General features: G+C 31.3%; 2 protein-coding genes across 2 annotated transcripts; both read right to left on the reverse strand.

Annotated features, from left to right (window-relative positions):
- Positions 1–7,710: 7,710 nt before the first annotated feature.
- LOC113399334 (probable peptidoglycan muropeptide transporter SLC46) lies at positions 7,711–32,902 on the reverse strand. The gene is made up of 5 exons (XM_026638439.2): positions 31,661–32,902; positions 22,306–22,407; positions 13,293–13,514; positions 10,436–10,592; positions 7,711–7,821 (listed from the first exon to the last, which is right to left on the reverse strand). The coding sequence occupies exons 1-5, from the start codon at positions 32,643–32,645 to the stop codon at positions 7,722–7,724; spliced, it is 1,566 nt and encodes a 521-aa protein (XP_026494224.1). The 5' UTR covers positions 32,646–32,902; the 3' UTR covers positions 7,711–7,721.
- A 5,244-nt stretch (positions 32,903–38,146) lies between these two features.
- On the reverse strand, positions 38,147–47,944 carry LOC113399354 (probable peptidoglycan muropeptide transporter SLC46). Its single transcript, XM_026638462.2, has 5 exons — positions 46,827–47,944; positions 46,632–46,733; positions 45,726–45,947; positions 43,832–43,988; positions 38,147–38,372 (listed from the first exon to the last, which is right to left on the reverse strand). The coding sequence occupies exons 1-5, from the start codon at positions 47,788–47,790 to the stop codon at positions 38,273–38,275; spliced, it is 1,545 nt and encodes a 514-aa protein (XP_026494247.2). The 5' UTR covers positions 47,791–47,944; the 3' UTR covers positions 38,147–38,272.
- Positions 47,945–60,237: the final 12,293 nt, after the last annotated feature.

The raw sequence follows: 60,237 nt of genomic DNA on the forward strand, positions 1-60,237 counted from the left end.
TCTGATCTGTCTTTAGTGAGACAAAGTCTGAGTGAACCAGTTTTATTGCAGACACGAAATAATATATCTACAATTACATTAGCCTAGAGCCGAGATGGCCCAGTGGAGAGCCGAGATGGCCCAGTGGTTAGAACGCGTGCATCTTAACCGATGATTTCGGGTTCAAACCCAGGCAGGCACCACTGAATTTTCATGTGCTTAATTTGTGTTTATAATTCATCTCGTGCTCGGCGTTGAAGGAAAACATCGTGAGGAAACCTGCATGTGTGTAATTTCAACGAAATTCTGCCACATGTGTATTCCACCAACCCGCATTGGAGCAGCGTGGTGGAATATGCTCCATACCCTTCTCCTTAACGGGAGAGGAGGCCTTAGCCCAGCAGTGGGAAAACAGAAACAGGCTGATTATGTTATATGTATGTTTTTATGTACATTAGCTTTAGATCCAAGGAAGTTAAACTTACGCCTGTTTTAACACTGACTCATCGACCCTTCAAAGCATCGTATTGATTAAGCAGTTGGATAAACAACGAGATGGTTGTAAAAATCAAGACGTACTAGAGTAAGCAAAGTTGCTAAAAATAATGATGATTGAGAAATCATAAAAATAGTTATCATAATAACATTTATAATTATGCTGCAGCAATTCGGAACTTTCTTAACGTCATAGTATCAGTGGGCTGATCATGTATGTATGTCGAAGGACCGATGGTTGTTGGATCAAACGAAACCAAAAGTTGAGACCGTGGTTCGGCAAATTCAGCGTAGGACATCCTCTAGCCAAGACCAAAACCAAACCAAACCAAAGTTTTCATTTTCCGCATGTAGTCGTGCGGAAGGCGACAAACTAGGAACTTTGGTGCACCTCGGATAAAACCTATTTCTTACTATCACACTGGATAAGGTTTGGTTCAAGATCAATATTAAACTATACCCTAATAATAACTTATCATAGGAAACGAATACACTTAACAAATTTCCTATTGTGAATAAATTTATATCGACTACAGAAATTTAGTCGTAAAGAATTGCGCAATAATATTCTGTGCACTTGACAAATTTATTTTTGTAATTTTTCTTCAGTAGTGTTTGTGATTATAATATTCTGATTAAAAATTTTCACCACATACATTACTTTTTCTTAAATTAGATTTAGACGTTTTAGGGAATCCTTTATTATATTAAAATTGATATTTTAAACATTTGTGTATTAGAAACTACTCAAAACTTTCTTGCTATTTCAAATGCTCAACTTTTATCAAGCAAAGAGGTTTTGAATACAAATTTGTTGTTTCTTATTTCTAGTATTATAAAATTGCAATGTTTTTATTTACTCTTGTTTATACTAAACTTATACAGAGTGTGTTTTGTTTATATTCTAAAGGAGCACAAACAAATGATTAACATAGAGTTTACAAATCGCTTTAGCTTTACATACATTATTTCAAAATCAATTTTGCATAAAGTGAATTAAAAGTCACGGGCAATTTTCACTACTAGTAAATGGGCTCCAATCCTCTCGAGAAGGTTTTGAGCTTATTTTACCAAGCTTAACAAATTTAGAGAGGTAATTTTCGGTTCACATTTACATATTTTAGCCAATTTGTCATCGTGGCTTATTTTTAAACGACTTCAAAAAAGGAGGAGGTTCTCAATTCGACTGTATTTTTTTATGTTTGTTACCTCAGAACTTTCGACTGGGTAAACCGATTTTGATGATTCTTTTTGTATTGTAATTTTTAGAATTTCTATCTGTCTGTAATCAAATTTTAATGTGCTTACGTTCGTTGCTGCATTGCAATATGATGTGTGGACCTTATGATGTATGAAATTATGTGTGACCTTCCCTATCGGAAGACAGATTTCGTAGTCAAGTTATTTCCGTCAACGATCTATGGTCGTTTGGTCTACTTCATAATTTGTTGGCGCACAAATCTGATTGCTCCCTGATTTCTTTGCTTATTTATTTTAGGGCCATTTGGAGGTTTGTCGCTTTTGTCATTATAGCAAAAGTTGCGCGAAGAAAAAACCTGACGATTAAATACATCTTAATCATTTACACCATCAATCGATCACACGCCAAGGAGTCTTAGGTGTTGTCTATCTCCTGTGTCTATGATGTTATGTCTGTTGTTCACTGGTACAAAGACGTAACAACTTTGCCTTAAAATTGATGAAATATAATGCAACCTCAAATCGTGCCAATATTATTTGGTAGAAGTCAATTTAGGAGTGTGTTTCCCAGCATAAATAATTATGTTTTCATAGTTAGAAGTGTTTTGGCATTGTATCAGTTGCCATTATAGAATTTATTTGCTCGTTAGTTTTTATATTATTATTATTTATAAAATCGTTTGTCCTGGCTGGCTGTCAACGCACTGCCATAACTTCAGAGTCTAGATAGTTGAAATTTTTTCATTAAAAATATAATTTTTAACACGATTTTAGGTGAGAGGGATATCTTTAAATCTTTCTTCTTTGAAGTTGAAAATTTCAATCCTTGTTTTACCTATACGAAGTCTGGGCTAGTTAATTTTATACCCAGAGGATCTGAATTCCGATTCATCGGGGAAATGCTGCTAGAATTCTTGCCACCATTCCATGCGGTCATGATTTGCAATTTCACTATTTTTAATTTTAATTGTATATAATTATATCCTCAATGTTAATTATTCTTGTTATTATGTTAATCACTTTGTTTTTTTTTTTTGTCAGAAACGTTTTGCTTAGTAAAAATCTATTCACTCACGATGGTGCGCGTAAATCTTGAATTTACATAAAATAAATTAAACAGCTTAAATATTTCATTATTTCGTCAAGAGTGGGTAAAATGTCTGAAACAATAACTTAAGAAACTAATCAAATCTGTAGGTATAGTTTTTATACAATGGAATTTAGTTAATAAGACCTTTCAGAGAAAACTTATTACTCCTTTAACTAGATTGTTACCGCGTCAAATCTGCGGAGTAAAGCAATTCATCAAACTCCTGCCGAAGTTACCATCATCTATCAAAGCAATACCTGGCATGACTCGAATAATTCTAAGTATAAATCTTAGGAATCCGAACCCTTAGTATCCGTATCAATAAGAAAACCGAGTTAACCTACTCTTTGCTTAAATCTGTCCTAATATTATAACGCGAAATATTTTTTTTATGAACGACCATCTCTCAGGAAGATCCCATAACATATATTTTACTAAATACGTCTATTGAGAAATATCTTATTAATAAACTAAATGTGAAAGACACACACATACATAAACGCGCGGTGTAGCCACTTGCTGAATTTAGTAGACTATATAATACTACGGTGCGACCCACGAAAGAACGAAAGTAACAATCACATTTAACGTTTATTGGCTCAATATTAATTATATATTATATATGAGCTGAGATGACCCAGTGGCTAGAACGCGTGCATCTTAACCGATGATTTTGGATTCAAACCCAGGCAAGCACCACTGAATTTTCATGTGCTTAATTTGTGTTTATAATTCATCTCGTGCTCGGCGGTGAAGGAAAACATCGTGAGGAAACCTGCATATATCTAATTTCAATGAAATTTTGCCACATGTGTATACCACCATCCCGCATTGGAGCAGCCTTAGCCCAGCAGTGGGAAATTTACAGGTTGTTAATGTAATTATATATTTGCTAGCCTGTCATCCCTACTTTGCAAAAGCTATATAAAGGTTTCAGTCTGTTTTTTTAAATAATATGATATAATAAACGACTGCCTTATAAAAGCCAGTAAGAACCCAAACAGTGACGATGCTATTTATTTTGATAAGGAGTTATACCGCTTGGGAAATTTAATAATTAAATAGTTATTTTTCTTTAAACATACTTATCTCCAAAATATATATTCTGAGAAGCACTTTTATCTAGTTATTTAGAAAGATTTCATAAATCTGTTACAGCTTACATATACATCTAAATGAGTTATGCAAAAATAACATACAAACTATTTCCGTCCTAAAACTAAAGCAAATAATTAAAACTGTTATCTATTATAACGTGAAAGTTATATATTAAACGGATCAATCACGTAAATAGTGAATCAAACAAACGTACTTATTTTTCCTATTAGTTAAAATGATTTTCAGGCACGTTTACGGTAATACTTTACGTATTAGATGTAAATTTTCGTAGGTGGCTTCACTCGCGTACTAGGAAGCGTGGTCGTAGTTATTATAAAGGTAAAGCCAAATTTGCTTCAAAATATTGGTTTGCTCAGCAAGACAAGACGGTTCTTCACGTCGGCCTATCGCCTAAAACTGAATAACGGCCTCTAATGGCCTTTACATCTGGACGGGAGTTCCTCAGGACCAGCTTCTATCATTTGAACGTATTCAATGCAGAGCGGCTCGAATTATCGATGATCAAACCCATTCCGAACTGGTTGATCCTTTGGCTTTGCGTAGATATGTTGGATCACTCTGCATCTTGTACCGTTTTTTCACGCGTAATGTTCCGAGTATACTAACGAATGACTCACTCACCTGATGGAAAGTCCATGCAACATAGAAGGGCTTGCAGGTGCGTTGCGGCTCTTTGAACTCGTCTTTGAACTCAATAATTATATTGAAATATACTATAAACTGCAACATATTCCATGTTGCAGTTTATAGTATAAATGTTTGTCACTACATGTGTAACCAATTGCAATACAACTTTATATTTACAGTTCAAAATACGTAGTTAAAGAATAAAGTGTACAGTCGAAAACAAAAAAAATTCAAACATTTTTTCTCCCTTTCTAAACCTGGTTATCAACTTTTAATTAATCGGGAAATCGAAAACAATTTAAAAAAAAAAAACAAAGGAACCAATTTTTAAAAAATATTTTGTAGGAACCTGACAGCGTCGTCGTTGCAACAAAACAACCTATACTTATGTTCATTCAATTATAAAGTTCAAGGCCCAAATTAAATATAATTCCTCGAAATTAGCGAACGTATAAACCAAATATTATTTATTGATCTAAAATAAACTAAGCTGACGGTATAAACAATAAAATTCAAGTGTTCTAAAGATCAACACTTACTCTATATTATTTGCTCGCGATAGTGGGACATTGAACTTCAAATGATTACATAAGAAACCGTAAATAGGATAAGCTACAGTTAAAACAATCTTTATTTGGTGGCATTTGATTTGTCACCTAAGGAACCAAATTTTAGCGCTATCGGTTGGATGGAATATGTTGAAATTCAGTTGAAAGATTGAATCAAAACATAGTAACAGTTTTACTGTGATTCATTGTTTAAAGTAATCACAAAGCGAACGTTCGCCATAATATATTATTATACTTTTTTTTGTGCATGTATGAAATATTAACCATACCTTACACAGCCATGTGCCGCCAACCTGAACGGTTAAAGGGTTAACGAGATCCATCCCAGGCCTGGAATTTGCATAGGTTAGTGGCCCATTTAACTGCACCACGAAATTTTCATGTGCTTAATCTGTTCTTTTAATTTATCTCATACCAGGCGGTAAAAGAAAATATCGATACGCAATTTTTTCCCCACCGCTGGGCGTAAGGCCTAGGAGGTCAGTTATTACAGGCCGTCAGGTCAGGTACAGGTCAGTCAATACGATTTATCAGGTATAATTTTATCTTTTAAACTAGATAATTTGAGGTCTTTAATAATATATACTAATATTATAAATGTGAAAGTAACTCTCTCTGTCGGTCGTTCTTTCACTGCCAAACCAATGAAGCAAACTTCAACTCCAAGGAAGGACATCGGCTACTGTTTTACCTAACACAATCAAGCCCTAAAACGCGAGCGAAGTCGCGGCCGACGACTAGTAAAAAATAAAAAATCATTTCTAATTTAAATTGTATTTTTATTATTCAATTAAACCTTATTTCATAAAACATAGTGCTTTAAATCATATGTGCTTGTAAGAAAATGAATATATACTAATTAAAACTATAAGGTAACGTGCAAATATAAATATAAATTTAAGGCAGTCTAATATTCATAAAAATATTTCTTTAAATATGATTCTTTAAACATAAACAATAACTTCTTATTTTATAACAAACAGTCTTCACGTGTTGCTTTGAAAAGGAATTCAGTAATATTTTTCCAAAATTGAGATTTACACAATTTAGCAAGTAAAACTTACAATATATTGCAGATTGAAACTATCGACCGATGAAAAATTTAAATATGTGTTCAACGATATTGACACACACAACTCTATTACAATATTTACGATGGATCATAAAGTGACAAAAATATTGTAAATATTTCCCAGTGACCACATTTTTATGCTGACCATACTTAGCTTATACCATAGCTTAGTGTGACCACGCCTTTAATAGTAAATTTTAGTCATTAGGACAATATCAATGCAATTTGTTAGGTACAGACATTAAAAATTAAAGTAAATGTCAGTAAGATCAGTTGTAGTAATTAGTGCGTAAAAAATTAACAATCATTTGCTTTAGAGAAAAATGTTAGATGATAGCAGGATTACAATTATTACTAGGATTCTGTGAATTATGGCATATCAATACTCTTATTAAATTAACGTAATCAACGGAAGTGTGTATCATTCTTATTAATAATTAAATTGAAGAAATTAAATAAAAAGAATACTAAACTGTGTTAATACAATGCGAGCTTTTTCACAAACAGTCACAAAATTGTTGAAATTTTCAAATAAATAATATGTCTATTTTTTTTTATATATGTAATGGAATAGGCGTTTGTCTTCCATCTCACCTGATGGAAGTAAATGAAGACGAAGGTGGTATACGCCCATCCAAAAGAAACCTGTTCACTCTACTCTTAAAGGCTCCAGAGTTCAACTTATCAGGAATAATAGACCCAGGTCAGGCCAGGTCCAAATCTTGGCGACTCTCACCAAAAACGAGCTGTCAAACCGTTTAGTTCGACTTTTGGGTATATCAACAACGTATGGATGAAACTTTTGCCTGCGCCTAGTAGTCCGATAAAGGAATGGAGATGGCTCAATCAGCTCGAAAAGAGCCTTCGAACACTCTCCAAAGTGTATCCTATAAAAAACCGATAACCTGGCAACTCGACGACGATACTCAAAGGTGTGCAGTCTGCTATTTGAGAGCTTGTCGATGTTAATTAACCTACGGGCTCTTCGGTTAAATGAGTTCAAACCTTCCAGATGATATTTGGCTGCACCGTCCAAGAGATGACTGCAGTACTCCATGCGGGACTTGATAATTTCTTGGACGCCGCTTGTGCCATAGACTCAATTTGTTGGCCAAAGTTGAGGTTAGAGGTGATGGTAATACCTAGAAGCCCTAGATGGTTTGTAATCGGTAAGGATATACTTTCGAAAGTGGGTGTTAAATCGAAGCTACTCTTTTTCGCGGAGAAAAGACACGCCTGTGTTTTGGAAGGGTTGAACTGGACAAGATTGGCGTCACCCCAATCGGACACCCACTGCAATGTCACATTCACCCGTTCAATCATGGACTCTCTCAAGGACCGTATTTTCTCTGTTTTATTGTAAGTTAAATCTTATATATAAATTGTTTAAAAAAATCACTAATGAGAACTAAACTTGCGTACATATAACGTTGTGATAAAATTTAAATTTATTTGAACAAAACAATATTATATAGCAATATATTAAAGTTAATATGACAACAAAAAAACTCTGTAATGAAGTTTCTGTGATGTGACTTTAAAATAATTTTAGTCGATAGTTTTTAAATATTCAGAATCTAGAAACTTCGTTTGTTCTCGCATATTCTTCTTTCTTTCTGGGGTCAGTGACCATGTCTCTGTTTCTCTGCTTTACTAGCACGTAAATATTTCTGTGAAAAGAAAGATAATACAATGTTTAACAAATAAAAAAAATCAAGATTTTGTAAAATTCCTTTCGTTAAAAATGGAAAGAGAACTATTTTGCCCCGGAGTTAGGTTATGTTAGAACAAAAAATAATTTGGGCTATCACGACATTGTAAATTGATTACGATAATATTATTTTGGTAGATGTTAATTTAATGTTGTCTGTGAAGTAAATTAATTTCATACAATTTGTAGTATATATATTATACATCTAAAAGTATATATTTATCACCAACAATCAGTTGAGAGTATCATTTTTTCAGTGTCGTATTTTATTTAATTGAATAAAACAAAAACAAAACTGATGATCAAGTGTTGATAGCATCAGTTTTGTTTTTTTAATTTAATTTATTTTCATGACGAATTTTACTGTCCTCACTATAAGTAGGTGATAAAACTTGTTTATGTTGCTCAAACCGACTATCACATATTTTGTGCACAAAATATGTAAATGTTACCTATATTATCTATATATGGGTGTTTAAAAAAAGGAAATAAATAAAAGTGAAACTCGATAACGGGTTTCGGACAATAATCGTATTTAATCTTTAATCTGAAATAAAGAAGTTTGATTATGTTTCTTAATTTTTATTAGCGATGAACGGGCACAGTGCAAAAATAAAACGTTAATACTTTTTGGAAATTGGTATAAGTTTCTTTTTTTATAAATTATAGCTTCTTATATTTTTTTTAAAGTATGTTAATATGATTTCATAATAACAAATTAACATTTAAATGACCCTGTTTATTTTTTTATTTTTTTATTAGAAACGATTTAAGAGAAAAAATATTTTAAATTAATAACATTAATTTTAAGTGAATGAATATATGAATATTTTTGAAAATAATTTGTATAGATTAAGTATATTAAAACCAAACATAAGCCAGTACTTCTTAAAAAAAATGCTTACGTCATCTTCATAATAAAAGATTATGAAGGTTGGATTATTACATTCGGTCTGATTCGAAAGATATATTTAATTTGGCATTAAACGTGTTTATTGAAATTCTTAGATTATATTTATATCCAGATAGAGTGTCGCACTACAAAAGAAACTAAAACAAGCGATCCAACTGCATTACTTTGCGTGCATGACAGCTACGCTTGAAACTTGCCAAATGTCATACTACTTTACGAGTGTGCGATTATTTAATGGAAAACTGTTCGTCACTATTTTTTGTCGACTCGACCTCAGCTTTGACATACTGTCTAAATATATTATAATAAATAATTAATCAACGGAAACGATAATAATCATTTCGTCTGTGAGTGCATCAAACGGTAACCACTGTGACGTTAATGCGAAAAACTATGTATAGTATCGTGGTTATTTTTACATTAACAGCCTTTAAATTTACCACTGCTGGGCTAAGACCTTTTTGAGAAGAAGGTTTGGAGCATTAACTGCCGAACACGAGATGAATTATTAACACAAATAAAGCAAATGAAAATTCAGTGGCGCTTGCCCGAGTTTCAACCCGTAATCGGTTAATATGCGTTCTAACCACTGGGGCATCTCGGCTCTCATCTCATCGCAGTTATAGTATACATATATGTTTGACCTTCTCAATTTTTATTAGATTTAATATGCAGCCTTCAATTTTATTCTGTGACTCTTGATATTCATTCAGATATGTGAAGATGATTGGTTGCCAGTGTGTGGGGGTAAGACCAATTCTAGATATGATATATAATTTTTATATTTTACCACAATTTTATTTTAATGTCATATTGGAAGACTTGCAAATGAGCCACCTTTTGTTAGCTGGTCACCACTGCTCATAGTATGGTCATGGTACTATAAGATATATTAATCATTTCTCATATTATCAATACGCCACCAACTTTAGAAACTAAGTTATGTCCCTTGTGTCTGTAGTAACGCCGACTCAAGCCGGAACACGATAATACTAAGCATTATAATAAGTATTATTATTAGATTATATAAAACGCAACTAGGTAGGAATTCCATCATATCGAGATTATCATTGTTATAAATCACCATCAGTATTAAAGTAAAAGATTTATACGTATGTTTAATTTAACGATAGTCGCAATTCAGTCGAAAAATAAAGAATTTTATTGGTGCTCAATTCTAATCATATGGTTTATCTTATTGGTCTTATTAATTATTATTTATTATATAATGGTTTAAAAAATGTATTATATTTTTTATTTTTTATTTTGGATGTGATATTGTATCTACTGTTGGTTGTCCTAATGAAAATAAAATAAAGTATTGCTGTTTTGCGGTAGAATATATGATACCTTTTCAGAAAGGCTTGCATAAAGGCTTACTACCAATATAATATAATGAGTCAACGACTCATTACATTTTATTATATATAACTTTGTTCATAAAAGAAAATTTAAGGAAATTGTAATACGTAGCGTAAACACAATCACAAAAAAAGATTATTTCGTGTTGAGCCAAAAATGTGTTTCCATATTGACACGGATTAAGTCGCAGGCGTAATCAAAATATACATCTTAAGCCCTCACCGGGCTGTTTTTACTGTTAATATGTATTTTCCTTGTATCGTTCGTTTTGTTCTCATTGAATGTGTGTTATACTTACGTGAATAAAGCCAAGGCTACGAGTGTGAGTGCCGCGTCGAATATGTAAAATGCGCCCGGGAAGGACTCAATCGTTTGTATATATATGAAGCTGGAGGCCGGCATGTAAATTGAAGGCGCTATGGCTTCCATTACTCCCATAACTGAGCTGAGTTTAGCTGGAAGAATAAATAAAGATATACATTTATTAAACAAGTTTACATATCGTATTCATTTGGCGTAAATCTGTAAATGGATTACTACAGGACTTTGGCTTCTTTCTACTAAATTTTAAGGTAAGTAGAGTGTACTTCACTACGCTGCTCCAATTTGGGTTGATGGATAAATATGTGGAAGATTTCCATCATCAAAATTCAGTTATGCTCGACTGGTTTTGAACCCGCAATCGGTTAAGACACGTTCATCATTTTCTAACTAAAGGGCCATATCGGCTCATTTAACGTTATCAACACAATTTTTTATTGACGTTTTTGTAAGATTCGCAGACAATTTCTTACACTTACAATACACTGCCATTTACGAGAGCTAATCTGGTATTAGGTATATGCGTGATTATACTGGTTAACTTAATCTTAAACGGAACCCAGTGATTAAAAGTATCCTTGATTCACGTTCAAGAGATATCGATTACTAATAAGAAAATAAATATTTTATTCACGAACGGTTCATTATGACGTCATAGAGAGAAAATTATATTGCAATGCATGGTTTTATTCAGGAGTTGTGTGATTTTAAGCACTAACCTGCTTATCGATAACTGTTCTGTAGTATATATTCACGTACATGAAACTAATGTAAATAAGGGCAGGTACACAACGAGTGCATTCGCGTGTTATGTAATAAAAAGGAATACAATTACATAGATTACATAGAGAACCAAAGCTTGGTAATCAAGTGTCGTTCTATTTGTCTGTGGTCTTCTGCTAAAAGGGCCAATACAAATAATCATTACTTCTGGTGATACAGAATAGAAACAGTTGACGTATGTTGGTTGCTTTATAAAACATATGCCTTTTTGAGTACTATTGTCATGAGTAATGTTAAACTTATGCCCTTTTAGCTTCGGGCCACATAAATTATTACATTTTATTTAAAAGAAGCTTACATATATATATATATATATATATATAAATATATTAAATGTTTACAAAAAAATCAACAACAGTAAGCTGTATAGGAACCACTAACTCATCGATTATTCTAGCATGGAACAAGAGTATTTTGTGGATTATATTCTAGTTTGAATGACATAACGTAAAAGTTCCTAAGGTAAGCAGTACCATCAGGCGGTCTATAAACCCATCTTAGTTTCTTATATTAAATAAATCAAAATTAAAAATTACTTTATTCAAGTAGGCTTGACAAACTATATTAAGTAAAGCTACCCTTTCGGAATGTAGATTCTACCGAGAAGAACCGGCAAAAAACTCAGTAGTTACTCTTTTTCGACATCTAAAAATACAGTCATGCTAATTAAATTACATATGTATGTTATATATCCTGCCTGGAGGTCAACAAGCATTAACTCAACCGTTTTTTTATCATCTATACAATCTTGTATCGAATAATATGCCTTCTTTACTAATGTCTTTTTTAGAAATGATTTGATTTTATGAAACAGAAAAGTAAGGTAAAAAATACTAATATATAAAAGCTATTTCACAAGCCTCTTTGCTATTATATGATATCTTGATTATTACGAGGAAATAATTTTCGCTAAGATTTATATGTAAATATAACTCTTAGTAAGCCACATTTGTAATGATGCGTCGGTTGCGTAAAGTTACGTGAATGCGGTTGGGATTTAACGAGAAATAAACTAAGTTAGTGTAGGATATAAATTATGTAGGACTAGTTATTGCCCGCGGGTTTGCTCACGTTTTAGAGATCGGTCGTCAAGTATTAAGTACAGAATAGGTTCTTTCCTGCAGTTTAAGCTTGATTCGTACCAAATTGCATCAAATTCGATTCAGTGATTGGGTCGTCAAGAGCAACAGATATACAGAGAGAGTTACTTTCGCATATATAATATTAGTATAGACTAGCAGTCCGTGCCGATTTCATATTGGTAAAATGAAAATTTTATCCAGAGATTCTTAATCAGCAAGAGATTAAAAGTCATGACTGGTATCACGGAACCTCGCCGGTTGAGTGGCTTATGAATCCAAAGGTGAGATCTGAGTTAAAATCCAAAAAATATTCTTTTATTAAATTCTAGAGAGACTTTTTATTAACTTTATATTTTTAATATAAATATGAAGGTGATTTTTAAATCAAAGTAAGGAAATAGTTTTGTTCCAGCTCTGACGTAATCGAATTTTATAAAAAAATGTCGCAGCAATTTAAGTAACGTCTGTACCAAAGGTTGTCGATTCGATTTCCGTTCTTGACTTGTATTTTTATATGTCGTAAGTGGATTTATCGCCGTTTGGATGGGGTTTGTTTCCTATGACGTGAACGATGTACGGATTTTCTTGGTCAATGATTGTACAGTTATTTTTATCGTACTCGCAACTTTATTGGCGCCATATCAGACATAATATTCTACTTTATTAAATAATTATTTTAAAACTATATAAAATAAAATATATTAAATACTAACTATTTGTATCGTTTCGTACGGGTTAATAACGTAACAAAGAACAAAGATCATATAAATCATATAAATAACCCTCAAAGTCATTGGGCTAAAAATCCCCTGTGTCCATATTTACATTGGCTTACTCAAATTTCAAAGCAATATAGAGTATTGTTGTCTAGTTAAAATATCTCATGAGTCAGTGGTACTTCTGAGAAAATAAATATAGCCCATATTACAAGCTAACGCGTTCCTTATATCAAAAATGTGAAATGCTTACCAACTTCTTCTGTAGCTACACTTTTCGTTGCAATCGACCTGACAGCAGTAAGTCCAGTGTGACTGAAGATGTTAAAGAGAGGGGCAGAATAGAACCAAGCTCGTGTCGGTGCGAGGGCGAAAACCAGACATCCAGCTATCCTGCTCACACCCGCAAGACCACCAATAACGCTATCTTGCGTGTGTAACTTCTTGCATAGTACTGTTATGCAGAAGAATGTACCTATTGAAAAAAAAAAAACGAGATTAAGTTGGGTAATATTTTTAAATTAAAAAAGATCTATCACTAGTTAATAATTATTATACAACCTGTGTAAGGTTTTGTACCTCTTTTAAGACCTCGACATATACATACGACCTTGTGCAAGCTCGTCTGGGTAGGTATCAGCTATTGAACACATATTGTAAGGCCAAACATCAATACTCTATATTTTTGTAATGGATTTGAAGGGAGAGTGACTCAATGTATGAAATTCTCGATGATACGAGCAATACGCATAATAATAATATTCCAATCTATACTGCTATATAAATCTGTAGTCTCTGTCTGTACACTCAATTTTTTTGTCCATTTCGTCGTAAATATTTGTATTATAACCGACTGACATCAGTTTGACCATTTTTTTAATTTTGTCTGTCTGTCTGTATGTCCGGCTATAACTTAAGAACGGTTGAACCGATCTTTATAAAAATTGGTATATAGTACGAATATGTGATTGCGCAAATGATAGGCTATTGTATATAACGCGGATAAACCCCATGGAAGCTATAACACAAGGGTCTTCATTACTCGAATTCCTCTTATTCCTAATAAACATACTTTTGAATTTAAACGCATTCCAGTAGGAATATGTTTAGCAATGACGATAAATAGATCACAAAGACTTAAAGAAAACTGCTGGATTTGTTCTGAGAATAAATTGTTTTTAACATGGGCAGTTATATGTACCACTGTCTCGAGTAAGCTCACCTGTAAAATATGTATTATCCCCCAACGGAACAACATGAAATGTCATTTATACCGAGGCATTTAATTGAAATTGAAAAAAAAAATTAAAATATCTGATATATAATTAATTTTGTGAATTCTAAAAACAAAAACAAAAACAAAAACAAATGAATAATGAGTTCATTTTCTAACCAATAAAAATGAAAGACTATAATTGAAACAAAAGAAGTCAAATGAATGTCATATTCAAATTAAATTAAAACGACTAACCAATAAAAGTAAGAATCATTGAAACAATCTGAATTGAGCGCCTGTTTAAAATTTTATTAAGAAGAAAAATGTGTGTGTGTTCGCTGATCGTGTATTTGAATGCGAGAATTGGTCACATACGGTCAATAGTCAAACCATAGGTAAGCTTAAATAAACATGAGTTATGAAAATTGAAAATATTTTCATCGCTTAAAACATTATCGTTGATATATTAATGAAATTATTATATGATGAACATTTTGAGAAAAGAGCCAAAAAAATCGGTTGGATATTGTACAAGTGTAAAAATTTCTATAACAGTAGGACGGTATCACGAAGGCATCGGTTATTATGAAGGTGTCTTTAATTCAAAGGGAAAAAAAGCGTTAGAAGAAGTGAGAAAGGTATTTAATTAAAATTTTGTTAATAACTTGATTGGATAATGTTTTGTAATTATTATTTTTGTTTTGTTTTGCACGAATGTTTAGTATTTATTTTCTCGATAGAGATCTTTAATTGATGCCATCTACAACATTTTTAATTAATTTGGAGAAAAGCGTGAATATATTGAAGAAGCAGAAGATCGCATTATGAGAAAAGAAAAACAAAGGCAGTGGATTTTGAAACATAACTATGACCCTTTATCTTATATGGAAGTTACGGAAGATATTAATTTAACGTAATTGACTTTCAATCCAAGGACAGCAAGATATATTAATCAGAAGAAGATCAGAGCTAGAAGAATTTTCTCAACTTAATTTTTTCTCATCTTATGAGAGAATACAAAAATGAGTAAAAAAATTATAAATTCCAAAATAGATTTTAATTCTAAGCATACTTTTAAAATTTGAATTCTTAACAAATATTGATATTTTATTGTTCTTTAATTTGATTTTTGACTAAATGTAATTAATATTAAATGTAATTAATATAAAAAGTAATTAATATTACTAACTTAATTTCAATTTATTTATTTATTTTATCGAATTAATTTATAAATATTTAATAATTTCAAATTGTTTGCATAATTGTTTTTTTTGAAAATCTCAATTTTCGTAGCGGGAAGTTAAAAAGTATTCTCAAAAATAAATTCCACTCTTCTGAAGTCGATTGCAGAACGTACTTTGTTTTTATTTGTAAACTGAATAAAGTTCTTTTATAAAAACAGTTCACTATCTGTTTATCTGCCATTCGTGAAAAATTATACTTGATTCGGCATTACTTTTGTCATTTAAATTATAATTTTAAAACATGCTGAACGTGCGACGTTCTCCCTTTTATCAACAAGGAGCATCTTAATCGTATGTGTAAATGTTTTCTTGAATTATTCTTTCAATCTTCATGTAATTGATAAATTATTTTTTGAATAACTGATTTTTCGGTCAAGTTGTTAATGTCACTGGTCATGTGGATTATTTATTTACACCGTATTTTTGTTTCTCCATCCGAAATATAGATGGCCACACCCACTTCATCAAGGTTCGTGATGAACTTAAAGTTCTTGGCATGCTCATCCAGCTCCACGAAGTATGTTTTTATGTTGTTCTGCGAGGGCGCAAGAATTAAATTCTTCCACTGGTCAACATTTCCTTTTAAATTTTATTTTCTGTTGTTTTTGTATTTAGATTTTTGAAATTTCACATGCCATGTATTTTTATGGAAACTGTGTCGAGCTGGACCATTACATTTTGCGTTTCTACTTCCGTGTTTTCAACGTAGAAAATATTGAACGAGTGACAATTGAGGTGGAGTCAGAGGCCGATTAAGTTTGTAGCGAAAATTAAATTTCTTTTTTAATTTGATGTTCCTGTTATTAATTTTATTATTATCACTATTAATTATTATTTTATTATCTTATATGTTTAATAAATATATGCAAAAAGTATAGCTTAATGACTAATTTTCAATACATTTTTACAGCTAACAGCTGTTAGGAATAAGAGGAATTCGAGTAATGAAGACCCTTTTGTTATAGCTTCCATGAGGTTTATCCGCATTATATATAGTCTAATATTTATTTACGCAATCACACATTCTTACTATATACCAATTTTACAGCAGTCAAACAGACAAAAATTTCAAAAATGGTAAAACTGATGTCAGTCGGTTATAATGCAAATATTTATGACGAAATTTGACAAAAAAATTGAGCATTGATACAAGCAATCAAAGCCGCCTAAAGAATTATAACAAAGATGATGGGATAAAATTAATGTGTTTTTCAATACTTGGAGTGCACGTATCGGAAGAGATTCTGATCCATACGTGTTCACTAAACTTGCAGTGTAAAAATATCAATCCGCGTTCTTGCCATAATGTTTCCTTACTAGCCTATTTATTATTATCAAATATCTGCTGTGAGATAAAAAAAATCGATTGAAGAGAAATCTGGCCTAGACAATATACTGAGAATTTTATGACAGGAAATTCAGTAACTGGTAATGGGCCGCTTATTTAAATTAACCAATAAATAAACGTCGCTGAGTGCGAGATAAATCACCTCAGCTTTAAGTCCTTTTGTTAAGTTACACGTGTCTGTCTTCTTTTAAATCTTCCTAGGCTCAATACCTAACAAAAACCGGGCAAGTGTAAGTCGGAATCACGCACTGAGAATTCCGTACAACCAGACGGATTACAACGAATTTACGGTTTTCTGATTTTTCCTATGTTACAAGATTAATTGCCAAATTTCATAATTCTAGATACTCTATAGGTTTTGATTCCCTTTGTGAATTTATAGGATCTCTATATCATATAGGATCTCTATATAATATCTATATATATATAACATAACAAGTCCCGACTGACTGATTCATCGAGCGTAAACTATTTAAGTTAGGGCCTTGAAATTTAATGAGTAGGATCGTTTTATTGAGTAGACACCTACTAAGAAAGGAATTTTGGAAACTCAACCCCTAATGGGTTCAATAGTAGGAGGTGAACATTTTTATGGAAGTACGTGATTTTTTAAGTTAGGAATATAAAACTTCATTATTGAGATACTGATTAAAAATGTATACGTATTTAAGTGTTTCTGGAATTTTTTATCCCTAAAGGAGTGAAATAAGGATTGAAAGTTTGTAGGGAATACCGTCATTTTTTTAAGTTAGAAATATGAAACTTTATTTTTGGGATACTGATTAAAAATAAGTAGATACGTATTTAAGCATTTCTGGATATTCTAGCCCTAAGAGGGTAATTAGGGGTTGACATTTCGTTTACAGGTTAGTCTGTAAGTCCGTCATTTTTTAAATTAGAAGCTGAAACTTTATTTTTGAGCTACTGATTAAAAATTAGAAGATAAGTATTTAAGCTTTTCTAAATATTCTACCCTAAGGGGTGAAATACACACATAGTACCAATATTCAACTTCCACGCGAGCAAAGCTGCGGGCAACAGCTAGATATATTATATAACACTACTTGACGTGTAACTTTTGTATGGAATAGGTGCTCTGTAAAAATCGATCTAGTTACACGGAGATGTTACTTAGTTACCGCGTTCACAAGACCTCGTACAATTTCTTTTATTTAATTTTATTTTATTCACTTTAAAGCTAAAGTTTAGTGTGTTTTCCTTAATGAACAAACCTTACCACTTTCTGTCATTTTACGATTGTGTCCAGCGGTTTTTCGAAATTGTTCTTACAGAACAAGATTGTTCAATCGTTTCGAAATCTGATTGGATCGAATCGTCACTTTAAACGCGGTTTTAAAATTTTATGACCAATAACTTCCAAATTTTATGAATATTGCATTTATTTATTAAATCCCCTTTTAATAATACGTATAACGTTTTAGTAATTATATAAAACGTATAATAATTTAGACTTTGTTTATTACATTTAATGGTTTAAAAACAAGATCGAAACAATTTTTGCTTGATCATTATTTTGTAATATTAAAAATACTTTTCGAAGTTTAACGAATATTTTAGTTTCACACATTGTGCACAGATATTTAAAGGTTAATATACTCATCAATATAGTATAATATTACAACTTTAAATTAAAATAAATATAATGAAATGCAAAACCAATTAGAAGCAAGTTATTAATTTGTTATTTTTAATATAGCAAAATCGACACACCAAAATGACTTATATTCATTTACCTAAATATGTAACTTAATTGGTGGAGTTGTGACTAATGAGTTGCCTGTTTTTCTCAATTGAATTTACATTCCAAACCGGATAGGCTTAAATTTAATTTAATACGGTAACGTATACCTGAGTGTAAAAAGTTAAACAAGAGCCTCTTTCGATCAAATTTGTTTTGCTTTTGAATATTTTGATAGCAGCTATAAATTGTCAACTAATAAAAAAAATTGGAAAAACTAAAACACGACGAAAAAACAAACAAAATCTTTCTCAAAACAAAATCCTTTTTTTTTATTAATTAAAATTAAACGACACTGAGAAACATAGTCATTCGCAACATTCTACGTTAACAACAACAAAAAAAATAAACAATGATTTCAATTAGTTTTTGGACTATTTTGATGTTTTCTTACGATTCTTAAACCATTTTTGAAAAATACAGAATTCTAACAAAACTATCTTGATTCTGTGAACTGAGAAGACTATATAATATAATAAAACAATTAATTCCGATATAAGGCGACAAAATGTTTTCGATCGTAAAGCACAGAGATGATCCACGAGTCGTCCAATAAATAGTGTTATTATGCTTATTTTGATAATAACAAGCTTTAAACTATTTGATAATATTTGAACTAATTGCGTCATTATCATTTAAATTTCGACGTATTTAGTCTTTGATAGCTATTATATAACATAACTGCAATTAAGAAACAAGAGGTCGGGTCAGTATTTTAATATCACCGTTTTAAAATAATTTTATATTGCGCATGCGTTTCTTTATCAATACAGAGGAGATAACAGTTATGATTATAGAAAAAGAAGTGCGCAAAAAAAAAATATTAAAAAAAGTATATCAAAAAGCAATGTAATTATTTTTATAAACGCATTTACGGTTATTATTTGGTTTTACACAAAACGCTAAGGTTTTTGACAAGAAGGCGGCAAATGTTGGCAACCTAACAGTACGACGCTATTTCCGTCAATTGGTACCAACTGTATGAAATATAAACCATACCTTACACCTTAAATGCGCCGTCAATTACGTGATTTAAGATGGTATATTCATTGGTCTGTAATTACACTGGCTCACTCTTCTTTAAATCAGATCACAGTTATGTAATCTATTTACGTTTAGTGGTTGAATGTGTGTTTACCCACACAAAAAAAGCCCTTAATTTGTTTAAATAGAAATATGCTTATTTGACTGATTATTATATGGATTCGAATCTTTCGATTGTGTTCATAATATATGGTACTAAATATAAATTTATATGGAACATATAGATACAAATAACTATTATTATATAGCTGAATAAATTATATTATGTCAAATTATTTGTATCTACGATACATTTATTGAATACGGGTATGTTTCGAGAATATAAAAAAGGAAAATAAATATGTCACATGTTAACCATACTATGTGCATCATGTGCATTGAAATAACATGGTGGAATATGCTCTAAACTTTCTCCGCTAAAAGAAAAGCCTTTGCTCTAAAACGGAGTACCTGCATCTGTTTCATTATCATTCGTTCATTCTTATCTTATTTTTGATATATTAAAATAAATAAATTAATAAATACTTTATCAATAATTGCAAATTTTCATCTGGAATCCGTATAACGGATCATTTGCAATTAATTAAAAACAATTTGTTTTTATGTTGTCTGTACGATAAAACTTGAATTCTACGTGTTGGGTTTTATTGAGGTTTTTAAAAAAAACAAAATATGCTGAAGTTTTTTGTACCGCCACGTATCTATACTTTACTTTACTATATTGCAGTTTATATGATTTTATTTTATTGTTAAGAGACTTACGTTTAATGGTTGGTATTGATGCATTATAAGATGGCTCGCATTTGCCTAATAAATATTATATGATAAAAGGCCAGAAAAGACAGACACCGGAATGATATTCTACATATTGTCTGTGACTTATAAGAAACGAGGAACAAAACGCTTCTTTAGAATGGGTGAAATATCGATGACATAGAGATTCTAACCGAGATAATCACCAGTATAAGAGACGCAATATCTTACATTTTAATATGATTTTTGATACTTCACGGAGGGCAATATTTGTCTGTTGACTGGTAAAAATAAAATCATTGGTATGTTGTGGTAAATTGAATGAAAAAAAGAATACTTTAACGAATTCAATGTATTTTCCTTATTTATATAGGTTGAATAACTTGAGAACTTTAGATATTTTTAATCTTATTTTTTTATGATTTAAAGCGCTCACTTTTCCTTGTTTAAAAGCGGTCTCGGATGATCAGAATATAAAATAGACATTTAAGAATGCGTAAATTGCTAATATAAAAAATCGAAAAAATACGCCTATATGAATGTTGATATAAGGCTAATCACAAAAACACAAAATATTATTCTGGTTTTACATCACAATCGTATTCACGAATACAACTAAATCTAATACGCTTTTAAAAATGAAACTATTGTTACGTCTATTCATTTCCATAATTATCTAACTAATACAACTTATATAATTTGAAAAGAAACACGAGAACTATATTTATCGAAAATAAATATGATTTGAAGCCAAGATGTTTTAGATGGTAGAAGCCGTAATACTGTTATTAAGGCTTCTACCATCTTCAAGCGAAATCATTTAGATGACCACAATGCCAAACGCCCTATTAAAAAGATCCATCTCAAACCCACGTCTTGCTACAAGTACAATAGTAAAGGTCAGCTGATCTGTCATCCCTGTAACAGAACGCTTAAAAACAAATGTGGCTTTTCAAACAACCTTCGCTCGCAACACACTAGCCAAATTCGCCATTTTCGGACACGTCAAGGAGGACATCATAGGCACCAGCTACATAACATTACCAAACGATGTCGGGGTTGCTAAATATTTCTTATAAAGCCAATGTCTATGGGTGGTGATGACTAAAAAAAAAGTGGCCCAATTGTCAGTCTTCTTCATAATACAATAACAACAGCTGAAATCGAATTGAGGATCTAATTTGAGTTATAAATTATAGGATAAAAAATTTAAATTTGTTTGTGAAATACCTTCTGGATAAACTCTCGCTTGATTGAGTTGGAAATTTGCTACAAACAGACTGGAGGTTATGATATATTGAAATAATGCATTAATGTGCATTAGTATTAGTGACGATCGTGCTTACAAGATATCTTAGTGTGCGTGAGACGACTTATGTAAGAAAAAAGACAACATAAAAGTGCAAATCAGATTATAATTCTTAATGTACGCCTATAATTTAACATGGAGGAGCGCGGCTTCATGAATAACCAGATATATTTTATCCGTTATAGCTAGACGGTAAACCAGACTGAAAATAAATGGTCCAACTATTTTGGAATAGATATTTGTGTTGATTGATTTTTTGATTAACTTGAAACATAGATTGATTTGGATGCTTTCAAAAATAGAAGGTTCTTTAAAGATCTTGTTCGAGATTGCAGTTAATAAACACGCCTAAGGTATTCTAATGCAATTCAGCTTTCACTAAAGTGATTCGACGCTTATAGGTATTAATAAAGGCACGATTTTCGATGCTCTCGAGATTTATTACGTATTAAATTCTTGTTAACAATTAATTGATATTTGTCATTTGATATAATCACTGTGGTTTGTGCATTGATTGGCTCTTCGGAGACAACGCAGTCATAATTGTACCACCTAAGATGTAATCATAGTTTGTCTATACAAATAATGCTTACCTAATAATCCGAGGACAATGTTGATAGTTCCATAAACGCTGTACTCCACTTCGTTAAAGTTGAACTTCCTTATCGCATATAAATAGCTGACTTGTGAATCGCCTGTAAAAAATACGTTTTTATTAAAAATTGTAAGAGGGAAGCAGCTGTTCGTATGGCCCGTAATTTGAATTTGTGTCCAATAATTTAAAACAAAAACGTCTATTTCCTACACGATGTTCTCTTGTCTCAAATTATTATCAAATAACAATTTGCATTTCGTTTTATAATCGAATCAATAATATATGTCAGTATTTACTTTTACTTTTAATATATAAAATTTGATGCGAATACGGATACGAAGCTATATTTGTCGATCCATTTTGATTCACAACACAATCTGATTTTCAGTAGTATTAATAGGTCAGTTGGTCATGACGTCTTGTCTGATCCTTGGACAAAAAAAAATAAGATTCAATATAATGCTAAATTATAATAATAATTATTGTAAGTTCAGAGAAGGGTGAAGTTTCTACGTTGTAATATCTTCGCCACAACAAAGCTACAATATCTCGATATTGACGTTTCTATTAGGAACACATATATAAATAACCGATATTAATAAAAGAGTTCATAAATATTCATGCATTTATACGACGCAATGCACAAAAAAAGATAATTGGCAGACATTATTACTTCAAAAGCTCGTTAGATATAAAAACCGATTTTAAATGTTATTTTCGACAAATTAATATTAACCCAATAATTACGATTTATGTTCGCAATTAGCGCTTCGTTAAAATATCTCTAGAAGAAATACGTGATTATTTATTTAAAATATTTTCTGTATTTGAATTATTTATATTTCAATAAAAATTTGTTTTTCATAGCCTACAAATTATAATTGATGATTATTAAGTCGGTATTAAAATGACGCTTTGAATATGAAAATGATTTCTTTGTGGACATTTAATAAGCTAATTGAAAACGATTAAATTGTAATTCTAATGGACTAATTATATTTTTATAAAATAAATTATAGTATTGTTCTTTAATAAAGTCCTTGTGTTCTAAATATAATTATATAATTAGCTTAAAACATTGGTAAACGATTACAATACCTTATTTTAAATATTAAACAATGAAAGTATTTTTTTACTTTGATCTAAAAGTAAATTTAAGAAACGGGAATCAGCTTTGCCACGGTAAGTTCTTAATGAATTTTCACCACCATAGCTAACTTTAAGGGTCAACTAATTTTTAGCCAACTGCGCCAGAGATAATCACTGTAGTTCAGATGTATGTACGCAAGCACAATTAAATAAACCCTTACTGTCATAATCCGAGAGAGAGCTTAGGCGCAGTACCAAAGAATTTATTCTTCCCTACGGTGTATACACTTTCAAACTCATGGTTACTACTGAGATTTTATCATTGAATAACCTAATAATTGGTCCGATCCCATATTAACTTAAGACCTCGGGATTCGCAGGTTCAAATCTTGAAATAATAGGATATTATAAGCAAACCTTTTCGTTAGTTTTTATTTTCCTACTAGCATTTACAAATATTGTTCCATTTAATTCTCAATTCTATGGAGTTGAAATAGTCATTTTATTGTAAAATAACTTACAACTTAAGGAACATTTCAGTTTTGAAGTACACTCTGCAGTTCTTCTGGCAGCTGGTTTCGCCGATTTTACCAGGGAAGCCAGTCAATATTGTACAATCTTTAAAGATTTGGTAATTTTAACGCGTATAATTGACAATAATTTAAATTATTGACATCGTTAATTATATTTATAACTATACTTTATGTAAGTATTAACATTTATAACATAAGTTCCTTGATTGAAAGAAAAAGGAAGGAACTGTTCCTTGATGGAGCCGAGATGGCGTGTGGATTTAATTATTATGTGCTTAATTTGTGTTTGTAATTCATCTCGTGCTTGGCGATGAAGGAAAACATCGTGAGGAAACCTGCATGTGGCTAACGAAATTCTGCCACATGTGTATTCCACCAACCCGCATTGAAGCAGGGTGGTGGAATATGCTCCAAACCTTCTCCTCAAAAGGAGAGGAGGCCTTAGCCCAGCAGTGAGAAATTTACTGGCTGTTAATGTGTTCCTTGATGGAAAATTCAACCGAACAGGAATTTAAAGTGTTGTGATATGTAGTATGTTTACAGATCTCTGCAAATAAGTGCTTTTTGTAAATTGTCAAAATCTTTATGATATTCTCATTATATGACTACAGTGAAAATTGGTATAATTTACGAATATATATTTTCACCACTAATCATAGTCTACGCATACATAAGCTACTATCAAATACTTTTATTTGCTTGCTTTAATAAAAAAGATAATTGTTATCTATTTAAGACCTATAAAAATACTAACTGATAAAGTATGTTGCTATAAATGTGTGTATGATGATGTATGAGAACTACATGGGAACCTTCACTAAGACACGCATATTTTAAGTAAAATATATCGCCCTTAATTGGAAACTTTGTTTAACAGGCGATTAGTTAAATACTGAGATGTCGATATTGATTTGACATTATAAAGAACACAATTTTATTTTGTTTAGCCACTCGCTAAACGACGTTTTTAAGTAAGAAATCTGTACTTAATATTATAAAGAGGTAAAATTAAAAAAAAATGTTAAGAGCTATGATCCGATTCTAAAAAAAAAAATATTTTTGTTGAATGCTACATCATTCCTGAGTGCTATAGATTATAAATTATTTTATTGTTAACATATCATTTTCTTTATTATTAAATGGTTTCCATGCGAAGTCGCCAGTATTTATTATAGAAGCAGCAAGTTTTGTATAAAAAACTGACCGGCAAAGGGAAATTTTAAAAATTATTTGTACTTCCAATCAACCTTCTTACTGGCAATACAAATTATTCTTAAGTAAAAATAACAGGCTGTAAATGTACAGGCTGGTACTTTTTATTTATGTAAAATTTGTAACACACTTTTGTGGGTTACAGTGAGTTACAAAATTTTCTAAAAGCCTTAGCCTATCAGTTAGGAATTCCACTGCTTCTCAAACGCTCTTCCTTTGAGAAGGTTCGGAGCTAATTCCATACCTTTGTAGTGGCAATATAATTGATGATTGAGTGTTTACAACCGACCTGTGTAGGTAACACAGCACTGTTGTACAAGAGCTACCAAGTTATCTTTGGATCTAATATAATATTCCAAGGTCGTATTTAATTTCGACGTGTAACGCAAGCGCTTTAAATTTTGCTTTGTTTATATAAATATTTTCATACTGTGAGATAGTGTCGTAAGGACTAAGCAATTTTGTCTTGATATATATTTAATTTGATATATTATTTAATTTAACGTGTCCTTGATAAGTGTAAATCATTCATTATGTGTATGTCAACATAAAGTAAACAACAGTCAAATATCTTATGTTAACATATAATTTGTCTTAATGTAAACAAATGTTTACATTGACAACAATTTAATAGCGAACTCGGGGTCCCTTTGTCAATTTTTGTTACGGGTAATTAAAGCAAATATTTTTTTAAAAAAACTAAAAAATTAGGTACATTTGTATTCATAATAATCTGTATTCCGTCATCGACTTCTACGACTTCGAGATCTACCTTAAAGGCAGATTTCGAAGACCTAGGATCAAATCTTCATCATAATGTTCTTAACTATTCCTCAAAACTTTTATTTGTAAAGAAATATTCAGTGGTACACCCCATTACCAAAGAAAGCACGTCATGCCAACTGTGATACGCCTAATCTTTCTCCGAATTCCTACGATTGCCGTTCCATCGCACAACGTAGGTGAGGGAATAAGTAATTGCCGTTTCATCGGGGGTTGGGGAATAAGGAGTGCACCTTTCAGCACACACTAATGCACTATAGTGTCATGCAGTATGTTGAGAACAGTCATTGTAGCCGAAACTTCTTAAAAGGATGTTATCATCATCATATACCATGCTCGAACATCTCCCCGAAGTTATACAAATAGACGTAACTAAATAGTTCTATAAATTTGGATGTAAGCAGTAATCTACAACAGTACAGTAATTTACAAATATAATATTTACATATTATTATGAATAAACATATATAATATGTAAATGTAACTGGCTTAATATATTGGTTCTATATTTTATAAACTAGATTTGTGAAAGTCTTGCGATGTTTTAAGACGTTAGTCGTTCTCAAAGTACAAAATTTATATGGAATCTGAAGGCAAATCAGCGTCGACAAAGTGCTTCTCGGAAATAGGCATTACAAGTTTACTTTGATTAAGTAAAAATTTTAAAAGATTTTGGTTTACGAACAATTTATATTGAAAAATATTTATACCTGTTTACTTTTTAGCAGACGTTTTAGTATATAAATGGCTGGTATATTGCAAAAGCCATTATATCAAAATTAGTGACATTAGAATTTCATCACAGGACTGTATTTTAAATACAAAATAAGTACCTAGGAGATTTTCAGCTGTGCTTGCTCAATTTTCCACCGTCTTCAGTAAATAAACACTTCTCGTTTTCACCGCGTTATGTCAGTCCAGGCCATGTCTCCGTTAGATTGTAAAATTATCAACGGTGCATATTGTTTTTAGCATAACGGGCAAATTTTAGTTACATTATAAACTGGAAGATCAAATTTACATGCGAATATATACCTACAATACTATATATTTATACATAATTTACAATCTGTCTAAATTTATAATAAACAGCGTTACTAATAAATAACGGTTCTTACAAGTTTAGTCTACATAACTTGTTTTATTAATTGAACAAATATATAACATATTACACGAAAACCCCTAAAAGTTTTGAAGTGTTATTTCATAAGCTATATTAATATAACTTATGTATGTTAAGTTGAAACAATCACAAGCCAGGTACACGTAAGTACTTTATAAAAGTATGTTCTAGAATAATGATTAGTACATATCAACTGACTAAAATGCCTCGAAAACTCAAATATATGAGACACTTATTTCAAGGAAACTTTACCGTCTGTTGAGTTTGCCTAAGATTGGCTGTTCAATTTCAATAGAATATAATTCCGGGAGTGTGCTCAAAACCTCTTTCATATTTTTCTTAGTACACGATCTCACAATACCCTTAAGCTAGAAGGCGACATAAAGGTCTCAATTCTATCGTCGTTGATATTCTTTTTAATATTTATTTATAACTAGTTTTTGCCCGCGACTTTGCCAGTGGCTTACGGATGGTCGTTAGTTTTAGGTATAAAAAGTCCTTCTTTGGGGTTTAAGTTTGCTCCTCTCCGAATTCCATCAAAATCAGTTCTGTGGTTTAACTTTGAAAGTGTAAACATGCCTAACAGACAGAGTTACTTTCGCATTTATAGTATTAGTATAGTTAGATAGACGGATTGATGTTGTATGATATATTAGTCATTACTTGTTTTACCTGTGCGCCACTAATCTTGGGAATCACTGGCTCTACTAAGTAGATCTTACGATAGACTAAGTAATAAGTGAGTACCCACCTAGACGGACTTACACAAATACCACTAAGTGATTTGTTTCTTCTGTTTTTATGTGTACATCTAAAGAGCCAATTTCTTGAGTAGCTCCTATTTCGATCGTTTATAACTTGGATATTCTCAATATACAAGGCAATAGATATTTGATTGGTAAGTACGCTTACGTAAACAATTTTAGTACGTTTCTCAGGTACGGTTTTGTTTGTATATGAAACATAATCATGACGAATGCATTTGAATAAACTTTATTTTGAGTTTAATTTTGAGCCACCTTTTTATTTTAGATTTAATACATTTTAGACATTACAGAACCGGTTTGATTGGTCAAATCTATCAACAGATTCCCGTTATTACTAGCTAATTGGTTGCAATATGACCAAGTACGATCTGGTTGGCATTTATTAAGCAACATGCCTTGATTGCCTCGAATGTAACGAAGGGTTATACGAACTACTATCGCTTTAAGTTTAATAATGGTGTGTTTCCATTGATACAGTTGTAATATATTTGCAAAGGTTTGCATTTTTCTCAAAAATAAATATCAGTTTCAATTAAATTAACTCTGTTATAATTTTATTGCCACCATAATTACAAAAACTTGTCAAGCATTTGATCTCGGATCTGTAAATGGGCTACCTGATGGTATGCGGTCATCACTGCCCATTTACGTTGGCGCCGTTAGAAATTTCAACCATAACTATTGCGCCACCAACATAGGCAATTTAGATGTAATATCCCTTGTACCTGTAGTTACACTGGCTCGGTCATATTTCAAACCGGAACACAAGAATACAAAACAATGTGGCTTGGCTCTAGAATATCCGATGAATGGATGGTACCTACACAGACATGCTGCCCACCAAGCCCTACCACTACATATAATATCTCAATTCAGTTAAAATTAATGATCGTGTTGTTAACAATTTCACCTATCAACTGCTCGTAAAATAAAAACAATGATTGATTTTTAATATTGTCTAGGTAATTTATTAACACAGTTTTGAGTTCATAGCGACGCTCAGACTATTTTCTCGAGACATTAAATAAATTCAAATATAATATCAACAAATATTAACTGATAAGTTATTATAATAAATGTCTGTTGCTGACCTACCATATTAGGTTAACCTACCCGAACATTAAGATAAATCAATTTGGTACACAGAGGATGCATGTATACATTTTTATTAATAGACATCGTGATATGCATTATTATAGTAAAATAATAATAATAATATTAAATTCATAAATAATTGTGTTCATTGTTAACCTAGAAATAATATACAATACTTAATTATATAGTTCGACGTCATGAAAAAAAAAACATTTTATAATTTATGGTGCCATAAATTCTGTTACTTTTTTAATGTCATTATATTCTTCTTTGACAGAACATATTTGGAGTTTTACTAAGTAAGTAACGCTGTGCAATTGAATGACTGTTTCTGTATATGTATAAGTATCTTAGCAAAAATCAAAACCTTTTCGCACATAAACACTAATGAAAATTGTAAGCAGACCATCGCTCGTTTTCGATCATGGTACTTAAAGGTTTTTTTTGTTACTCATCACTTGCAACGTTCAATTGTTGCCGTGGCTTTGTTTTTATTGTCATGTGAGCCAAGTTAATGGCACGACCGTTATTGTTAGCCGCATTCTTCCATTTATTAGTTCTATATCATATTTCAAGTTTAATGTGAATGATTCGTGGTTAATATTAGTTGACTGTTTAATTTTATTTTTTTATGATTTCATACAAATTCCCTTAACTTTAATTTCCTATCTATCAAACTAGAGTAATATATTATTATGATGTATTTAAAAAAGTCTAAACTTAAAAAATCTATACGTATATTTGTATATTATTCGAGCTTGAGATGGCCCAGGGTTAGAACGCGTGCATCTTAACCGATGATTTCGGGTTCAAACCCAGGCAATCATAACTGAATTTTCATGTGCTTAATTTATAATTTATCTCGTGCCCGGTGGTGAAGGAATATGAATATGTGTATCCACCAACCCACATTGGAGCAGCGTGGTGGAATATACTCCAAACCTTCTCCTCAAAGGGAGATGAGGCCTTAGGCCAGCAGTGAGAAATTTACAGGCTGTTAATGTTGTATGTTATTCATCTTATTACCTCATTGGTCTAGTTGATAACCTAGAAGGATGTAAATCCTTTAAACTGTCGTGTCGAATTATGAGTGTAAGTTAAGCCCTTTAATATCTGTAGAGTTGGCTGTTATCCATAAAGAATCGCCAATATTTTCAGTGATACAAATAAAATCAAATTGTACTAATAAAATTAAGTATGCCTGTTAAATTATTTTTTTATATAAAAACTACCGGTACTTATGATAAAAACTAAAATGCATGTAATTCGCTGAATTTAAACCAATTATTATGAGCATGGGTCAGTTTGCTTTATCACACTTTCCGACTTATACTTTATAAAAATATTGAATACGTAATATAACACGCGATAAAATAAATTGCGCGTTTTTTTTTTGTCAATTATAAACCTCAACACTTTAGTAATCGAACGGTAGAAGGGCCGCTGGCGATTCGAAGGTCGCAGGTTTAATTGACCCTTGGATGTAAAGTACATCCATCGGAGAATAATATTAGTTGACTATGGCCCTGCGTACAAAATATAAAACAAAATTCTTTGTCACGTCAAATATCTAAGGTTATTGAACCGATTTGGATAACATTAGATATTAAACATTCCAAAAGAAATTAAAATTAACTCACTGATAAGAACATACATGTTAGTTCAAGTGAACCTTTATTATCAAGATATTCGTTCAGTACTCAGAGTTGATTATTTAAAAAAAAAAGGAATTAATTAAAATGTACATTAATGCAAGTTTAAATTTAAGATTTAATGTATGCAATCGTTATAACGATTCACATTAAAATTCAAGGTTTTTAGCAAAGTTAAATAAAAGTTATTAAAAAGATAAAAGTAATGCACGATACCACAATACCTTGAAACGTTTAGTCGTCATGAATATGGTAATTTTAAATTGTATTTAATGCACAAATATTCAAATATTGTCTATTCAATAATAGAATCACCGTTTATCAAGTTTAAATATTTATAATATAATTGTTTAATTTATGTATAATTTTTGTAATGTTATTTTACCATTTCTTTCATTGATTATTTTATTCGAGTACTTATTATTAATCTCTAGAATAAATTTAAATATTTAGAATATAATTGTATAATTTATGTTCATTTTTTTTTTACTGTTGATTTGTAATTTCATTTATTGATTTAATTCTATGTTCTCAGTTCAAATCGGCGGATTTTTTGATTACTAAACATGGAAACACTAGGAAATGCTGTTGCGTGTTAAAATAGTAGTTTACCTCAATCGTTTGAGTGGAACGACCTAAATGCAGTCATACATATTAGATTTTTCTACAGACATTAATGAGTTACAAGTCCTATGAAAAACAAAATGGTTCACAATCAATTAAGTTTATATTGTCTTCATTTAACATTTTTTTTTATATATTTGATGATAAGAAACGTTCATTGCCAGCTTAACCGTTTTCTTAAAGATTTTTATCTGAAATGTTTATATTTTCAAGACTAAAGTTATTTGTGCATTTAATCCAGCCTTTGAACTAATCACCGAAAGGTCTCTGGCCGAAGCGCGTACATTACCCACTTACGTCATAATATGATAATACTGTCACTGCGTGTTCTCTTTCATCTCAAATAACCAAAACTAAATGTTAAAAACAGTAAATCACTCGTGTCTTGCACGGACATCATATTTCTGTAATTTAGATCGACCAGAGAATATTTCTAAATAACTACTAATATACAAAATTATAAATATTCACTTACCATACAGCGGTCCGACCATTAGAATGTATAAAATGATTACTGATAGTATCTGCTTCCTCATACCGAACGCACGTGGTCTAATTGCCACTAAAACAGTCTTAGCGACCATTCCAAATACTTCTTGAAACACTTTTTTCAAATGATTTTGTTTTTCACCTTGAACGGACGTTTTGTCTTCATCTGGCGGTAGAACATCTTGTAGTCGTAACATTCCATATATAAATGTAACTGTATACAAACAAATTAACACAGAGAACACGCCATAATATCCGAGCGCGCGTAATAATATTCCACTCAGAGCAGTTCCCGTGGGTGTCCCTAAACTAACACATATCGTCACAAGTCCTAAGCGAAACGTTCTATTTTCAACTGTAGTCCTGTCCGACATAAAACTATACATACCCATAAATATAATAATATAACTACCACTAAACGCGGCTGGTAATGCCTCTATCAAAGCAGTCGCGGTCAATGATAGTTCATAAAAATAGTACGTAGCGAAAAGTAAACCAATATTCGCTGTAATTTCTCCTAAGAATGGTATTAATATACATATCTTTCTTTTCTTCGTCTTATCACTCCACGCGCCAATAAAAAGCACCATCACAGCTGGTATGCTCGTCTGAAGAGGAAACTTCCAGGCCACCACTGTAGCCACGAGCGATTGCACCTGATTCAGCTCCAATCCAAGTCCGGTGGTATTCCTATCTCTTATACGATCACATATTTCATCACCGAAGTTGAAATTTACGCGGCAAGATTTTTCCAAGTGCATGTTCTGAACGGCAAGCGACGATAACCCCGTACATAGCATGTAAACAAACAAGCATGGCTCGACGGTCGTCTCACGAAATAAATACTTAATCTGTTTCAATAGATATTTCGATTTCTTTCTCCAGGTTTCCTTTTCGATTTTATCTGTCAGCCGTATATTAGATTTCGTGAGATCGATTGTGCTACAGATATCAACGGTGCTTGCAGTCATATTAAGCGACACTAAAAGTGAGAGTTAGTAAAAGTGGAGGCACTGTTTGTTATTTGAACCACGCACAGCAATACGGTTAGCATGCGGCGCAGGCGACCGATAGTGACTATTTAATCCGTTTCTTTCCGACAGACGTTTCCAAAAACCAGAGTTGTTAATGTCAGGTTGTAAAAGCAATCGCGATATGGGAGAGCGACGAGACGGGCGAGCCGCTCGCATCTCGGTTACTACGATACAGGGTCTTACCATACTCGACGACTCTTTTAATAAATGGCTTATTATCTGAGCACCTTGAGTTACGCATCACCCAACATTGTTTCGAACGTCTAGTCGAGTAACGAACAAACATGTGTGAGTGTTTATACAACTGCACAATATTAAAGTACATATCGCGTTTATCGAAAGTGAACCGTCAAGTTTTAAAAATTCCTTTTAATAAATATTAATTCAGTGACCCTAAAATGAAACAGCGATCGACTTTCTTTATTTTCTCTTTTAATAATATTCTAAAAAATAAATTTAGAAATGCCTACATGTACATGTACCTAAGAACTAATTATTATTTTATTATAAAAGAATAAAAACATATTAAAATAATACGGTTTTAAAAATGCAAAATTTATTTTAAATATATTTTACATATTCAGATAAATTGTTATTTTGCTTTACTTCATATCTGTAGCAAAGGAAACGATTTTTTAAACACCAATAACCTGTTCTTGAAATATGTGTTTTTGAAACAAATGCACGTACATTTTATGTAGATATGGAGTTATTCACGAGTTGTAACATTTTATAACCAACTTTACGGAGAACATTGATATGAAAAGTAGCGTTTCATGTCTTTAAGTTACGATAATCTTACAATGGTTTTAAGTATGGACTACATTATATTTTTTCTTTATATTTGGATTGATACACACAATAACTCTGGTTAAAAATATAAATAGTGGCTTCGCGTGGTTTTACCCGCGTTAAACATTTCTGCTCCGATCCCGTTGCAACGAGATTTTCTTTTTATTTAGACTTATTTCTGTAAACTTTTTTAATACATGTTATTTTTAAATTAGTCTCTTTTTTTAAAATCCACCGGTTGGCGTTTTCACTCTTCAGCTTTTCCAATCCCATCGGTATTTCCTAAAAGCTCCAATGCAATCTGCATTGATACATGTGTAGGCAGGATTTCGTCCGTCACATACAGCTTTCCTTAAGATACTTTGCCTAACCGTCGAGTATGAGATAAATATAAAATTTAGTGGTGCTTGTCTGGGTTCGAATTCACAATTATCTCTTAAGATTCAGATGTTTTAATCACTGGGCCACCTCTGCTCATAGATGACCAAGCACGGACAGATGAATTTACGGTACCTCGAAATCAAACAAATGGAACCGTTAAGTGACGTCACCTACGACTTTTTTCATTATATCTAAGTATGTCGAGTTACAGCTAATACCGAACACAACTGAGTATACAATACAATAAAAGCGTCCAGCTTTCCATAGTTTAATATTATTATAAATAACTAACAAAATTAATCTCAAACCTATCACAAATATAAATGAAACATCGAAATTTGGCAAAAAGTAAAGTAAATTAGTAGTATTTATTCCATTCGAGAGTAAAAGAAATAAACTCATCATATCTAATTAAATGTTGAATTAGTCTCCAGTATAATGTGTATTCACATTTGATATAATTTGTACCATAGCTACATTTTCCTACCTCTTCCTTTTGATCTTCTCAGATTTGAACTTAGACTGTTTACTAACTTGATAGAAAACGTATAATGATATTGACATAATAGCGATATCAATCAATCACAGTAAGCAGCAAGCACTCACAGTACAAATATATATGTATGTCTATTTAACGAGAGTCTTATTAATGATCTAGGTAAAATAACCATGATTAATTTTGATAAAGGCCATCCTATGTTTTTATATATAAAGTAAATAATTGCTTAATATGTTGTAATGCATACTCATATTTAATTATTATTATTAAGTCATATATATTAAGTTATATGTTCACAGATGAGTTGTTTTACTTATGTTAAATAACAGTGTCTGTAAATTTTAGTATAATAAATTGATGTCAATATATTGAGCTGTGATGGCCAATTGATTAGAACGCGTGCATCATACATGATGATGGTTTCAAACTCAAGCATTTTCAGGTGTCAAATTATTGTTCATAATACGTCTCGTGCTCGGCGATGCAAAAAAGCATCGTGAGGAAACCAGCATTTGTGTGACATTCTACCAAATGTATCCACCAACTCACATCAAAGCAGTGTGGTGGAATAAGGTCCTGCCTATAGCGTTAGACCAGCCGTGGTACATTAACAGTCTTTCTCTTATCTTTTGCATATAATTTAGTAGTTCAAAGCACAATATGGTACACTATTTGCCCATGACTTGTTTATTAATGACGTCACAAAGCTCATGACAAGACTTAGCTAATTTCAATTCCATTTCTGCCACGGGTGTATCCAACAACCAGGCTTGGTGGAATCAGCTCCAAGCCTTCCCCTCACAGTAAGCGGAGGCCTTAGGCCGGCAGTGGACACTTAGAGCCTGTTATTTTTTTGAATATTTAAAATATGTAAATACAAGTTTGCATTGAACTTTATGTACGACTTGTTCACTGACAGCTGTCTTCCTTGGTGTTATTGGTCTTCGTCGGATCCTGGATCCCATAACCGGTCTGGATGGTATTCGGCCAGTCTATCCATAATCGTATCAACTCTATTATGAATCGCCATTTTTAGGCCGTAGACCACAATCTCGTCGGTGTCGTCTTTACTAGTTCATACTCAGTAACTACGGTAATCAAAATACTTTATGAGTATGAGTAGTCTCATTTTTTAATATAAATAATAATATGGTCAAGAAAATATTATAGCAATGTCACTAACATTATAATTGATGAGCAGTTATAATCAGGCGCTATTTATAATATTTACAAATAAGGTGTAGGTATGATATGTTCTACAAAAATCACGTACATGTGTATAACCTATTTTATTTGACATAAATATTTAATTATATTTTTTTCTACTTATTTTTAGGTAATTGTTATATTTTAGAAATATGTTATGTTTTAATATTATTGTATTTGTTAAAGTTGATTAAATATAATTTATTGATGACGTAATTAAATAAAGCATAATGACCCTTTATGTCAGGCAAGAATTGGTCAATTATTTTTTCCATTTTGAGAATACAAAATTTTAAAGTTATGTGAACAGAGGGGATTTTTTTATATATTTACTATTAAAAGTATTAATAGGGGTTTAACCCCCTAACTTAAAATAATTAAATGACGACAGAAGCCGAATATTCTTGACAAAATAAAAATACATTCTGTAAACGATCCATTACTAGGCTAAGACCTGCTTTACTCCTGATACGATGGTTTAAGATCCTGTATATCCACTATATCGCTCTAATAAGAGTTTATATTTATAAGTGTAAAGCTTATATGTGTGGTTGAATATCATTAGATCAAATCCAAACATCGCATGGAACCTGCATTAGACAGCTTGGCGCCTTAGAGTTTTTAATAGCTTAGATGCTGTTCGAAGTAATACACCACAAACGCCTATTAATATATTTTATTGTATTTGACCCATTTAAGGCGTCATTGATGAAATATTTAATATTTTTACATGGTTGTGGTGAATGCATATTCACAGTAGCATTGATCGCTTTGATAAAATCAATGACAATCATTGTTTGTGTACAAGAAGTAAGGCACAATAAATCATTCTTGGGGCAAGGTATCCGTTTCTATAATAAAATTCTGCAGACATTTTTAACTTTGCCGTTTCATAAATACAAATAATTTGTAAAAAATACATTGGTAAAGAAGGAATATTATTCGATACAAGATTATATAGATGATAAAAAAGCGTGGAGTTAATGCTTGTTGACTTCCAGGCAGGATATATTACATACATACATGTATTTCACTAACATGACTGTATTTTTAAATGTTAAATAAGAGTAAGTACTGAGTTTCTTGCCGGTTCTTCTCGGTAGAATCTACATTCCGAACCGGTGGTAGCTTTACTTAAAATAGTTTGTTAAATGACGATTCAAAAGTGCTTGTAAAAACCTACTTGAATAAAGTATATTTTGATTTTGATTTTGAAAACCCAATGCCCTACTTATTTGTGTAAATACCCAGCATGACTGTGCGAACTATTCGCGTCGGAAAATCTGACGTACGTCAAAAGGCCAATCCATTTTGTTTCAGCATTGCGAGCTCTAAGAGCAAATCCTGCTATAGTTTCTTGGGAACCAATTTTTAATAGAAATGGAATAAAAAATATTTTTTCTTTCTGGAGTTGTGTATACTTCAGTGAAAACACAAAAAGACGTTCCTGTCTGAACTCCTTCCGGTCGTGTCCGTTTTGCCTTCCCATCGGATATGTGAGTGAAGGAAAAGAGAGTGCACACATTTGTGCACTATAATATGTCCTGCGTAATTATCTGGTCTTACGTGACCGAAATAGTTCAGGACGTCAACAATATGGGAACGTCGCTATAAGTATCAACCACATCGTTAACCGAATAAATATTTATGCAATTATAAAGTATTTGTTTACTGAAAAACATTTTTTTTTTATTTTCCAAATTATATATCAACTGAAACGCAACGCCCGAATTGGTATTGGCGCCGAGCGCTCACAAAGGGAGGAAGTAGATCTCGTCGTCGCGTGCCAAATTCACGTACAAATATATTTACCGCGTAAGATGTTTTGATTTGAAGTATTTATTTTAACTTAGAGAAACTTTTGCAGCTATAAAAAAAAATCAAACAAAACTCAAAACCTTAAAAGTACTCTCTACACAAGGAGATATTCAATTCATTTTTTATTTTATTGTTAGTTCAGAACCGGGAACCACGTATTTATTAGTTATTTTAACCTATCTAACATACATTAAATTAAAAAAACCTCACTTTTTAATTTATTGTATTTATTTATAAACACATAATTTAGTTTCATTTATAATTAGACTACCATAAAGGTTAGGATAATAATTATTTTGTAGAGTTTCTGTATCATACAAAAGTTGGGCTGGCTAAGTTTTGACGACAAAATTTGATGTTAAAGTTACGCAAGAAATCTTAAGCACCGTAAAATTTACTCTAACTATGAGTAACCATCGATTTTAATATTTTTCTTAAAGTTTTTATTTTTTAAATATTAACTGGGTGTTATAGTAATATGATTAATATGTCATTTTATTTTCTGTACAATTGAAAATATATACTGAATAGATAATGTTAAGGCATCACGATACTTTACACCGATTGGCTTGACTATAGTAGTTGTGATTATATACATATAAGCATTTAAACGCACACAAGCTTAAAAATATCAGAAATTGAGAAGCGGCAAATGGAATAAGCCCTTTTAAATAAAAAAAATAATAATAAGAAAAACTGCAAGCAAACTTAAACTAGAACTTAAAAGTAAAATCAACACAAATGTATGTAACATAAAAATTTAATTCGTTTAAAATAAAGTTTTCCATTAATTTTACATGAGTATTATACGCATATATAGGTGAAATATTAATGTTATTCTTACAATGTATATTTCTTATTTAGCATTTCAAAGTACGGTAACAGCGTTGTCGTGGGCATGCATGATCTTCGCATCTGGATTTTTAACAACATCCTTTTCTTGTCTTTTGTGAACGAAGTAAAGGAATCTGGAACCAGACAAAAAAATTATGACTTACTTTCTGCAAATAACTTGTACTTCTTAATATGAAACATGAATGTTTGTATTTTCACTTGTTGACTTCCAGGCCATATATCCTATATTATATACATATATAATTGTATTTAACTAACATGACTGTATTTTTAAAAAGAGTAACTACTGAGTTTCTTGCCGGTTCTTCTCGGTAGAATCTACATTCCGAACCGGTGGTAGCTTCACTTAATATAGTTTGTTAAATGACGATTTAAAAGTGCTTGTAAATGCGTACTTGAATAAAGTATATTTTGATTTTTGATTTAATTCTGACGAAACATTCGGGAGTTGTTCTGCGAAGACAGAACAAATATTTGATAATAATGATCTGTATTGCTCTATGTAGACCCTTCCTTTCCACAAAGCTAGTCACAAGCTCGTTAAAAATTACAATGATGAATATTTAATAACAATTATATTGTTATTAGATTTTATAATTCAGAGAATCCAATTAATTCCGTTCAAATATTAAAGATTTAAAGGTGCGTAATAAAAGAGGCTGCCCTAAGTCATTCTCCGCGACACTCGCGGCAAACATTAATTGCGGCTGTTCAATCGCTCGTTGTCATGACGACATAGCTTCAAATATAACAATTGTACTTTTATTTTACCAAGTTTGTATTAAATTTTGGAAATGTTTGTGAAGGCGGAATTTCGATATTGATTATTAAATAACTTCCTGATGTGCTAGAGACTTGACGTTTGATATATCACAGGACTGGCAGGAGATTATGTAAGAAAATGAAAAATAATTATAAGTTTATACAAAAATGTGTTAGCTGTATTACAAATATAATGTATATAAGATGATAAATTCATTTTTTGGCGATTAAAAAAATAGCCACGTTGTCCTATGACACATAAATAAAACTACTTAGAGTTCCGCTTTTTTATGTTGGTACCCATTACATTTGAAAGCAAACTTGAAACTGAGGTTATTTGTTATGTTTAGCATGGAACAGACACCGAGACAAATTATTCTTGAATATACTATACCAGACGTGCAAGACGAGGAATCTTAGAATAATGTTAAAAAAAAACAACTGATATCTCCCTGCCTTCCTCGTTCGAGCCAAATGTTTTGCATTTGAGAAAACGACACGTGCCTCAGGTATATAAGCGTACATTAACAGCCTGTAAATTTCCCACTGCTGGGCTAAGGCCTCCTCTCCCTTTGAGGAGAAGGTTGGGAGCATATTCGACTACGCTGCTCCAATGCAGGTTGGTGGATACACATTGGCAGAATTTCGTTGAAATTAGACACATGCAGATTTCCTCACAATGTTTTCCTTCACCGCCGAGTACAAGATGAATTATAATCACAAATTAATCACATGAAAATTCAGTGGTGCTTGCCTGGGTTTGCACCCGTAATCGTCGGTTAACATGCACGCGTTCTAACCACTGGGCCATCTCGGCTCTTGTATACTCGTATACGCATCTTACGAATGAATTATAATTAAAGTGAACATGAAAAAATATTCATAGTGACGGGTACGATCTGTTCGTATTTTATTTTTAACTAGCTGTTACCCGCGGCTTTGCCCACGTAGAATATGAATATATTTACAAATTAACTTAAAATGTTACGTTAATGTAATACCTCTTTGTATACCACATTGGTGTGTATTTCAGCCCTTAGGGTAGAATATCCAGAAACGCTTAAATGCGAATCAACTCATTTTTAATCGGTAGCCCAAAAATAAAATTTCGACCTTCTAACTTCAAAATGACAGACTTCCAGACTAACCTGAATTTTGTTTTATACTATATATAGTGATAACAAATAGGTACAACGTACACAGTTTTCACTCATTAGGAAATACAAACCGCTATGTCCCTGCATTTTAAAACTGTAATATCTTCGAAAATATTAATTTAAATTACATACTGTAAAGGCCATATTGATCGATATTGATTGCACAATTTATTTAAGGTACCAAATTGGATAAGGATTAATGCTATATTGCTTAAAATCGACGAAAAACAATAAAAAAATGTTTATTGTGGGTTATCTTTAAGAGATAGACATATACCATCGCGGACTTTTTTGTAGACATTTTTGAGGTGTACAATTCTGTAGTACATTATTTTGATCTATCTAGTAGGGTTTACAATGTAAGCGCAAAAAATGTATAAATTTACGACATTATATTAGAAACTTTTAAAATTATCAGTGTTACTTAACTATATTGTCTATGTATTATATACAAAAACCTTCCTCTCGAATCATTAAAAAAAAACCGCATCAAAATCCGTTGCGTAGTTTTAAAGATTTAAGCATACAAAGGGACATAGGCACAGAGAAAGCGACTTTGTTTTATACTATGTAAAGATAAAGATGTTGATGAGAATTTTTTTATAATTAATATTCAATAAAATCCACAAATTGTATTGAAAAAGTTAATTTTTACGTTATGATGCTTTGGAATTGGCGAACTTCTATCTTAATAATAATTTTTTTCGAAGAATATCTGGTTTCTAAATCTCTTGGAATATTGGTGTAAAGACATAGATCGCTCCGAAGGTCATAGATATACTGTACAAATACATTAAATTCAATCAAAACCAGGATGGTAGTCACAATTACAGTATAATTACTTTTGGATTTTCCTTTACTATAAGTGTGTATGTAAGTTGAAATCCGACTTTACGTTATAAAATACTTTAAATTCTTGATTCTAGGTAACTTTAGATTCAAAACTTCAGTGGAAGTCTTATTTGTCCTCGCTTGCAGGAAGCCTCGGTTCCGTAGCTAACATGGTTGAGAAAGTTAGACAACTAGCTGACATTTATACTTCTCAATTAGTATAGTTAAGTATTGTGAACTCGTCACAGCTCCATATCTAGTCCATTCTTTTTAGCAAAAAATAGAAATATATCTGCACGTATCGAGTATTATAATATTCATTTCGTAGTGCTTGGTACCTACCAAGCAACAGGAATATAGTATTTTATTAGTAAGAGATTAATAGGTATCTCTTTAGGTACGTATTTAAAATTGATCAAATTGTTGCTAAGTAATATAGGTATGTATGTCGTCCTGACCTCAGTTAATTGACCATACTGAAGTTGACAATTATCTTTGCATAATTTTCATGTGTGTAATGAAATATACCTAAATTTATACCGGCGATTCATGCTGATACGTATTGCTTGAGAAAATCACTTTTCATTTAATTTAATACGTTGGCAAATTGGCAAATAGCCCACCTGGTAGTAAGTAGTGACCAACGCTTATAGATATTGGCACTATAAAAATATTAAACAGCCCTTACTTCGCCAATGCGCCACCAATCCTGTGAACTAACACAGTATGTCCCTTGTAGCTACTGAATCACTCACCTCATGGAATAAATCAGTAAAATACAAAGCATCTCTGCTTGGCGGTAGAATATAATATGATAATTGGGTGGTATTTAGCCAGACGACCTTGCACAAAGCCTTACCACTAAGTTATCAGATGTTATATGATGATATGACATGACATTTGCACGTATGTAATTTGTGACTTTAACTGCAAATTCTAAGTTTTTAGGCACAAAAACCAAAAAAGTTATAGATTTCTTTTAGGATGGACAAAAATTTACTTTATTAGGAAATTTACCTCAGATGTAACGACGTACGGCCAACAACGACCTTTACAATGTTCTGCCCTTGGTTGTAACAAAATGACATTTGTATAACAGGTTTAGGTTTTTAGTTTCGTCTTGAGGAACCAGTTCAACGTGTTTGCGGAAATGTTCGCCGTCGCCCATCATCCCCAAAATTTCCCTGTCCTGAAGGTGCGTCTTCAAAAATGTATTCATATTGGCACACACATATACACAAGGCAGGTAAAATTTTCATATTCAACTAGTTTATAAATTTAGTACGTAAAGTTAAATATTAAAATTCATATTACCCAGGCGGAAGAATTATCATATAATATAATCTATTCTAAAATTCGTATATACATTAGTTAATATTCATATTTCCAATAGTTTACATTCAAATGCCTTTAACGTTTGAAGTGTTTTCGCAGTCACTCCTGAGTATTATGTTGATACAAGGTACCGAGTACCATCAACAAGTTAAGCAAACATTAATTAAGTCATACTTTTTGTTACATACCTGCTAGATTCATAAATATATTTCTAGGTTTCAAGATTTAAGTTGTTTTAACAATAACAAGATACTATGTAGCTGATCAGTTTCATTAAAAGTACAGATTTAATCGAATATAATATGTGTATAATAATTGATCTTTTTTAGACTCGACACTCATTCTCAAGGAAGAATATCCAACCCTGCAGGATATATTAACTATTAAAAAAAATTAAATTAAATTTTATAAAAAATACATTGGTAAAGAATGTAACAATGTTTAAGAGTTAATGATTGTTGACTTTCAGGCGGGATATATTACATACATATATAATTGTACTTAACTAAAATAACTGTATTTTTAAATGTTGTAAAAGAGTAACTACTGAACCGGTAGAATCTACATTCCGAACCGATGGTAGCTTAACTTGATATAGTTTGTTAAATGACGATTCAAAGGTGCTTGTAAAAGCCTACTTGAATGACGTATATTTTAATTTTGGTTATTATAAGATTATAGTATACGTTTAAGAACATGCTCAAACACGAGTGCACTTCTGTTCTCCAGATCTCATAACACAGTCGAAACGTACATAATTCAGGCACAAAGTCACTAGTTTTACGTATTTTCTAAGGTTCGCGAATATTAATTCTACCAACTTCAAAGTTCTTTGAAAATCTTTCAACTTATGTAGGGCTTTTTTTTTGACAAAAAGCCAAATAATTTTTTATTAGGCCGACCTGGAAATGAGCACAGGACCTGCACTCTAAGGCTAGCCACTAGACGGATGAAGCAGTTAAATATTAGTAATGACTATTATTGCATATGTAGGACTATAATTAAGTTATTATGTACCTAACTGCTTATTATGAATAATAGAATATTAGGTACTTGTAATTGAATAAAATTTATACTATGTATAAATATTAATTTGTAAAACATTAATATTCTAAATAGTGAAAAAAGTAATAGTATTCATACCTACTTCCATTTTTCAAAACGCTGACGAAAGTCAGATTAATTTTGAATTTAATCTTAATGCCATTGGTCGACGCAGCCGATGTCGCAATGGATGACCAATGAGCGTTCAGAATTTTGTAAATATGACTTTGTAGACATAAACGGTTAATAATAAAATTCGCCTACAGTGAAAATATTTTTTAATTCGTAGTTCTTACTCAATCGAAAAGAAAAAAACGTTTCACGTATTTTTTCTTTCTTGTACAAAAAGTCGTAACAAAATATGTTGAATCGTAATAGTCTTGATAGATACACACTCGTTCAAAGAATAATATTAGTAAAGATTATAATTGTGAGAGGCTTACATGAATATGAAAACTGCGGGTATCGTCATCAAACCACCAAGAAGATAAAATGCTCCGGGCAAAGTTGCAAGTGTTTTTGAATATAACTTGCTGTAAATAGGAGTGTAAATAACCGGTACTATTGCCTCCACGAAACCAATTAGTGAACAGATTTTACCTGGAAAGAGAAATTTATCTTTATTTGTGTAAAATAACAGACTGGAAGCATCCAGTTGGTGCAATAGTGGACACAGTTGTGGCATATGAGATATGAATATTTCCCCAGGATGTTCTCTTTTATCGCTGAGAACGAATTATAAACATGCATTAATTGCATGTAAACTTCTCGGGCTTGAAACCGGAATCGTTAATCTTAATCTGAATATTTCTGTTCTATTCTCCTCTAACCTCTAACCAATCGACTAATCAAAGCGAGGATCGAATTTGTAACTTTCTCATTGCTAATAATAATGCCGATGATGTCGTCTTGATCAATTTCGGCCACAGGGGAAACAGCCAACTACACAGAACATATTATATTGTACAAGTGCATGTGCAAACATATGAACACTGTCTTATCTCACTCTCATAATCCGATGGGACCGCAAATCCGACGCGACCAGAAAGAGTTAATTCGTAGGCCTACCGCCTTTGGTTTTGTAGGCACGGGTATTTAACACTTCCAACTTCAAGACTGATACTGAGAACATTTCGACAGAAAAACCCAAAACTATTTATCGGGCCGACCTGGGTTTTGAACCCAGAATCACGGGGACTGGCAGGTAGTCAATAATGATAATATTACTATTATAATATAGTACTAGTAAAGATATTATATTGTTATTTATTACCATGTTGTCGTATTTTTTGTTTATTTACATCATAATTTTTTTTATTTATGTTTTAACATGATTTAGCGTCTTTATGGGTGTGATTTTAACTTGTATAAAGGTACTGAATAAATTGCTAGTTTTATTAGCCTTTCTTATAAAATAACTTTTTTACATTTAATTAATTAATTTTAATGAGCAGGCTAAGGCTAAGATCACCTGGTTACTGAATCAAGTATTTTGCTTTGATATTGTACAAAGATTGAAGTAATTGTTATGACTTCTTAATGCGTCCAAGAAAGTGTAATTATTTTTAATACATTAAATATTTATAAAAACTAAAAATAATATCGATTTTGTTAATTGAGGAATATGTAACCGCAAGACCATGACACTGGATCCGGTTCTAGCGGTTACTCGTAAATCTTTAATTGTGTCTTTGAAATGTTACATCAGCGATGAACAAGAACCCGTTTTTTTTATAACGCGCGTCTTCTCTAGCACCCTTTAAAATATAATGACAAGCACACACATTTTTTGAGAGAATATTCAGACTTATTTTTATTTATAATATTAAAATATGTAAGGTGAAGTATGTGCTTTACATATATGTACATATTTGTATAATTCTCAGCTATGAGTCTGTATATAAAAAAAATTGATTGTACTTAATTGAGATACCTGTAATTAAAATAATGGAAAAGAGTAACTACTGAGTTTTTGTTATTTCTAACACGACGATTTAAAAGTGTGCCTATGTGAGCCTACTTGAATAAAGAATATTTTGATTTTAATTCTGATTCTGATTATGATTATTCAACTTGGAATAAAACGATTCTGACTCATGTCACATAATTATTTAAAATTGTGAACAACTATAAAATAAGCAAAAACTTTTCTGAAATGGAGTTAATTTTTATTTTGACTCGATCAATAAGTATCAAAGAAATTTCAAATTCATAACACAGGGGTTAGAATACAACAATTAAAATAATAATTCATGTTGCATGATCCAACTTTGTCAAAGTATAAAAAATGACGGTTACATCAAATACAATGAAATCGTTCGTGATATTTATGCTTACCAATTTCATCGGGATCGACGACTTTAGTTCCCAAAGATCTTACAACTGTTGATCCACAATTACCAAAGAAATCGAGAACCGGTCCGACGTAAAACCAAGATTTATTTGGAGCTAAGCCGTAAACAAAACTGGAGAGCACTTTGCTTGTGGTCGCTATTGCCCCAAGAAGATCGTCGTGAACCTTTAAAATTTTGCTCAAAACTGTTACAGCAACGGCAGTACCTGAAAATATGATACTGTATTATTACTTATATGTTAATTTACAATATAACCAATTACCTACGACTAATAATATATTTTAAAAATGATGTTATTTAAAACACTAATCATTTTTATAAAACACGTGCCTATATTATTTTACCATGAATAAAAGCATTCAAGTTGTTGTGTTAGAAAAAAATCTACAAAGGATGCTTTTTATCCGCGAGTCTTAGAGATGATATCACTAAAGTATTTACGCAATCATGTGGCTAACGTCATTATAATTATATTTTATTATTATCAATCATATTATTTGAAATTGTGTCTAAGGCGCGACTTCAATATTACCTTGGATGTGATGAATAATATCTACATACATTTTCATTCTAATTCTTATGTTTTGGCATACAGAGATAGTTAATTACAATATAATTCAATATTTGTGTAGATAATATTTGTAACAGACTCTTATATTTATAAATATGTATGTTCAAATATAGAAACATATAAAACTTCTCAAGAACATCAAGGTTGGCTGTATATTGACGATATTAGGGACATAGACAGATACAGAATTAAATCTGTAAGTTTAATTTTTAATTTTAGTCTAAGAAATGTCATGTTTATTTTGTTTTATTCTCATAAAATTATCAATATTTTATAAGTAACATGAAATCAAAACAATTGAATATAAAATAAATATACCAGCTAGTCCCATTAGCACAGAATACGTTGAAAAGAGACTGAACTCTACGACACCCATGTTGAATTTCTTCAGTGTGTATAAATATAGTACAGCGCTTTCACCTAAAATGATAAAAGTATTTAACTTAAAAATTCTGGGAGTTCTCTCTTTACAGTTTTATAGTAATAATTCGCGATTTCATTCAACAAACTAACCGAATACAGGACCGATGACAACAATATGTGCCCAAACAACTAGCCATATTTGGATAAGTTCTTTCCTCGGCTTTAGAAATAGCAGCGAAAGTGTATCCCAAGCATTTTTCGGATTAAAGAAATCGTACAGTTGTTGTCGAAACGTGCCTTCAATTTTGACACGATTAATATCGTGTATTCTAAAATAAGTGTGAAGAAAACCAAAAGTGTATAGTAAAGCTCCAATACCAAATATTCCATAGAAACCTACTAGTTCTAACAAAACGCCACTTATGGAAGATCCCAAAGGTATCCCTAAAGTAACGATTACTGCTACGCAACCCATTCTAAAAGTACGTGTCTCAACAGTAGTGACATCAGCTATGTAGCTGTATGAACCCATCAAAGCGATTGAGAGACCACCAGAAAATGCTGAAGGAAGTGCCTCTATTAACCCCGTTATCCACAACGGCCATTCAAGAAAGAAATATGTCGTTAAAATTAATCCCACGGCTGATACAAGCTCCCCTAACATTGGAAGGAGCATTAGATATTTCCTATTTCCTGTTTTATCACTCCACGCTCCAACGAATAATATTAAAAGGGCAGGTATTCCACTTTGTAGGGGTTGTTTCCAGCTCGTCATATCAGCTACTAAGGTTTGTGCTTCACCCAAAGCAATTTCCGTTATATTATCACTGAAATCTCCGGATATAGCTTGGGAGCAAATGTATTCAGAATAATTAAGGTCAGCACGACATGCTTTTTCCATGTTCAGTTTTTGAACTGCTATAGATGATATTATATTAGGCAAAATGTAACAAAAGAGAAACGGTTCCACGGTAAAGAAATTTATGAAATTCCTAATTTTCACTGAAAACGATGTCTGAACCACTTCGGGTTCCACTTCACGATTGTTTTCATCTTTTCCATTATTCACTTTTGTGTCCTTTAATTCAGTTTCACTTGTTACTTTAGAAGCCATTTTTTTTTAATTCTAATAACACATTTCACTATAAAACTAATATTTAGAAGCTTAAGCAGACTTATACAGTCTGTTTATTTGTAAGCACGAATCTCATATGTCGACACACAACATTGAAGTCCAACAAACTCGTTTGCTTCGAAAAATTGTATTTATAAACTGTACAACTAATTTGATACCTATGTTATTATATACCGACACAACCTTGAAGATGACCGCATCGTATAAGATAAAGTTCATCCTAATATTTTTTTTAAATAATATAAAAATACTATTGTTTCGTTTAAATATTTGACTTTTGGAATCGATGCTAATAATTTAATGGTGAAATGTTTGTTTTTTTAAAGAATAAGCTAATCTTAGAATTTTTGGTTTGAAAATATGCAGGTAAAACCGCGCGGCATTCCTGTTTCAAAAGAATATTTTAATAAATCTAATAAATAAATCATGATTTTTGTGTAAATTTGTCAAAACTTTGATAAGATTTAATATTTTGCCCGTGTGACATTTTCTTCCTCTGATATATTGCTGTTAATAATTACTGTTCTTATTAAAAATGCAATAAGAAAAATATAATATTTCACGAACAGTTATTCTAAATATAGGCCGTGACTGGATAAATCATAGGAATGTAAATTGCAGTGGGGACTGTTCAACTAAATATAGCGTTGTGGCTGCCTCTTTTCAAGAAAGTTGGAACATTGCCAGTAATTCCGTATATTCTGCGATATATATTACTTAAACAACCCTTAGGAATTACTATGTACTTCATCTACGTGACATATTATTGTAATCGAGGTGTTAAGTCAGTTTAAAAAAAAAACTTTTTCTAGAATACACACAAGTGAGCGGCAACATCTTATGTCTTCGAAAAGTACGCTCATGTGAATGATTCGTACATGAACGATTGAATATATCATCAAATTTCTTTTTGTTACTTAAATTATCAACAATTTTAATTGAATATATCGGAGACATTCCCATAAGAGGTAATAGGATAATTTAAATTTTCTGGAACAGTAGACTTAGTAGTCTATAGACGTCATAACAATTACTCAGCTATTGAGTCTAGCGCAATGTCCCTCGAACAGTTAATACCATGATTGTTTACAAATATGTGTAGTGTAATACAATGCATACAAATCCGTTCATCCTGCTACAATAATTATCGACTAGATATTTCTATGACAAGTATTTCCAAAAATTTTTTCTTCTACTTCCTACTTTTATTTCCTGAATAGTTCTTTACTTTTAGACATGTCTTTGGCCATACTACTTAAACTGAATGGTATATGTATTTTTAAATGGATGTAAAATTCTTGTATTTCTTCAATATATTAAATAAATATATTTATTCTTTTTCTAACCTGACAAATATGTTTATTACATATATACTATGAGAGCTATGTATATTATAGAGGCATATGTATAGCTACACAAAACATATAATATGTTAAGTCACAGCATTATGACAAACATGGTATGGTGGTATATTTTTTGTTTGTGAATAGTTTAATTTGTCAATTCAACTAATGTACTGCAGTAAAATGTTTATACGCACTTGAATATAATTTTCATCATACTATATATAAATATACAAAGTTAGAGTTCCGCTAGAACTTTTGACCCTGACCTCTTCATTGGTCTGCTCGCGTTCTCGCTTAAGGTTTGGTTATATGAATAATTTCATAAATTTATATACAAACATATATATCATATTGCACTTATTTGATAGTATTTTTTTAAGCAGATGTACGAAAAATTTAATCTACGCCTTGTTATTGGCTATATTGGCTATATTTAGACGTAAATGACAATTAACCGTAGATTTCGGGTTTAAATCTTGAAAAATCGGGAAGGAAGCTTCGAAGTCGAATGAAAATCTGCCTCACATATATCTTCTATTATATTATTATATATATATACTATTATATATCTTATAAATCCACCAACTTGAATTGAAGCAGCGTGAGTCTAAATCTCCTGGATTCGTACTGAACGTATTAATGCGAAATTTATTTCGCAAAGTAATTTAAGCCTATTTGACCACGATTTTTTTTAAATGAGGAATAACAACTGCAGACATATAAAATTAACTATTTTTTAACGTTAACATGAACACTCATAAACGTTATTGATGATATTTTTTTATAGGAATAAATAAATAAAACTGTTATGTGTACAGTTGTATCTAGTTTTTTTATTATTAAATTATATACAGTTCATTGACGACTCCATGACTGTGAAGCGTAAAATGTAGATTCGGAAAAAAATGTTGCATATTATTTAATTTATCACAATATATAAGTTACAATAAATATTTGAATTAATCGAATAATATCGTGTTGAATAATAGGATAAAATTAGATGCCAATAATATTAAAGAGCTATTTTAAAGTAGATGTAATGTCATATTTATTTGGGTTTAGTCAAATCAAATTGAAGTTTTGTCATGTCATGACAAGCATATTGCCCTGATCATCACAATATCAAATTCGCTATATTGTGTGATGCTTAATGCCTTTTTAAATTATGTTTATAGCAACCTACCTTTCTCAGGAAGAACAAGCAAGGATACACATTCCTATCTCATTAAATAAAGCAATTTTTAAGAAACGTGATATAGCTATATTTTATTATAAGGCGCTACGCTTAAATAATCTATACTAATATTATAAATACGTAAGTAACACTCTCTGTCTTTATATATCTACCTATCGGCCACGCTTTCACGGCTACACCACTGACTCGAATCTGATGAAATTTACCACCTTTTTACCAAAAATCAACTTCGACCGCGTTAAGTCGCGGGAGAATACTAGCAATTAAGAACTGGGTGTTAGGGCTTTGTGCAAGCAGTGGCGTAGCATGGGGGGGGCGGAGGGTGCGGTCCGCACCGGGCGGCACTTTGCCAGGGGCGACGCTGCGGAGGTGGCAGTTAGAGAAAAAAAAGTTAATTTCTTTCAGTGTTTTTTTCGTCATTTTTTTTGTTGTTACCAAATACCCAGGTACCTATGCAGGTTCTATGCATGGGTGATGCAAGCGCAAGCTTTCTCAATAACTATTATTTAGGAAACTTATTTCGTTTCAATGATATTTTAAATAAATATCAAATATGTCTCCTTACGCATTCTTTATACTTCACCGTAATACGGTAATGACAGACCGTCGTTTCACAAGGCATCGATGACTTTGAGTAAAAAGCGAGATATAAAAACAAGCTTGCGGATTGTTGCCCCAATTTCACTTAAACCAGCAAAACTACTGGATGTTACTGGAAAATGTAACCTTGACCATGCTACCGACATTGACGAGGAGGAGTTTGAACTTGAGCGAGGACGACTTCAAAGTTTTGCCATTGCTACTGGAGATCTTGATAAATTAGGCAAAGCTAATGCAGGTCCACTTGAATTATTGGAGTTCATTGTCGAATCTAAGCTCTAAATCTCCGTGCCTAACATTTTCATAACGCTCAGAATATTTTTGACAACTGCTATAAGTAATGCTAGTTGTGAAAGGAGCTTTTCGAAACTGAAATTGATAAAGAATTACTTGCGATCTACGATGAGTACGCTGACATTAACTAATCTATACTGTCGATTGAACAAGACCTGACCGATGCAATCGATATTGAAAGTGTGATCAAAAACTTTGCTGAAAGGAAGACTAGAAAAGTTAAATTTTAATCTTTCAGTTGAGGAGTTGAGGTTGTAATGATACTCGTGCGCAAGAGCGTTCCTGAAGTAGGCGATTTCTCCATTATTGTATTACGTTTTCTCTGTAATTTTTCTAAGTGATATTCTACCTTCTACTCTATGTCATTAAATGTTAATTTCACTTTTCAGATCAGTGTTATTCAATAAAAGTACTCTTTTACCATGCCCCAATTTTTTTATAATGGATTGCAAAAATAAAAAGGCGGCAAATTTGGAATCCGCACCGGTTGCTAGTGACCTATGCTACGCCACTGTGTGCAAGCTCACCTTATTAAGTATAATCCCCTTATCACATGTTTTTTTCCGCCAGAAGGCAATATAAGACTATTGTATTCCAGGGTGAGTGAATCAGCGAGGGACACGATATCTTAGTTCCGAACTTTTGTGGAGGATGTAATTGATAGTTAATATTTCTTACAGTGTCAATGTCAATGGACAGTGGTGACTAATTAGACAGTCTGCCTACCTATTTTGAATAAAAAATCTACAATAAGCAAATTAGACGATCAAATAATTGTCCCATTTTGAAGTATTATAAGTAAAAACGCCAAATAAAAAATAAAAGGCAAAAAAGCAGTAGAGCAAAAATCTTATTAAACATATTTTTTGTCCAGAGGATCGGAATTGTGATTCAACGGGGAAATGTTGTTAGCATTCTTGCTACCATTCCACCCGATCAAGATTTTTACAGTAAGTATTTTTAATTCATACTTGTATATATATAAGGACTTAATGTTAATAGTTTTGGAGTTGGGACTAAGTTTTCAATAATATAATTTGACCGAGTATCATTCCTCAGCCATTACTTTCTGTATTTGAAGCCACTGGAGTGCAGTACAAATTTTCAAACAATATTAATTCAATTATGTATAAATTTATTCTAGGTATTCGTTAGTAAAGAATAAGGAAGAGAACAAGACCTGTACACTAACTTTGAAGACCCTGGCTTGCTAACCTTAAGACTAAATTAATTAATTTGCGTGATAATTTTGAATATGATAAATGCTAAATTGCCTATATACATATATAAAACCCGTTATCTGAGATGGCGACGGACAAATATTCTACGTGTATGGATTGAGCTGGCTCCATATCTGTTAATGAGTTTTTATTATAGTCTGGAACCACAGTTGTTCATTGTGACGATGTAAAATCCAGTACGTCCAATATTATTTATAAAATTTAAAAAAAAAAGTCAAAAGCATATCCTTTCGTATATCACTTGATCCTTTATACGTAAATTTCCTCCAGCATCAGTCAAACGCTGTGTACGTCCATGAAATATCTATTTTAAAACAAAGACCAGATTATCATAACTAAAATTTTCCATTGCAATACGTTTTAAATACGCCAATAGCGATAATAATTATATTCTATGCAAATAATACGTGCGTGAAACAGATTTAGTATGGATTCATTGTATTAAATCATTTATTTTCTTAATGACATTAAATTAACGGTAATTATGTTTATTTGGCGATATTTATAATAAGCCAATTTTATAAATCGAATTTTGAGACGCATAATAAGCTATTAATTAAAACAAAAATATTGATAGAAATTTCATCCTTTTATACTAACTTTAATTCTATTTTTTTCTGCTCACTATACCCTGTACAAGACAGCTTGATCTTTTTGACAGATGTAAACTTTTCTGATAGATATAACTTTGCAATGACGAACATATTATTTTCTTAATTTAATGATTTTAAAAATTGTAAAAATATTTTAAAAAAATACATATAATACAAAAGTTCCTAAAGAATCAAGCGTTATCCGAAAATTTTAAGACTTTTTCTGTTATATATTATTGCTTCAAAGTAAAATATAAATAGAAACACTGAAAATAATAGACGCTTGTACAATGTTACATCGGTTGGACGGTAGGGACGCGAATATCAGGCAGTAACTGCTACAAATATCGATTACAAAAATCCTTATTAAAGATCATTGTTAAGTTATTGTTATGAACTTGTTACGATCAATTATTTTTTAACTTATTTTTTCTAAAAAGAGTTATACCAGCCAAAGAGACCCCACCCCCCTTTTTGTTGGGGTCTCTTTAGCTGATATAACTATTTTTAGAAAAATAAATTTAAAAAAAATTAATTCTAATTTGAATTACGCATTCCATCGTTCCATCGACTGTTATATATGTTATATTTTTTGTTTCTCATCACTAGCCCGTCTGTCAAAAAGATCAAGCTAACTTGAACAGGGTATAAAGCTAAGAATTTTAATCCTCTATTTATATGAAACTATTATCATTACATAGTATAAAACAAAGTCTCTTACCGCTGTCGGTCCCCGTGTATGCTTAGATCTTTAAAATTACACAACGGATTTGATGCGGTTTTTTTAATAGATAGATTGATTTAAGAGGAAGGTTTATATGTATAATACATATACAATATAGTAGAGAAACACTGATAATTTTAGAGAATTCTTAAGCGATGTCGTAAATACTTTTTTTTTTGCGCTTACTGAACACTACGAGATAGATCAAAATGATTTACTACATGTTATGTAATATATTGTACCCCTTAAAAAGTCTACAAAAAAGACCCCAATGGTATCTATCTTTTAAGGATAACCCACAATAACAATTTTTTTATCCTTTACTTTTTACGGGCCATTAGTTGGCTTATTTTGGAAGCGATTTTATGCAATACAGCATTAATCCTTATCCAATTAAGCCTTAAATACATTGCGCATTTAATATAGGTCAATATGGCCTTATTACGTTAAATATTTTCGAAGATATTACAGATTTAAAACGTTGGGAAATAACGGTTTGTATTGTCTAATGACTGAAAAACTATGAACGTTGTAAGACATTCTGTATATTTAGTATTAGCATTGCACCCGTGCAAAGCCGGGGCGGGTCGCTATATATATTCCAGTCAAATAAAAAATTTAGACTACGAAAGTAAATAAAATTGCCTTTTAATTTATGGCTTAAGAATAACCGATGTAAAGTAAAGGACTAGTAAAAGGCAATACCGATTTGTAGTAAACAAATATTACAATGAGTACTTTATTATTGATTATATGATTTGATATCGTCTAATTAATAATCTTCGAAAATTTCCATATCAACTCCAGTAGCTCGTTCCTCTGTTAAAAATGTCATTACTTTTTATTTTTCCTTACTAAATTACATTTAAATTGGCACCATTTATCACTGTAATCCTCTGAAGTTGTCATTTAAATATATATTTTTATAGTATAGATATAGCCCAAAGTAGAGCCACTTAACCATTCCTTACATAGCCAATGCGTCACTCTATTTAATTTTTTTCTAACGAGTATATGCATATTGTATCCTTTATTGTATATGTATGTATGTATGATAATACTAGGAAATGTACCATATACAGGTGAATATGGGGATGTCATAGTTCTGGTAGGTTGCTGTGTGGCGTATGAGAACGTAAAAGCCAAATGGAACACTGATAAAAGTATGGTGTCAAAAGAGGTCGGATATGAATCCTTTTGATTAATGATAATTCATTACCGTAAAAGAATTTTTTTAGTATACCTTTCGCAAAGGACAATGAAGGACCCAACTCTTATACTTTGTCAAGTTATTTTAAGAATGTTTTTATTAGTTCGACTCCATTGTTTATAATTCTATTTATATACCATATTCTAATTTAAAAAAGGAAAATAATTTAATTTGAATAATGCGATCAACATCTTACACAATAAATATAGTGAAGGTAGAATAAAAATAAATTCGACATGACTTAATTAAATTGTAAGTGATTAGTGTTTTGTAACATTATAAAGTTACGTTATTGTAATGTTGCTACAAATTACTGCATTCACTGGCCAGTGATTACATAAATAGATAACATTATACATTTCCGGAGAAATACATATCAAAATCATGTTAAATGTAGAGCCGATGGTAACGTCTCTACATAATGTTCAATTTAATTTTGACAAATATATTTTTTTATAATACTTTTTAATTCTGAATAAAATAAGATATAGCATTTTTAAGAAATTAGTTCAAATATTTTGTAGTCTTACCATGCCCTAAGGTGGATACGTAAAGTCAAACACTCTTATGGTGATTCTTGAAGCTAATTTTTAACTTGCTTAACAAACACTTGGTGCTGCTATATTTCAATAACGATTTAGTTATCAAAAATTTAATCAAATTATAATCATATTTTTTACAACCAATGCGTAGTAATTGAAATGATAGTATTGATATATTACTATCATTTCAATTGTAAAACGGCTTTATAAGTCTGACTTTCCTTGCAACTGAACATTTATTATCCGTGAAGACACTAATATAATTGCTTGAAGCTAATATGTCAAAACCGTCAAATTATTTTCTCCATACTAAAAAGTATTGACGACGAATGCCAAAAAGTAAACAATATTTAAATAAAAATTACTATAATATTGTGTGATATATTAGAAATTGAATACGGTGAACTTATTATTTACACTTTTGTGTCCCCATTTAACCAAAAATACATGTATAAACTAGCCGTTAAATAGCTTAAAAAATGTTAATAGAAAAGGTCGATTTCAGTGCTTGGAGTGATATTGACGATAAATTTACTAAGTTATTGATACATATTTTATAAATATCATCCGGTGAAACTTGAGATATATCTATTCAGATACTGAATGTATTTTTTTTATCCATAATCAATGCTCCAGTTTTAAGATATTTTGAAAATAGTAAGCGCTATTTTAGCGTTCCGCAAGGACTGTCCTCTTAACATGTCATTGCCTTACCTTACCAATGCTGGTAATTTTCCTCTATTTTTTTATTGTAATGCTAATCTATTTTAGATTAATTTTATATCTTGAAAAATAGTATTTTATGAAAAATCTGTTTAATATCTTCTAGTGTAAAATAAACGTGGCGTAAATAACGTTACCAATTAATACAGATAATATCATAAAATTTTCTGTATATTCAAGTTACCGAATTAGATGTATAGAGTTAATAATGTCCTAACTAGAAATAATATTTTGACATAAAATTTATCAAAACGAAATATTAATTAGCATCATATTAATAAAATACATACGACGAGTTCAATTCTGTAGGTAAATATTCTTCTTCCAAAAGAATTATTCTACGATATAATAAGGATTTATCAGAAACCTATTTATTTACTGATAATATACTCAGGGACATCAGATTTACGAAGCTGACGAAGCCTAGCTGGCTTTGAGTCTGACAAAGAGAGCAGTAACTCTCTTCTAGGTTTTTTCGAGAACAGTATTCGATTTCGAACCAGTGCAATTAAACTATAGATACGTTTTTAGGGTCTGGTTGTAATGTACTTTTATTTTAGTTGACATAGATAAAAACATCCAGATACATTCATTAGTCTCATAGCTTTTATGCTTAGGATATCCGGGTACCAGTTTAATATGGCTGAAAATATTCGAGAGGAAAAAAGCGCAAAGAGAAGAACTTATAACTAGCTGCAGGATTAGGTTTTTTATAAATCTGTTATATGGACGGAGTGATTCTATAGATCAGGACATACATTTATGGAAATAGGACAACTGCATATATATTTCGCATATGTGACTGGTTCTTGAGTGGGAAATCTATAAAAATTGTTTGAGACACCAACTTTGCTCAGAAATGCTTCGTTAGGATATACTGAGTTTGATTTTTGTTGAGTACTCTTAGGTTGCGAGGTATCGTAAGTACCCATCCAGTTTTAACTGCAAATCATCTTAGATACTAAAACATGCTATACGATGTTGTTAGGCGCCTCCAAAATAGTTTAGCTCAAAATTTTCTTAGATTAGGTATGCAGTATGCTATTTCAAAGTTATGTGGCCCTTTGTATTTTAAATATACTTCTTATCAACTCTATGAGTCCGTATAAAGTTTTAACATGTCTATAAACGAATCAAACATATATCAAAGGTTTCAACAAGCGTTGCGTAATAAATATTGTAAATTTGAAGATAGATAGATGGACTTTTCAGAGATAGACATCTACGTTGGTGTAGGATTTTATTATTAATGTCCTGTTATTTTTTCCCTGTTATTTTATTTGTATGTGCTCATCATGTACGCCACAAATAATAATACCTAAATCCAAATGTTTACAAAACCTCTATACATCGATGAGGTTGGACCTAACAATACAGAAACATTATTCAAGAGTGATACCAATTTTTATGGTGACTGGATTGAATATCCATTTGTTCTAAATGGCTTAAATTAGCCGGTCTATTTTAGCTGATGCTAATAAATTATTTGTGTTTTTAAGATGACAAAGTACTTGGGATAAAGTAAAATATTACTGTATTGATTTATAGCAAACTAACTGAAACCGCGATATCACGCCACGAGATTCGACATTCGATCGATGACTTTGTTATATGCTCTAAAAAACCTAACTATTAGTGATAATATTTCTATCCTGACAAATTATTGCAACATTACGCAGGCTCCACTATATTTCATCCCTAATTATTAACCCTTACAAAACTCTCAATAGCCTATATACCCCTTATTGGAACAACTTCATCTTTAAAATTGAAGATCTATTTATATAGTAACCGTATCGTGATTAAAAAAGGAAGTGTCTAGGGTTCAAGCTTCATTTGTACCAAACTATCAAAATTGGTTCAGTGTTTTTGGAATACTTAACAGATAGACAGAGTTACTTTCGTATTTATAATTATAGTAAAGATTTAATTATCTTCCTCATCTACCGCTTATATTAACTTCTTTGATCGTAGGTACGTAGACAGGCAAATGGGACAATGTCTATAAGGAATATTAACCAATAATGGGAACAGGATGATATATTCCTAGTCCCTGTAGTTACACTGGTTCACCTGCTCTTTAAAACGAAACGTGAAAATGCTACATAATGCTAAGTATTTCTCTTTAGTACAATAAGTGATAATTCAGCAGTAAAGCACTAAAATCTGCTTATTCAAGCTATGCTATATAAATTTGTGTATTTAGCAACCGAAATACCTACAAATAAATTCTTAGTAAAATTGAAACATAAAAAACCTAAATAAATAATAACCGCAAAAGCGATAAAACATTCTCTCTAATTTTTAGAAATCTATTAAAGAAACGTAAATCCTACACATTGTTATTAATTCGACCATTTAAACGAATACGATTATCAAGTTAGCTATTAAATAAATTAATATCTATAATATAATATATACGCCTTAATATTTTGTTTGTTTGTTTAAATACGCTAATCAGAGGAACGCTCTATTAACTCACGTAGGAGCTCAATTTTTATCGGCGTTTATGAGTTAAGTTCTAGTATATGAGATGGCTTAGTATGCGTGATGTACATCTTGACTATTGGTTCATAGACGCCAATAATTAATTATCGGGAATTATTGCGCGCCTTCATGAATGAACAAATCAATGTGTTTGCGTTAGCGTAGTGTTTAAAAAATGCTATAGATAATAAAAATAACGTCTCGACCGCGACCGTGTATAGCGGCTTATTTTAAATAAACATTCTGTATTAGTGGGAATTAAAAATATTCAACAGCTGACTTAATATAGAATATAAACGAACGTAATATATACTAATCATTTACTATGTAATTATTTACATATACATATCTCTCGTTATATTTATTTAAATTAATTAAATTGCAATTTATAGCTGCAACGAGACATTAAATTATTGAAAGCGTTAGAAGTAACGTCATAATATGTTAGTAACCGTCGAAACGTCAGATGGAAAAATTTCAATATTACGAGTATAATTAACAAAACATAACTAGTAAACTGTACTTATGAATATATTAATTTATAATGTACAACCTTATTTCAATTAGTAACATTAATAAGAAACTAAAATCATACTTTTTAAGTAAGTTATGATAGTTTATAAACGTGTTTACACTGGCATTAATGTTCTGTAGAACCTAGGTTCTAGATTTAACTCTATGTTAGTATTTATTACAAACCTGGGTGGTTTTCTGATGCTAGCTATAAGTATTTTATTTTTTTGTAAATTTTTATTTATATATAAATAAAAATAGCATACACAATATACTCATAATTATGCGATATTAACATGAGAAATTATTTATAATATAATAATATTGATCTCTTGTTAAACGACTTCGGTTACGACGGCCATTTTTAAAGGAGGTTTTTAGCCCATGATTTTTAAGTGCACAAGTTCAAGTGCACATGTGCAATATCTATTCCGATATTCGTATAATCTCACACTGAAAATGTATTGATAGAAAATCTCTGTATAAGCTTCTACTAGTTCAGGCTTGGTGACCGAAGGGGAAGTTTTGTATATGTTAATATATGTATATAATTCTCGCTCTAATACTATTTAAAATGTGTGTGTATGCTTTATTGGATACATTTTAATTCTAAAATACTTTAAATCAAGAAGTTGTAGTTGTGATACATATTTTTGACATCGTTTGTTAAACCAATTATTTCGATACCTCATACAATAGGAAACTGAGTTGACAAGACAATATATTACCATTGAAACCTTAATTGTTAAAATTCATTAAACCATTAGCATGACACGAAGTATTTAATAAAGATTTATTATTACAAGTAAATATAGATAAGCGCAAAAATATAACCCGATTTTTGTTTAGTCTGTTAAATCTATACATATAATAAAATTGAAGTGTCTGTTTGTAAAATTAAAATAACCGCTTTTTACTAAAAGCATATGTATATACACGGTACATATAACAAAATAAC

This window comes from Vanessa tameamea, chromosome 18, assembly GCF_037043105.1.
Source record: "Vanessa tameamea isolate UH-Manoa-2023 chromosome 18, ilVanTame1 primary haplotype, whole genome shotgun sequence".
In the NCBI taxonomy this organism is placed as follows: Eukaryota; Metazoa; Arthropoda; class Insecta; order Lepidoptera; family Nymphalidae; genus Vanessa; species Vanessa tameamea.

Excerpts from the sequence above, each read along its gene's own strand:
- LOC113399334 (XM_026638439.2), bottom strand. The coding sequence starts at position 32,645 with ATGACTGCAAGCACCGTTGATATCTGTAGCACAATCGATCTCACGAAA. Across the intron at positions 13,515-22,305 it reads CATTGTCCTCGGATTATTAG|GTACATTCTTCTGCATAACA; the intron begins GTAAGCATTATT and ends TTTTTTCAATAG. Across the intron at positions 10,593-13,292 it reads TGTAGCTACAGAAGAAGTTG|CTAAACTCAGCTCAGTTATG; the intron begins GTAAGCATTTCA and ends TTATTCTTCCAG.
- LOC113399354 (XM_026638462.2), bottom strand. The coding sequence starts at position 47,790 with ATGGCTTCTAAAGTAACAAGTGAAACTGAATTAAAGGACACAAAAGTG. Across the intron at positions 45,948-46,631 it reads TGTGCTAATGGGACTAGCTG|GTACTGCCGTTGCTGTAACA; the intron begins GTATATTTATTT and ends TCATATTTTCAG. Across the intron at positions 38,373-43,831 it reads CCCGCAGTTTTCATATTCAT|ATTCCTTTACTTCGTTCACA; the intron begins GTAAGCCTCTCA and ends GTCTGGTTCCAG.